Below are 72,089 nucleotides of genomic sequence, written 5' to 3'. Positions count from 1 at the left end.
CTTCCAGCAAGCAAGACAAACCAATATAGCAAGCTGGACAGAAAAAATAGCAAACAAAAGTAACACAAGCAGAACTTAGCTTATGCAGGGCAGACCGGCCACAAGAACAATCCAGGAGAGAGCAAGACCAATACTGGAACATTGACTGGAGGCCATGAACAAAGAACTAGGTGGAGTTAAATAGAGCAGCACCTAACGACTTAACCTCGTCACCTGAGGAAGGAAACTCAGAAGCCGCAGCCCCACTCACATCCACCAGAGGAAGCTCATAGACAGAACCAGCCGAAGTACCACTCATGACCACAGGAGGGAGCTTGACCACAGAATTCACAACAGTACCCCCCCCTTAAGGAGGGGTCACCGAACCCTCACCAGAGCCCCCAGGCCGACCAGGATGAGCCAAATGAAAGGCACGAACCAGATCGGCAGCATGAACATCAGAGGCAAGGACCCAGGAATTATCTTCCTGACCATAACCCTTCCACTTAACCAGGTACTGGAGTTTCCGTCTCGAAATACGAGAATCCAAAATCTTCTCCACTATATACTCCAACTCCCCATCAACCAAAACCGGGGCAGGAGGATCAACGGATGGAACCACAGGTGCCACGTATCTCCGCAACAATGACCTATGGAATACATTATGGATGGAAAAAGACGCTGGAAGAGTCAAAAGAAAAGACACAGGATTAAGAACCTCAGAAATCCTATACGGACCAATGAAACGAGGCTTAAACTTAGGAGAGGAAACTTTCATAGGAATATAACGAGACGACAACCAAACCAAATCCCCAACACGAAGTTGGGGACCCACACAGCGCCTGCGGTTAGCAAAACGTTGAGCCTTCTCCTGGGACAATGTCAGATTGTCCACTACATGAGTCCAAATCTGCTGCAACCTATCCACCACAGTATCCACACCAGGACAGTCCGAAGACTCAACCTGCCCTGAAGAGAAACGAGGATGGAAACCAGAATTGCAGAAAAACGGCGAAACCAAAGTAGCCGAGCTGGCCCGATTATTAAGGGCGAACTCAGCCAAAGGCAAAAAGGACACCCAATCATCCTGATCAGCAGAAACAAAACATCTCAGATATGTTTCCAAGGTCTGATTGGTTCGTTCAGTTTGGCCATTTGTCTGAGGATGGAAAGCCGAAGAAAAAGACAAATCAATGCCCATCCTAGCACAAAAGGCTCGCCAAAACCTCGAAACAAACTGGGAACCTCTGTCAGAAACGATGTTCTCCGGAATGCCATGTAAACGAACCACATGCTGGAAAAACAATGGCACCAAATCAGAGGAGGAAGGCAATTTAGACAAGGGTACCAAATGGACCATCTTAGAGAAGCGATCACAAACCACCCAAATAACTGACATCTTTTGAGAGATGGGGAGATCCGAAATAAAATCCATAGAGATATGTGTCCAGGGCCTCTTTGGGACCGGCAAGGTCAAAAGCAACCCACTGGCACGAGAACAGCAGGGCTTAGCCCGAGCACAAATCCCACAGGACTGCACAAACGAACGCACATCCCGCAACAGAGACGGCCACCAAAAGGATCTAGCCACCAAATCTCTGGTACCAAAGATTCCAGGATGACCAGCCAACACCGAACAATGAACCTCAGAGATAACTCTACTCGTCCATTTATCAGGGACAAACAGTTTCTCCGCTGGGCAACGGTCAGGTCTATTACCCTGAAATTTTTGCAGCACCCGCCGCAAATCAGGGGAGATGGCAGACAAAATTACCCCCTCTTTGAGAATACCCGCCGGCTCAGGCAAACCCGGAGAGTCGGGCACAAAACTCCTAGACAGGGCATCCACCTTCACATTCTTAGAGCCCGGAAGGTACAAAACCACAAAGTCAAAACGGGAGAAAAACAGCGACCAACGAGCCTGTCTAGGATTCAACCGTTTGGCAGACTCGAGATAAGTCAAGTTCTTGTGATCAGTCAAGACCACCATGCGATGCTTAGCTCCTTCAAGCCAATGATGCCACTCCTCAAATGCCCACTTCATGGCCAGCAACTCTCGATTGCCAACATCATAATTACGCTCAGCAGGCGAAAACTTCCTGGAAAAGAAGGCACATGGTTTCATCACCGAGCCATCAGAACTTCTTTGCGACAAAACAGCCCCTGCTCCAATTTCAGAAGCATCAACCTCGACCTGGAACGGGAGCGAAACATCTGGCTGGCACAACACAGGGGCAGAAGAAAAACGATGCTTCAACTCCTGAAAAGCTTCCACAGCAGCAGAAGACCAATTGACCACATCAGCATCCTTCTTGGTTAAATCAATCAACGGTTTAGCAATACTAGAAAAATTATTGATGAAGCGACGATAAAAATTAGCAAAGCCCAGGAACTTTTGCAGACTCTTCAGAGATGTCGGCTGAGTCCAATCATAAATGGCCTGAACTTTAACAGGGTCCATCTCGATAGTAGAAGGGGAAAAAATGAAACCCAAAAATGAAACCTTCTGAACACCAAAGAGACACTTTGACCCCTTCACAAACAAAGAATTTGCACGCAAGACCTGGAACACCATTCTAACCTGCTTCACGTGAGACTCCCAATCATCCGAGAAGACCAAAATATCATCCAAGTATACAATCAGGAATTTATCCAGGTACTCTCGGAAGATGTCATGCATAAAGGACTGAAATACTGATGGAGCATTGGAAAGCCCGAATGGCATAACCAGGTACTCAAAATGGCCCTCGGGCATATTAAATGCTGTTTTCCATTCATCGCCCCGTTTAATACGCACAAGATTATACAAACCACGAAGATCTATCTTGGTGAACCAACTAGCCCCCTTAATCCGAGCAAACAAATCAGACAGCAGCGGCAAAGGGTACTGAAATTTGACTGTGATTTTATTCAGAAGGCGGTAATCAATACAAGGTCTCAACGAACCATCCTTCTTGGCCACAAAAAAGAACCCTGCTCCCAATGGCGACGCCGCCGGGCGAATATGACCCTTCTCCAAGGATTCCTTTACGTAACTCCGCATAGCGGCATGCTCTGGCACAGATAAATTAAACAGTCGGCCTTTAGGAAACTTACTACCAGGAATCAAATCGATAGCACAATCGCAATCCCTATGCGGAAGTAGGGCACTGGACTTGGGCTCATCAAATACATCCCGGTAATCCGACAAGAACTCTGGGACCTCAGAAGGGGTGGATGATGAAATAGACAGGAATGGAACATCACCATGTACCCCCTGACAACCCCAGCTGGACACAGACATAGATTTCCAATCCAATACTGGGTTATGGACTTGTAGCCATGGCAACCCCAACACGACCACATCTTGCAGATTATGCAACACCAAAAAGCGAATATCCTCCTGATGCGCAGGAGCCATGCACATGGTCAGTTGGGTCCAGTATTGAGGCTTATTCTTGGCCAAAGGTGTAGCATCAATTCCTCTCAATGGAATAGGATACTGCAAGGGCTCCAAGAAAAACCCACAGCGCCTAGCAAAGTCCAAGTCCATCAAATTCAGGGCAGCGCCTGAATCTACAAATGCCATGACAGAATAGGATGACAAAGAGCAGATCAAAGTAACGGACAAAAGAAATTTCGACTGTACCGTACCAATGGTGGCAGACCTAGCGAACCGCTTAGTGCGCTTAGGACAATCGGAGATAGCATGAGTGGAATCACCACAGTAAAAACACAGCCCATTCCGACGTCTGTGTTCTTGCCGTTCAGCTCTGGTCAAAGTCCTATCACATTCCATAGGCTCAGGTTTATGCTCAGATAATACCGCCAAATGGTGCACAGTTTTACGCTCACGCAAGCGTCGATCGATCTGAATGGCCAAAGTCATAGACTCATTCAGACCAGCAGGCATAGGAAATCCCACCATGACATCCTTAAGGACTTCAGAGAGACCCTTTCTGAAAATTGCTGTCAGCGCACATTCATTCCATTGAGTGAGCACTGACCATTTCCTAAACTTCTGACAAAATATCTCTACCTCATCCTGACCCTGACACAGAGCCAGCAAATTTTTCTCTGCCTGATCCACTGAATTAGGTTCATCATAAAGCAATCCGAGCGCCAGAAAAAAACGCATCAATATTACATAATGCAGGATCTCCTGGCGCAAGGGAAAATGCCCAGTCTTGAGGGTCGCCACGTAATAAAGAAATAATGATCTTAACTTGTTGAACTGGGTCACCAGAGGAGCGGGGTTTCAAAGCCAGAAATAGTTTACAATTATTTTTAAAACTCAGAAACTTAGCTCTATCTCCAGAAAACAAATCAGGAATCGGAATTCTAGGTTCTAACATAGAATTCTGAACCACAAAGTCTTGAATATTTTGTACTCTTGCAGTGAGATGATCCACACAAGAAGACAGACCTTTAATGTCCATCACTACACCTGTGTCCTGAACCACCCAAATGTCTAGGGAAAAAGAAAGACAAAACACAGTGCAGAGAAATAAAGATGGTCTCAGAACTTCTCTTTTCCCTCTATTGAAAAGCATTAGTACTTTGGGCCTCCAGTACTGTTATGAACTGGTGATTCAGAACCACAATGGACCTGGTGGTTAAAAGCACACAAAGTGACCTGATAGTTACTAAAACATAGGACGAGCTCTGAGACGTGGGAACTCTGCTGACCGCAATCCCTAATCCTATCACACCACACTAGAGGTAGCCGTGGAGCGCTCCTGACCAGACCTAGGCGCCTCGGGCACAGCCTGAGAAACTAGCTAGCCCTGAAGATAGAAAAATAAGCCTACCTTGCCTCAGAGAAATTCCCCAAAGGAAAAGGCAGCCCCCCACATATAATGACTGTGAGTAAGATGAAAATACAAACACAGAGATGAAATAGATTTTAGCAAAGTGAGGCCCGACTTACTGAATAGACCGAGGATAGGAAAGATAGCTTTGCGATCAGCACAAAAACCTACAAACAACCACGCAGAGGGCGCAAAAAGACCCTCCGCACCGACTAACGGTACGGAGGTGCTCCCTCTGCATCCCAGAGCTTCCAGCAAGCAAGACAAACCAATATAGCAAGCTGGACAGAAAAAATAGCAAACAAAAGTAACACAAGCAGAACTTAGCTTATGCAGGGCAGACCGGCCACAAGAACAATCCAGGAGAGAGCAAGACCAATACTGGAACATTGACTGGAGGCCAGGAACAAAGAACTAGGTGGAGTTAAATAGAGCAGCACCTAATGACTTAACCTCGTCACCTGAGGAAGGAAACTCAGAAGCCGCAGCCCCACTCACATCCACCAGAGGAAGCCCATAGACAGAACCAGCCGAAGTACCACTCATGACCACAGGAGGGAGCTTGACCACAGAATTCACAACAGAGAATTATAACATCTTTATGTAATGAGGTCTAAGGGATTACATTTCTCCTCTCATAGGGTTGTGTTCTGGCTTTGGAATGCCAAGGTAAGGAGGCCTATTCGGTGTGCAATTCTCCCCTAGGAAATTTGATATGTAAATTCTCTCTTCAGAGAGGAAGAAGACTTGAACTCTGTAGCGCCACCTGCGAACTCAGCAATCCTTCAAATCACTTTTAACCCTTTAACAAGCCTTGAAATATTTTTAATATAAAAACCAAATAAAATCTCAATTTGCAGAACCGGTGTTTACGGGGTTTTGCCCTTCATCAGTGCAAAGTATGAGAATGGATTTGGCTAAGTGAGAGGCTTTGGACTGAGGTCTAAGGGGCAACATTTCTCCTTGCAGAGAGTGACATACTAACTCTGGCATGCCAAAGTAAGGAGTCTGATTTGCAGCAATCCTAGAATTCATTTTGACCCGTTAATGAGCCAGAATTGAGATTCTGATGTGGCTTTTAAAGGGTTGATAATGACTTGTAGGATTGTTGTGTCCAACACTATAGAGTTCAGGTCATCTTCCTCTCTGAATAGGCAATTTGCATATTAAATTTTCCAGAGAAGAATTGCACAGTGAATAAGCCTCCTTACCTTGACATGCCAGAGCCGGTATGTCACTCTCCACAAGGAGAAACTTTGTCCCTTAGACCTCAGTCCAGAGCCTCTCACATAGTCAAATCAGTTTTCATACTCTGCACTGATCGAGTGAAGTACCCTGAAATATTGTATCTGTAAATTGAGATTCTGATTTGGCTTTTATACTAAATCACATTTCAAGGCTCATTAAAGCGTCAATAGTGACTTTACTTTACTGCTTGAAACAGGTGACGCGATAAAGTTCAAGACCTCTTCTTCTCTGAACAGGCAATTTGCATATCTTTATGTATTGGATGGAATTTGCATATTATGTATATTCTGTAAATAGTTTATGTATTTATTTGATTATGGTTTGGTTATTATTATTTGTATTAATTGTATAATATCACATATTTTTATTGTTTGCCTTTTTTTAAAAATTTAAATCATTAGTATGTAATATCCTTGGTATTATGCTATATAAAACCTCATTGTAACCTTATTCCATTATTGACAAAAGCCTTGGATGAGCTGAAACATCTGTATTTCTTTGGGTTTCTTTGCACTGGAATAAGTAAGCATTTATTCTACACGTGAGTGCTGGGATTTCTTTATTAATCATTTTGTAAAATGAGACCTATTCGTCTTACACATCTCTGTGTGTATGGAGGTGTGCAGATCTCCTGGATTGAGTGCCTTTCCTAAAGGACTAAGAAGCTGGACTCTAAGCCAGGCGGCTAACCAGCACTACTGTATGGAATTGTTATTTGTTACTTTATGTTTTACTTTGTGCAAGACAAAGGCTGTGTTTAAGTTTTCCTGTGATATGGTTTATGAGGACTGAAATAAACCAGCTTGACTTTAAATAGAAATGGTCCCTGTGATACCTCAGTTTGCTTCCAAGTGAGTAGAATTGGTATATTATCCAAAGCAACTTAGGATCTTCAAGCTTCAAGTAATGTCACTGACGATGGGGTATATTCTGAAAATATTATTGCCTTGGGCACAAAGAGAGCATGTCCTGTCCCTGATAGGGAAACTACACCCACATCATTGGATCTGCAGCTCCCATTGACTACAATGGTTATTAATCTTTCTCCTAGGTATCAATATTTTATGAATATCTATGGCAGCAAACAATTTTGCTGTGAAAGTCAGAAGTTTTTAACATTTTGTTTTGTTTTTTTTATTTAGTCCTTGTTTTCTATTATGCTACATTTCCTTACTGTATTGAATAGCAAGATTGTAGGTGACATGTTCTTACTCAATTACATGATGCACCTACATTATAGAACACCATTCATGTAAAACAGGGGCTGCAGGCATATACTAGACATCAAGAAGCACTCTATGTAATGTAAAAAAAACATTTTGAATGGAATTAGCAAATGGTGGGTAATAGCTTATCTGCTGTAATGAACATCATGTGGAAGTCACTGTCACACACTTACTGGTTCCACTATAAGGCTGTCAACAATCCAGTCACTCAAAGTGTTTTCGAGGCTAAGCCACTGACGACCCAAGGTTAATATGTGATTAATCCATCTTCCCAAGGAATGTGGAGACAGTCCATCGTCCACAATGCTACAGACCTGCCATGTCTGGACCAACAAACCTAAACTACACTTGCCATGTTAGGATGATGTGCCGTATTTGTAAAACATTACATATGCAATTATTGAATAAATGTCATTTAGACGGATGTCATTAGATGGTAAGTTTATTACAAAACGGAACAAAACCATGACGTCCAAACTAAAGCCTCTCACTTAGCTGTGTTTTCTATGTTTGCTGCTCTGCTCTATATAAAGAGTGTCAGTTCTGAGATGGTTGATAAATGGCTGGTTGGGCTTGGTATTTCATTATGGCCCCTCTCCATCTGTTTGCAGATATAATCAGAGATCCTAAACTGATGCTATCGCATTAATGCAATTGTGCAGAATTTTGCTTCATATTGCAGCATGTGACCATTATACTTCTGTTTTTCTTGATTTTCCTGAATATACATAGATTTTTAGGTGATAGCAAATAATTAACTGTTAAAAAAGGACGGCATACTGCATATAGTGGTATTACACAATCCTACAAGATTAGCAAGCAAAACATAATAGATAGATAAATAGATAGATAGATAGACAGACAGACAGACAAACAGACAGACACACATAGATAGATAGATAGATAGATAGATAGATAGATAGATAGATAGATAGATAGATAGATAGATAGATATGACTTTATGAACAAAAGTACTGTGACACACTTCTTAATCAACAGATAAATAAAATCCAGCCCCTCATCATTCATTTTGCCCCTACAAGCATCTGTGACAGAATGGCTCATTCTAAGAGCTCGTTCCCATGACTGTATTTTTGGACCTAGCGTGATCCGATAAAACATTGGATCACATTCGGACCAATATTAGTCTTGTAGCCCTGCACAGAGCCTGTCCAAGGAAAACACAGAATGCATTATTTGCATTCGGTATTCAAATCATACTCAGCCATGCAAGTCACTGAGTATGTGGAAACCAACATCTGAGTGCAGTCCAATTTCCACAATCTGACAGAATGGAGAAGATAGGGCCTTTTTTTTCCATTTTCCCCACTTCTGAAAAAATCGTATAACGCACATAGTGTGATTAGCATAATCAGCTTGATTTTCTAGGTTGAGAGAAAATACGGTGGTGTGACCCTAGCCAGACTTGTATGTGCCACTAGGCACCAGAGGTCCGGTGCCTATGGCGGTGGGTTGCAGGGAGGGCACCCAGATCAAAATTAAAAATGTTTTTTTCCTGAAATCTCCATCCCTCCTTCAAACTCTTTAAGAAAAAACAGAATCTTTCTGGAGGAGGGAGGGGTGCGCATAATTCATTTTAAAAACACAAATATACAAATGAACCTCTGTGCTCGCCAACAATTCTGGGGTCATTGAGCTCCAATCAGCTCCCTGACTCGACATGTGGCTGCTGACATCATGGCAGCATGATAAGGTGACCTCCTCACGTGCGAACATAAATTCAGAGCACCACGAAGGATGACAAGCAGGAGCCTGGAGCTGGTAATCGCTCACAGAGCCAAAGATGCAGGGAAGCCACCTGAGGGGGACTTGGTCTGGAGAACATGAGCAAGACTCAGTACAAAGAACATGGGGGGCTTTGTATGGAGAATATGAGGGGGACTCAGTATGGAGAACATGGGGGTGACTTGGTTTGGAGAAGATGGGGGGCTTGCTATGGAGGACATGCGGTGGCTCTGTATGGAGAACATGAGGGGGTACTCGTTATGGAGAACATGAATGGGACTTGATATGGAGAACATGAGCTGGACACAGCATGGAGAACATGGGGGAACTCAGTATGGAGAACATGGGAGGGCTCCTTTTGTTCCACAAAAAGCAAGCCCTCACATGAGTCTGTGGGCTGAAATATAGACAAACTACAGCTGTCAAAATATGACAATGCAAAAACTTGTTTTTGCAAAAAAAAAAAGTTTTTTAGCATGTCATCGTAGCCAAGCATAAAAAACAATATAAATCTGGTATCGCCGTGATTACACTGACCCGAGGAATAAAGCTGTCTAATCACTTATACCACACAAGAAAGGCATAAAAAATAAATATAACTAATTCTTGACCTGCTGTTGATTTTATCAGTAAGGCTACCCTGCGCTCTATGATGGGCGCTTACACCTTGGTTTCCATGTAAATCTCTGAAAAACATGATTCAGACAGAACCCCCCCAAGCAGAAGATTACTTTTAGCGAGGTAGATGCAGGCACTGTGGACACCATCTGTCCTATGATCCGGTGGTTTCTGTCTTTTTAAGTATGCATAAAAGCGCGGTCGTCCACAGTTTTGTGCACCTCTAAAAAGGACACTGCTTCCTCAGTGATTTCATCTGATCATGTCATTTTGAGATTTAGATGGAAACCCCGATGTAAGTGCTCAGTGTAGACCGCCGGATAAATGTGATCTAAAATGTTATCTAAAATATTCCAAATAATAGCTTCAACTAAATCCACAAAAAATCAAGTACAAACTAAAGTCCGTTATCTGTCACTGGAAATATAGGGGCTTACACGTTACTAATAGCACAAAGGCTCTGGAAAAAAACTATAGCATCTTGCCCCCCAAAAATCCAGAAAATTCTGCACTTCCAAATCCAACTGCCCCCTTCCCTTCTGAGCCCTGCAATTTGCCTAAACCACATTTAGTGTCCTAAATTTCTGTGAACCTGGTTAAATTCTCACCTTGAGAAAGACACCGTGTGTGTCGGAACGCGTGGGTCTTGTACTCCTCCATATCTTGGCTGCACTGCTGCTTATGGGACTAGGGGGGCGACATTAGTGGACCGGCTAGGGTGAAGTATTCAGCACCTCTCTGCATAGGTTTCGATTTGTAAACCCTACTTAAACATATGCATTAACGATATATAGTGCCATCTTTGTTTTTGGCACAGGCATTTTCTGTAGATCAAGTCTAGGATGCCCATCCCTTCACACGCCGTGTGCTTCCTTATTGTACATTTTGCCGCTATTGTTGCCATCATCATGAACTTTGTACACTGTTTGTAACTTACCCTTTATGGATGTTTTACATGTGGGTTTGCAGTAACATTACCCCTAATATCGCCACCATATGGGTCCCATGTAAGTGAATGAATTTATTCTCATACAATGTTATATGCAGCATTTATATATTCAACCGTTATGGTGCAAATTTATTCATAGCCAGATACCATATATGTATACCTTGAATGAATATTATATCTTGGAATATTGGAGTAAATATGCACTCTATTTTGTGGAATGGTTTTTAGATGTTTTTAATTGTGTGTAGTTGTATTTTTGTATGTGGAAATAAACTTTTTGTATTTTTTGCCTAAACTTTCATGGTGTTCCAACCTTTATTTTGCATGTACTGTTCCTCTTTTAACTCTCTGTGGGATGCATAGTGATTACCTGTATTACCATATACAGTATATATGTATTGTGCTCCTCTAGTAAAGGGAGTTTTAAAAGGGAGATTCCACGATTCAAATAGATTGTGATTATGTATTTTCTTGTCCTTTTGTTTTTTACAGCTGCTGTTTCGGACCCAACTTCGGACCTCATGCACAGACCTAACAGCATCTTAGGGATGTATGAGGCTGTTACTTTGGGTCTTGGGACTCGCTGTTGGACTGGGAAAGCCAGACCTAATACAAATGATAAAATACAGCCATGTGAACTTTTTAGGAAAATATCATGCTTTTCTTTAAGGTTGTTTTAAAGGCAATCTGTCACCAATTTTCGCTGCCCAATTTTAGAGCTAGGGACAGAGGCCCTGATTTGTAATGCTCGGTCACGTACAGGGGTTTGATCTGTAGTTTCGATAAAAACACTTATTTGCTGCAGCTCTGCTACTCCTCCATGATAAGCTCCTGCTATGTAGTCCTTGATATTCGTGTGCTCTGGCTTACCCTGGTTGGCAGCTTTTAATATTGTAGGCAGAAATCAGCCAATCACTGGTGTGGACAGGGTGAAAAAGCGCTCATCACTGAGAAGACTAGCAGAGCTGCAGCAGATAAAACAGTGATTTTGACAAAAAAACAACATTAAGTGACATATTGCAGGTGTCAATCTCTGTCACTATTTTATGCAGATTTTTGAGTGGAAAGTATAATAATCATGACAGATTTCACTTAAACCCAGATGGATACTTAAATTAAGTTTCTGGACTAACCTGGGAGGCTGTTACCCAGTGTTATTCTACGAGTGTTTCCACCTTATTGTACTTCAGTAGTTGGGATGCATAACTATAAACTATAAAGTGAAATCTGGCAGCATCAATATCAACACAACCTGGACCTGATTTTGATGTAAAATCGAACATTACATTGCTTGAAAAAAATAATTTATTACATAAAGGAAGCAAATTATTATACAGGATATACATGATTTTTACAACAGCAAATCTGAGAATCCTTCATTTCAGCAAATCAATGATATTATCAATATGACATGTTAATACAAGTTTTCTGCCTGGCAGAAAGCGAAAGAAGATAAAGCACTGGAAAGATAAGTCACAGTCATCACAAGACATCTAGGTGGAGATTTTATCACTGCTGGAAATTATCTTCTAAAATATTCAAGAAATTAACATATTAAAAATAGATGTTGATAAAATTGATGGTGCTCAGCAGCAAACTCTGTTGGTTATAAGTGGTATTGCAAATTTGCAATTTTTTTTATTAATTTTAGTGACCCATTTTGATTAATGAAGCATTCCCAGAGTTTTTTTTTCCTCGCTCCTCTATAAAAATGTATGTAATGAATGTATTGAAAAAAGGTGCACAGCACTACCTTTCTATAATCAATATTATAACTTTAGTTAAACACGTTGATATTAACAACAAATGAAAACAATGGTGATACCGTCAGAAAAAGGCAACATAAAGTTATTACATGGTCATATTGAACATGGGTGTAGGTTAACAGTATTTAGTAGTGTACAGAGGTATATAAATACATAGCTAAATGTTCCGATTCGCGTGTTGGGGCACAAGACATGCATGCAGGGGTTCGTATATTACCTTTATTGTGCCAATGCAACCAATTGATATTAATACCTCCCTTGTATAATATTACTTTGTTTCTGTCTATATCTCCACTTTTTATTTCATTTTAATACAAATGTGTTTGAAAAAAAAAAGTGATAATACAGCTGGAGTGCTTTGGATATTTACGGTAGTTCCCCTGTGGAGATTGAAAAGAAAAATTAAAATTATTTTAAAAAAAATTTAAAAATAAAAGCATTTTTAAAATAAATCCATTTGGTATCACCAGCTGTGCAAAATTCCAAGCTACGAAAAATATAATCATTAGTTAACCTACATAAAAATTGTTTAGCCGGAATTGTGTGTTTTGTTGTGTCGTCACACCTTAAAGGTCAAATGACGGAGAAATAAAAAAAAAATTACGGGTCTCGGAATATGGACAACACTTACAATTTTTTTCACAAATTTTTGAGTTTTTTCCACCACTGAAATATAATATACAAAACTGTTTTGGTTTTGCGGAATTTTAGTGCCTTGGAGGATCATGTAATCAGATTATTTTCACAATGTTTTCGCCATATAATGAATATTGTAAAATAAATCCCAAAAAGCAATGGCAGAATTGAGTGTTTGTAGAGTGGAGAGTGAGAGGCTATGAAATATGTGGGTAGATAGACCAGTAAAAAATGTTCAATTTCCCGACAGTGCCTCCACAGGAAATATGAAGCATTACACTTTTCTCATAGACATCCATGTTACCATGTAACTGTTTGTAAATTCTTTCTACCAGTACTTGAAAATCTGTTGCTTCTCAAGAAAACCGATAGCATCCATCTCCTATTATATATGTGAATGTACCCCAATTATTTTCAATACATTACTCAGCTAAAAATGAAGGCGCTGTAATCTTGGTTTCCATTATTGTTAGTTTATTTTCAGTAATATTTGGGAATTTGCTCTTCTCAGGGCTTCCCAGCAAGTTTCCTGGGGGCTAGAATATTTCTTATAGACATCACCGATGATGCTTTTTTTGTTGGTTGAGGCTTCCTCTTCTTCTTCTGCTTTCTTTGGCTTTTCTTCCCCATAGTTTTTTTGGATTTGGTCTCAGTCTTCTTTACTTTCTTTTTTCTTCTGTTTTTTGCTCCGGCTTTAGGTGGTTGGCTTTGAGTTTGCTTGTCCAGTGCAATAATAGCTTCTTTAACCCACGTCTCATTGGGATCAGCACATATCTCTGTACCATTTTTAGTAGAAAACCTTAAAAGAAAATAGATATGTTTAAACAGCAGGATTAGCATTAGATGGTGGATGACCAAGTATAAATAATTTCAAGTCAACTTTTCATTGCCAGATGTTTTTACTGGATGTAAAGGAAATCACATGATACAGGATATACAATATTTCAAAATAAAAAGAATTTCTTACAATACTTTCTTTTATTTTCTGTGCCAACCTACCCCAATCCGGACTGGCAAGGGCAGAAATTACAAACTTGTCAAATCTCCTGAATCATTGCTCAGGTTTTCAGAAAAAGGGAAGACACATGAACACACTATTGATACCAACAGATGTTAAAGTTTTTAAAATGAATTGTCTATCCTTAGAGTTGCCCATCAATGTTATATCGGTGTTATATTAGCATTTATTGGACAAAGCTGCAATATCTACCACTTTGGGCAGCATGGTGGCTCAGTGGTTAGCACTGCAGTCTTGCAGCTCTGGGTCCTGGGTTCAAATCCCACCAAGGACAACATCTGCAAGGAGTTTATATTATCTATCCATGTTTGCTTGGATTTCCTCCGGTTTCCTCCCACACATAGGGAATTTTGACTGTGAGTCCCATGGGGACAGTGCTCATAATAATAATAATCTTTATTTATATAGCGCCAACATATTCTGCAGCGCTTTACAGTTTAACAGCTTCAAACACAACAGTCATAAGTAACAATGTTAACAATACAATAATTAAAGCAACACAAAATGACACTGCTCGTGAGAGCTTACAATCTACAATGAGGTGGGGGAGATACAAAGCACAGGTGTGTATTTACAATGATGTATTTACAATGATGGTCCAGCCATCTTCAGGGATTGGGGGATGGATGTAGTGAATGGGCTACACACACACAAAATAACTGATTAGGGAACATGATAGGCCGCTCTGAACAAATGTGTTTTGAGGGAGCGCTTAAAACTATGCAAATTGTGGATGGTCCTAATTTCTTGGGGTAGAGCATTCCAGAGGATTGGCGCAGCACGGGAGAAGTCTTGTAGTCGGGAGTGGGAGGTACGGATTAGTGCAGAGGTTAGTCGAAAATCATTTGCAGAGCGCAGAGGTCGGTTAGGCCGATAGACAGAAATGATGGAGGAGATGCAAGGGGGTGCCGCACTGTGGAGAGCTTTGTGGGTGAGAACAAGTACTTTGAACTGTATCCTGTAATGAGCAGACGCATTTGAGTAACGATTAGCTAGATAGACGACCCTGGCTGCTGCATTAACGATAGACTGGAGAGGGGAAAGTCGAGTGAAGGGGAGGCCAATGAATAGAGCGTTGCAGTAGTCCAGGCAGGAGTGGATCAGGGCGACAGTGAGGGTTTTTGTTGTGTTTGTATAATGTGTATGAAGCACAGTGGAATGCATAGTGCCATGTAGTGAGTAAAATAAATAAATACAGTAGCACAGCCATTACAAAAAGTAGAGTGTTGTACAGTACAAGATAATGTAGACAAAGACACGGCAACATTTGCTCTAGAACTGCAAGTCCTTTTGATAACTGGGGTGCTATGAGTCTGACCTTCACTGTCCGTAGAATCAACCCTCCTAAGCCATATATTTGAACATGTAGGCCACAGGAAGCTGAATAAATTATATCTTGATGTCTTATTTCAGAGAAATCCGTTTTTCTTAAATGTAAATGAGAATTCAGATCTATTAACCGGACACTGATCTGCATGAGAATCTGCCTTCACCTTATTTTAAATAAAAATAAGAGTGGTATGTGATGGCTGCTATCTGCTCTCCTGATCTCACTGCAGGCCTGTATGTTATTATAACTGACACATCTGCAGGTTCATTTCAGTTTCCATCTCACAGGCAGACACTGTTACAAAACAGCAAAGCTGTGAGAGCTACAGCTACTAATCTGTTTCTTATGAGATAAAGTTCAGCTCTACTGTCCTGTGTATAAATTGCAAGTCTCACACTACTAACTTCCCCTTCTATTTGTAATAAGCTCTGGAAGCAGATTCTTTGGGATATTTGTGTCCAGCCCATAGTCCAGAACAGCTCATTTACATATAAAAGGAAATTGTGGATTTCTCTGGAATAACACATCCGATCGCAGATATCAAGATTAGAGATGGCGAACACGAACAGTAAAGTTTGGGGTCCTTACCGAACACCTACTGTTCTGGCACGGATATCGAACATGGACTTCTCCAGGAAGTCCGTGCTAAAAATACACAGTAGCCCCATCAGCCGATGCCTCTGACCGAAGGTAAACTTTTCACCACCGGTAACAGCTGTTGGGTCTCTTTGTCATTTGACAGCGTGGGAACCGCAGCTCTCTGACCGGTGGTAATGATCTTACTGCTGATCAGAGGCAGTGTTTGCCACGCTGTCATGTAGATGAAAATGTGGCAAACAATTCATGTTTGGGCCCCCATTCATGTGAATGGGGTCCGAGTTTGAGTACTGTTCTGATACCTGGACCAAACTTTTTTTAACAGTTTGGCCGACCTGAAAAATCCAGGGGATCGTCCATAACTATTGAAGGTATCATTTTATTCAGCTTCCTATGATCTATATGCCCACATACAGTAGATGACTTAGGAGGATTGATCCTACTGACAGATTCCCTTTAATTCAGTGGTTCACAACCTGCAGCCCGTGGACCACATGTAGCCCGCCATTACATTTTTTGTGGGTCCCAACTCTGTGCATATAGTAGTTTACATTTCAAAGTGTAGCACACTAGTCAAGAGTAGGAATGAGCAAGAATCAATAGAGAACTTTGTATCCATATCTAGCTCATCTATACCTCAAGAGACTGAGGTTCCATGACCCTTGTTTAGCACTACAGACAGGCATATGTGTGCTAAAGGGAATTGTGAAATGCAGCCAGATACTACAACACCGGTAGGTTTCAATAGGGAGAATAACGTTTGTGCAGGGTTTCCTCCTCTGTAGAATACTGACTGAGGGAAAAGATAACCTTCATTCTACAGATATGCTGGAGTTCTTGTAGTGGAACAGGCATATCTTAGACATTAGACAAGTTAACACATTGTTAAGTTTTATTGCTGTTCCCGTAAGTCAATCAAAACACCATTGTTGTCTGTGGACTTAAAAAGGTTGTGCACCCATATTTTAACCAATATTGGTCTGAGCTTTGTGCCCCGGATACTTACAAAATTGCAACAAAAGGGATATCTTTTATTGTATAACTTTTTAAGATGTTAATATCAACTTGTCTTGCTTGCACTTGTGAGCAGTTATGCACATCTTCAGAATTTATTTCCAGTCCTAAAAAGAAAATTATTTGAAAATTTAGGAAAAGATCATTATCGAACATTATAATTATAGGTAAATATTAAGAATATTGTGTCCTGTTTGTGTCCTTGAAGAATAACAATATAGATGGACATTATTGGATTTGAATCTGGCATTTTCACCAGTTTTCACTTATGAATGCTCAATTTTTAAATTACAATCCACTCTGAGCTGGAGGGATTAAAGAAGCTGCTGTCATCTCTAACATACACAGTACAGCACAAATAGAGGGATTCTTGCTTTTCATTATTATTTTTAGCTTACGGAAACAAGCTACAGCACAATGGATACAGCAAAGATGAGCTGTCTGGATGTGATTCAGTTTTGAGATGAGGTAAAAGACTTGTTTGAAAGTTCACCACACTGTTTCTATTTCTCCCTCTGCCTGTTTCCACTCCCTGCTCCTCATTCTTCCACAGAAAATATTGGGTTGTGTCAAATGACACCTGCAGTCAATACTAGGGTGGGAGATGAAGAACTGCCTGATAATAGGCTTATACTGAAGCTACAGAACCAGGGACTAGGAGAAACTATATGCCAATGGGTAAGGAACTGACTAAAAGGTAGGAAACTAAGAGTTCTCTAAATGGAATATAGTCAGGTGTGGAGTACCGCAGGGATCTGTGCTAGGACTAATTCTTTTTTATCTCTTTATTAATTTCCTTCAGGATGGGATCAAGATTAAAGTGTCAGTCTTTGTTGATGTAACCAAACTCTGCAGGATATTAAAAATTGACCTTGACCGTACAATATTACAAAATGATCTGGATAAGATGACTGAATGGGCAAACACATGACAAATAAGGTTTAATGTTGATATATTTATGGTAATGCACCTAGGACGGAGTAATCCTATTGCTGCATATACATTAAATTTGGAGTATACTCGGGACTACAGAACAGGAGAAAGACTTGGGTATTCTGGTTACAAGTAAGCTGAGCAGCAGTACTCAATGTCAAGCAGCAGCTGCAAAAGGCAGATGACTTATTCTTTACTATACTAAGGACCGGGGGGCACTCATTACGAGTAGAAGAAAGGTGACAAAATGTACAATTAGTGGAGAAAGATTAAACTTGATGGACCAAGGTCTTTTTTCAATTTGTGTAACTATGTAACTGGGGAAGGGAAGCTTATTTATCTGATAAAATACATTACATAAGTTTCTTATATTTGTCTATTTACAAAGTTTGATGAAAGTACAGTTTTCTTTTAGGTAGTGTTGCACTGATAGTCAAATGATTAAAATAGAAGTACTATACATACACTCCAGAACATATCCAGAGCTAATGAGTCAATCCTATACATACTGTATATGAAATTTATGATAAAGAAAGATGGAAGGTGGATATAGCCTTTAAAGTGTTTCTCACATTAACATTATTGATGATAAATATGGGGCTGTCTGACAATTTCAAGAATGAAAGGTCCATTGTCCTTAGTGTATGACAAAGTAATGAGCATGGGCGACCATAACTCCTATAGACAATGAATAAAGTGGTAATCTCACTACTAATCCATTTACACATGAGATTTTGGACATCCCTGACTCGGGAATGTTGGGGTCGGATTCCCTGCGATCATACATTATCCAGTGAATGAGACAACCACATTAACTTGGGGAAATCAATAGTAAAATACAGCAGAAAGAGTTTTTCCTTTGCAGACTTCATTTCGGCCCTCTCTTTGTCACAAGTTCACACGTTGTGTAGACTCACCAGTCATGTGCGTAACTCACAGGTTGTTCTCAACCACAAGTGACAATTTCCACGTGTCAGAATAGAGCGTGGCGACATTCACATTCGTGTGACTGTACCATTCATTTCTGTACAACTTTTTGAATGTGATGGGGCTGAGCTGAGCTTACAGCTAGCGCTGAAGCCCACTTATGTGTCATTTTATAGTTGTGGTGGGCAGTATGTGTTCCATGCTTAACAGCCTGAAGAATATACGGATGACAATGCTGCCAGCCCACACAGGAGTGATGATGCTGAATGTATTATGCTTCTTGTTTACTATGCTCCACTTTGCACCCAGTAACTTCAGGCTCATTTTTCGCTCTCTAATTTACATAACCCAAAAGTGACATAAAGACCTGCAGGGGCAAAGATGTAGCAGGCACAACCAAGACCCCATTGCGGAAAAGTGGCCCAAAGTACCTTTAATTCCATAGGGCCCAGGAGCTTGAGGTTATGCTCTGAAGACTCAACTCCTTTAAAACTGTAAATGATTTAATCCATTTCCAACGTGGCCAATTTCTGTTTTTCCTTTCTTGACTTTTCCTCCCCTTCATCCCAGGGCAATCTGTTTACAGTGTTTACCGATTGAGTGAACCATTTTTACATTTTGATAAATTGGACTTTTCTGGACACTTTTTTTCCCTTAACTTTATTTTTATCAGGGGAAAAAGGAGATGATTCAAACGTTTTTGTTTTTTTTAATCTTTTTCATTGCATATTTTTTAAAACAATTCTTTTCTTTTCACTGTATTTATTAGTCTCCTTATGGGACTTGAACCTGCGATTGTCTGAGGCTTGCTTTCATAGGAGCTCCGTAGTGACAGGCACAGAGGTCTTCAACAGAACCCCATGTGCCATAGCAACCCAGTGACGCCCCATGATGATATCATGGGTGCACCGATGGTCGCTTAGAATTGTGTGTCTCCATGCTGCTACACTGCTAATGTTGCTGTCATAGATTGACAGAGGCATTTCACAGATTAACAATCACGGGTCGCACTCCGCACCACCCTCAGCTGTAAGAGGCAGGTCATAGCTGTAACACACAGATATAACCTGCTGATCATGGGGCGATCTCACCCGCTGCCGACTTGCACTGTACATGTACAGCAGATGTCAGTAAAGGGTTAATATATTGCTGCTTACAATTTACATTAAGATTTGAACTCCAGGGTGGGCCATGTATATGGATACACTTAAATAAAATTGGAATGGTTGGTGATATCAACTTCCTGTTTGTGGTATATTAGTATGTTAGGTGTCGAGTTTCCACTGCTGCACAGGAGAAATCTCGAATCATGTCCACTGCGGTCTCCTTTTCTTCTCCAGCCACAGTGGAACCTGCTCAGCGGAGACGTCGGTCCCAGCGTCTGGCTCAAGCTGATACTGTGCATTTGGTTACTGCTGCCTTTCCAGGCTCTGCCTTCAGGGGTCACATGCTCAGGTCCTGTTGAGGCTCCTATTGGACCATCAGGAAGGTCCCAGAGCGCTACTACTATAAAAGGTTCGCATGGCCGCTCGGCCATGCGCTAGTGTAAACTTGCTAACGTGTGTGTGGATGTATGCCTGTCAATGGATGAAAGCTCCAAATCATTCCCATCCCTAGAGTTATTGACTGCTCGCGAATGGTGGAAGCTACCTAGCATCTGACAGTGCTATCCCGCACATCTAGCACACGATACTGCGTCTGTTAGCAGTGACCGCCAGTGTGGCCAAGTTTGAGTGGTTAGTGGCGTCTGCCAGAGCGGCACTGCACGCACTCTTGTGCAGTAAATTCTTAGTTCTGATTAATTTCTGACACCCCAGTAGCGGTGTTGAGCACAAGAGGTCTAGAGGAACTCTTTCCCTGAGTCTTGGGACAGAGTTCTGTGACGCTTTGCTTGTGCTCTTTGCGCTGTACCGCGGCCCTGTGATGCAACGGGGTTCTCTTCCTTCATACCGGGTGAAGCTAACCCGTGTGTATTCACATTATACTACCATATAGTTCGTCATTACTGAGCAGCAGGTGTCTTTTCTGCACGGTGGACCCCGGACTGCGAACACACCTAATATCCTCTCTAATTATTATTTTGTGCGTTTCACCAGTCCTATCATTAGTATATGGGAGGGGGAAAACTTTTCAAGATAGGTGGTGACCATGGCAGCCATTTTGAAGTCAGCCATTTTGGATCCAACTTTATTTTTTGCAATGGGAAGAGGTTGGTTTTAACGCAACTTGATTCTTTCATGAGTTATTTACAAGTTTCTCTTTGTTTACAGCCATTGACATTTCACAGAGGTTAACACATGAGGAGCGGATAGAAATTGTGTTGATGTGTGGAGAACACAGTACCTAGATCATTGCAGCAGATTTCAATGCAAGACACTCTGCGCAAGAAAACTGTCACCATTCCCATTTGATTTAGGTGTATCCATATAAATGGCCCACCTAAAAAAGTTTGCCTCATCACTGAACATAATGTTCTGTATAAACTGAGGGTCCTATTTCAATTATTGTTTTGCCCATTCTGCAAATTCAGCGCACCGATCTGGGTCATCCTCGTTGAGATGCTGCAGAAGCTGGATTTTGTAAGGGTGCCATTTGTGAGTAGCTAATATCCCCCGAAGGGATGTTCGACTGATTCCAGATTAGAGCGCTGAATTTGCAGAATCAAAAACACTGATGAAAGTCGGACCTTAGGGAGACAGGATTGTCTGGTTACCAGGACAGTGGTGTGTATTCACCACCTCAAGAAGCTGATGAGTGAAAGGCTAGGCGAGGAGAGTAGCAGCCCAGAAGGGACCATATCATGAGTGAATAGTAAGCTTCTGTAGTGATGAGGGTCTGAAATGCAAGTGTGTGTCCAAAGACCTTCTACAGAATGAGAGAGTGAGACACAGGATGCAGAGGAGCAACAGACAGATCTAGAAAACTGAACAGTCAATAGAGTCTATGCAATTCCTGTTGTGGTGAAGAGACCAGAAGAGGCCAATGTGGAAGACATCTCTACAAAGAAAGTGTAAATTAGTTGTTACTGGGACATTTTAATGAAACTGTGCCTCATGTCATGAACCATATTAAAGCTATCATTGTTTAAAAAGAATGTCCATGCATGTCCATGCTTTTTTACCACCTCAAGCAGGGTCTCCATCAAGGTCTATTCCTGATTTAACCTGATATTCGCTCCACTCTCCTTTTCGGGGATTGCATGCTCAGATTCTGACTGTATTTGGTCAAACATGAAGCCAATTCAAAAACTAAACAAAGCTACAAGTTTTGCAGAACAGTGCTTCCTTGCCATGTTTTAGAGATCACCAGTAGTTATAGCAATTGGACCCTCGATCGCTAGAACATCAAAGCTTTATAATACCAATATGTCATAAATCTTGGGCTTTGATTAAACTCTCGATTGATTTAGCAAGTCACTGAATCCTTCCTCACTTCCTTTTTTCGGGTATCCACAAACCCTCTGCTGTTTGTTAAACTTTGCTTGACTAACAAACTAATTATGGTAAATAAGGAACGAATGAGAGTATCTTTGATGGCCTCACAGAAGCATCTGGTTAAGTCAGACAACTCTACATAGTGGCAGTTCCTCCTCATGTCATAATATAGAAAGTGAATCAGTTTCTTGTGACAAAGCACACTGGGATTTCAATTTAAGCCATGTGACATGTCAGTGTCGCTTGTCTACAAATATTTTCTTCTCCCTTGACAACGTTCTTCTTGATGTCCAGACGTAGGATGTGTCAGATGAGTGAAGTAGAATAGAGTGAGGAAAATTTCTATTCATAGATGATGCTTTACCTTAAGGGCATGTTAATGTATTAGAACATATTTTAAGAAGGAAATAAAGAAAAGGGGGATGCAAGCCCCACAATACATCCCTCTCAATGTTTTCACAGTTACCGCGACTCCTTCTTTTGGTGGTAAGCAATACATAGGGCTGACCTGTAATATTTTATGGACTATAAAGCATGGTATTGGTTGCGGCTCTTAAAACCACATGTGATGAGAAAATTGAACTTTGAATTTAGCAGCTCCCAAAAAATTTGATTCATATATAATCGTTTTATGGGGTTTTCAATTTACGGCAAATCGTAGGAGCTCCAAAGCCTCTAATTGCCTTGAAAAGATTTATAAAGCCTTTGTAATGTCAAATTGATATGTCAAACCATACAACATGATAATTAAATAAATGATTTGAGATTGTAGTAAGCTAAAGCCACAAAAATTGCACTTTATGTGAAATGTTTGATAGAAAGCACCCTGACAGCCAAAGCTAAGGGTAGATGCAATAACAGATACTCATAAAAAGGATGACATGAACAGATCACTAAGTTAGTGTACAAAGAGTGACCATATACCTTATCCTTAAGAAATGAAGAAATTGCCCTGTAAGCAGAGGACCACAAAACCATAATCTCTGGTGGCAGGGCATCAGATATGTAATAGCAAACTCTCAGCCCCACAATCCCTAAAACAAAACGAGGGAAAACCTGGGAAAATCCATGCCAACTTCAACCAGGGTCATTATGATACATGTGCTCAAAAATGGATTTTATGATTAGGTCTCCAAATTTTTGTTGATTCAACCCCCCAAAAAATGATGAATTTGTTGAAGCTAAACACAAAAGCCATAAGTTAATGATTTGAAAGCATTTAAAGGATGTGACCTGAATGTTTGATCTGGAATGATATTGGAAGAATACAGTCCCCTGACCCCTATTCTACAAGCCAATGTGACTATTATACCATATCCAGAAAATAAGACTAAATACAGAGTTGCAAATCCAAAGTACTAGGCAGTCATATTCATATGAGATAGTAGAAAATGTATTGGCAATCCCAACATGAGGGTGCGAGTTTATACCGTTTTGGTCATTAATTCTGACCTTCATAAGGTACACACATGGCTTATGCAGACAGAAGTCGATCAAGCTGTGATAAAGTGCCACGGGAGAAGCGCCGGACATTTGCAGTGGTGAGAGCGGTAATGATACTGTAGTAATAATATTAGCACTCTCGCTACTTTGTGTATCCCATGCTTTTACATTGCATGAGCCAACTGTGATACCAGATGAAAGTCAGAGATAAAGTCCAAAACATTGAACACTCACCCACTGGGTTGAAAATACTAATTTCTAATATCTCATATCTATGTCAGTGCCTCAATCTTTACAGTTAGAGTATGCAAAGGCCAGGCCTCTTTTAGCATACTATCCGATCTGGAGTGCCGTGGTATAAACTAAATAGAGAATTGGACAATTGGGCATACATGTGGATTGTTTATTAGAGATGAGCCAGCACTAAAATGCTCAGATGCTCGTTACTCGAACCAAGCAATTTCTAATGCTTGCATGCTCGCTTTCAGTGACGAGTTTAATGTGAGTTAATATGAAATCTGAGCATTTTTCTGGCAGACCCTACAAGGAGGACTGGGGGAGGAAGTGAAAAGGTTGAAGCGGATAGAAAAAGTGCTGAATGGAAGAATAGAATGGAGAAGACCTCTGGATGCATCTCTGACTCCCAGATTGCTGCTGAGAACAATGGTGTCACACTTTTACTCCACTTTGAGGATTGACAAGAAAACATTCAAATTTGACTAGAAATTAGAATTTACAGGAAAAAATAATGTTAAGGAACCATTTTTCCTGAATAATGACTTATATAGGGCAAATTTTAAAAAGGATTTAAAAAATAATACTTTAAGTAATCAAAAAGTGAATTATTTGTTAAAAAAATGGAAATTTCAGTGTAATTTATGAAGGAAGAAAGAAGTGCCAAATTGTGCTCAAGTTGTCATGTATTGGTACTCCTAGACTCATAAAGGCTATGCACTAAGTGCAAATCCTGTCAAAAATTACAAGCAGGGTCATCCGTACACCCTTGAAGGCATCCACTGGAAGGCCTCGTAAAAAAAATTAAGAAAGTGTAGTATGGGAGCAGCCAGTCTTGGCTAATTATATATTGCATGACACTTTAAACTTATTATATAGAAAAGTTTAGAATTTAAATAAAATATAATGTCCACTGCATAAATGATCAATGTTTAGAATTGCATCAGTATAATTCTATCATGTTGGAAGGGTCAGTACCATCTGGATATGCCAAAACAGGAAAGAGGAACAAGAGGAACATAACATCAGATATGGGAATAACCTTGTGATTTTTCATGTGAGGATTAAATATGATCACCAATACAACGTGAACATTAATAATCATAATTTTGTTTGTATATTCAAAACACTCACCATGACTTTGTGTCACCGTCAGAACTACTCCAATGGAAGTAAGAAGAGTAATATGATTTAACTTCATCTTTCAGCCCGATGGCAAAGACAAGAATGGATGGGGGTCCTGAATCTAAATAGTAAAAAATCTGATGGGCTCTGACTTTTACTTATTGGGCGGTAGAAGGAAGTGGTATTTTCCAGATTTAGGTATAATAAGTTCTTCCTCCCATATGAAGCCCCTCAAAAGTGGAAATTTCTTGTTAGCAGTGGACAAGCACATATAAGGTAACACAAACCTCAAATATACAGTTGCGGGTTTTGTAGTGGAAACTCACAAGTTCTCATCTTTTCATTTCTTCTTGGGTTTAGGTCTTCCTGTGCGAAGTAGAAAGTATGAACATATTTTTTCTAACCACTTAAATAGAAAGTTTTGGTTGCACTTGGGCACATATTAACTAGGTACTGTTTCAGAGTTAATATTGATTCCAAATGAGCATAGTTATGGCAGCCAAGTTATAATGTATGACACATGGACGGCTACCAAATAGCACAAGAATCCTGATTTCCTAATAATAGACGTGTGAGGAGCAGAGCCATACATTAAGGGTCTAAAATGGAAAAAGTACTGTTGCAGCATCAGTCAAGGAAAGGAAACAAATCAGACACAGACTTAAAATTTGAAACACAAACATTTTAGATGTTATCACTATCAAGTTGTAAAGGGGCCATATCCCACTGCAGATAGCCACACTTTACATATACCCCATAATGGTCACACCCTAACTTAAATCATGTATCTTTTTAAATGGTTTTAATGTGTTATTATCTGTTGTCCTATCTCTTAATAAAAATGTATACTTTTTTGGTGATCATCGCAATTTTTTTTCTGTTCTTTGTCTTTTACTATTCATATTGCTTGTTGGATGACTTGGAAAGTTGATCCCTATATATTTGTAGTGCCCACCCAGCTAGTTATGTAAATGGTTTTTTAATGGGACAAACTTTACTTCTGCTGTACTGTTTTTTTTTATCTCACTGCAGAGCTGAGTGTGATTATGAGAACAGACTGTCAGTCATTACATGTCTCACACTGCTAACGCCACCTTTTATTTAGAATGAGCACTGGAGGCAGATTCTTGGGGAGATCTGTGTCCAGCCCATAGATGTTGTCTATAAGAAAAACTTGGATTTCTCTGGATCAAGACATCGGATCGCACATATCAAGGCATCGTTTTATTCAGCCTATGACCTACATGCCCATATAAACAGCTTAGGAGGCTTAATCCTACTATTCTGACTCCATAAATAGACTGCGAGTGTAGGGCACTTGAGAGACCATTTCTGTGGCTCTCTATATACTATTACTTGCACAAAGAGATTTCATCAAATAGCTTGACTCGACTGCAGGAGGCACGTAGGGAAGATTAAAGAAGACAGTTTATTTTTAAGCTGCATTCTTGGAGTTATGGGTAACTCTAGTAGCAGTAGCTGTAACGGCAGGAGGTAAAAAAGACTATTAGGAACCAGAGCTACAAGACATAAGGTTATTAAGATGGCTGACACAGAATGAGGAAGAAATGAGGGGTTGCTGATATCAGAGCTAGGAAGGCAGAAATGAGACCTACAGACAGATCCCCTTTTAATGCCTTTTGTTCTATTATGTGTTTTTTTCTCGCAAGATTATTTAAATTTGATAAATTTCTATTTATGACATTCAGTCTATCTACTGTATGTTTTTGTATTGTATTATTATTGGAATATGTTTATATTTCTATATGTCTAGCAACTATGTTGTTTATGTAACCATGCCCTCCTCTTTTCCCCATTATGGCTCTCATTAAGAATGTTTCTGAGATTGAATTTCCATTTGAGCAGGTGTCAGTCAGATGGTTGGGAGTCACACAAGAAATCATCCTGTATAGTAATGTAATGTGACTGGTCACTTTTAGTTTTAAGACCTTGCTAATGATGAATACTGATGTCCTCAATCTGAGTTACTATATACTTAGGGTTGTTCCTAAAGATGTGTAACCTCTGTTGCTACATTTCTTGACATAACTATGATCTCTGAACTAATGAAATAATTTCTTTTGGCATATGTCTGATCATTTTGTAAGATTTGGATGTTGAAATATTATACTGCAAAACCTCTGATCTGCAGGGAACACCTACATAATGTGTGTGATTCATGAAGATGTAATAAAATGCTTAAAGGAAAGAGGAAGCAAGATGTTACTTAGGATTATATGGAATAATATCATGCTTATAGCTAGAGTTGAGCGACCTTGACCTTTTTAGAGTCGAGCCGGGTTTTGCGAAACCCGACTATGTCCAAAGTCGGGTCGAGTGAAATCGGCCGATTATGACGTAAAGTCGGGATCGACCGAAACACGAAACCCAATGCAAGTCAATGGGGCAGCATAGTCGGCAGTGAGTGGGGGCCAGGAAAACACCTAGAGTGGCCATTTTAATGTCAAAACCATCCATTCTTCTTAATGAAGCTTGTCAAGCGTAATTTACCTTATAATAATTGGAAGGCATTTGAAATTGGGGGTCATTTGGCTAAAGTTGTGGGGGGTAGGGCTGGTTCAAGTAATTAGTGGGCCCAGGAAATCTGGACCACGTCACGGCAGTGGAGCAGGGAGAGGTAAGTATTTCAACTTTGCAAGTGCTGTGAACCTGAGCAAGCAGGGGGGGCCCACTCGTTGGCATTGGCACTGGCACAGGGCCCCTCAAAGTACAGCGGTGTGTTTGCACGGCGGGGGCGCCTCCCACCGGCAGCAACACTTTTGCGTACTATGAGAGGCCCTGTGCCAGTGACGTCGCCAACTAGTATTCCTCCCCCCACCTGATGAAGGAACCTGCACTTTCATCTGCACCTTCCTCTTTGTCCCCGTGTAAGGTGGTATGGTATGCGGGAAGAGCAACCTGACTTTCAGCAGGGTCACAATGTTGTTGTGTAGCGTGCACGGGGAATGTTGCGTTATGGGTCAATGTACCAGCAGACTCATCTATCACTGGCTGGGCAATGGGCACGATGAAGTGGAAACACAGATATAGGCCCAAAGAAGAAAGTGGGCTAAATGCAGTTCAAAATTGGTAACACAGGAATAACCAGGGGGCATTGCAGTGGAGGACAACTGGAATGAGAGGCTGACACAGAGAGTAGGGCCAAATCAGTAAGTAGTCGAAATGCAGTTCAAAATTGGCAACCGTAGTAAACAGGCGGCACAGCTTTGTTCAGTGGAGGAGAACAGCAAGGAGTGGCAGACACCGATAGTAGGCCCCAACCCAACTAGTAGGCCAAATGCAGTCTAACATTAACAACTACTTAACGAGAGGCTGAAAATGGTATTTCAGGACAGGAAACCAGGAGAACAGCAAGGAGTGGCAGACACCGATAGTAGGCCCCAAACCAACTAGTACGCCAAATGCAGTTGTTCCATTTAACCACAATTTAATGAGAGCCTGAAGATAGAAGCTCAGGAAAGGCAACCTGGGGAACACCTTGGAGTGTAACACACCATCTCTCTCCACCCCATACCCATTTTGTAGGCCTAATGCTGTGTACTTTTCTACAACTACTAAACGAGAGTCGGAAGACCGAAGCAATGGCAAGGAAACCTGGGGAACACCTTGGAGTGTAACACACCATCTCTCTCCACCCCATACCCAATTTGTAGGCCTAATGCAGCCTACTTTCCGACACCTACTAAACGAGAGCATGAAGATCGAAGCTCAGGAAAGGCAACCTGGGGAACACCTTGGAGTGTAACACACCATCTCTCTCCACCCCATACCCATTTTTTAGGCCTAATGCAGTGTACTTTTCTACAACTACTAAACGAGAGTCGGAAGACCGAAGCAATGGCAAGGAAACCTGGGGAACACCTTGGAGTGTAACACACCATCTCTCTCCACCCCATTCCCCATTTTTTAGGCCTAATGCAGCCTACTTTCCGACACCTACTAAACGAGAGCATGAAGATCGAAGCTCAGGAAAGGCAACCTGGGGAACACCTTGGAGTGTAACACACCATCTCTCTCCACCCCATACCCATTTTGTAGGCCTAATGCTGTGTACTTTTCTACAACTACTAAACGAGAGTCGGAAGACCGAAGCAATGGCAAGGAAACCTGGGGAACACCTTGGAGTGTAACACACCATCTCTCTCCACCCCATACCCAATTTGTAGGCCTAATGCAGCCTACTTTCCGACACCTACTAAACGAGAGCATGAAGATCGAAGCTCAGGAAAGGCAACCTGGTGAAAACCTTGGAGTGTAACACAACCTGTCTCTACACCCCATACCAAATTTGTAGGCCTAATGCAGCGTAGTTTCCACCAACTACTAAACGAGAGCCGGAAGATCGAAGCTCATGAAAGGCAACCCGGGGAACACCTTGGAGTGTAACACAACCTCTCTCTACACCACGAAAGGGCTGATTCTTAGGAAGGAAGGCTGTTGTAAATAAGCATTGCGCGTCCGAGGGTGATTATATTCTTATTCGGTATCTACTCACCCTCGGACGCGCCATGCTTCTTGATTTGTAATTAATGTTTATTTGCAATGTGCTTTTGACTTACTCAATTATTTTTTTAATTATTGATTTTATTAAATTAATAGTTTAACATCTTATTGGAAATAATTTAAAGGAGACGCGACAGGACAACACTCGGTGGATGCCATATCTGTGTTAACAACTCCAAAAAACTTTCAGTTAACTTCTTGCAGGAGAAAGAAATTGTAGCTGTTGGACCTTTGTAGTACAGTTCCAGATATTTGTTGTGTGTTTGTTTTGATTGTTAAAATGTCTGCATTTGAGATCTCAACACGATCTTATTTTTTATAATCAAATTAATTTTTTAAATATTTTATTAGGTTGGTTCAAGGGGTACACGGGCCGCAGTAGACAGGTCAGTGGAGGCCTAGTGGAAGGAGTGACGGCAGACAGGCATCAAAGGCCTAACATTGGGCTGGCTGTAGGCAAGTTAAAATTGGTTCCAGGGGAACACGGCCATCAGTGGCCTGGTCAGTGTAGTTGTAGTTGAAAGAACGGGACGCAGACAGGCTTCGAAGGCCTAACATAATAACATAGGGCTGGCTGTAGGCAAGTTAAAATTGGTTCCAAGGGAACACGGCCATCAGTGGCCTGGTCAGTGTAGTTGTAGTTGAAAGAACGGGACGCAGACAGGCTTCGAAGGCCTAACATAACAAACTTGGGCTGGCTGTAGGCACTTTTAAATTTGTTCCAGGGGTACATGGGCAGCAGTGTATGGTCAGTGGAAGTCTAGTGGAAGGAGTGACCGCAGACAGGCTTCCAAGGCCTAACATAACAAACTTGGGCTGGCTGTAGGCACTTTTAAATTGGTTCCAGGGGTACACGGGCAGCAGTGGTCTGGTCAGTGGAAGTCTAGTGGAAGGAGTGACCGCAGACAGGCTTCCAAGGCCTAACATAACAAACTTGGGCTGGCTGTAGGCACTTTTAAATTGGTTCCAGGGGTACACGGGCAGCAGTGGTCTGGTCTGTGGAAGTCTAGTGGAAGGAGTGACCGCAGACAGGCTTCGAAGACCTAACATAACAAACTTGGGCTGGCTGTAGGCACTTTTAAATTGGTTCCAGGGGTACACGGGCAGCAGTGGTCTGGTCAGTGGAAGTCTAGTGGAAGGAGTGACCGCAGACAGGCTTCCAAGGCCTAACATAACAAACTTGGGCTGGCTGTAGGCACTTTTAAATTGGTTCCAGGGGTACACGGGCAGCAGTGGTCTGGTCAGTGGAAGTCTAGTGGAAGGAGTGACCGCAGACAGGCTTCCAAGGCCTAACATAACAAACTTGGGCTGGCTGTAGGCACTTTTAAATTGGTTCCAGGGGTACACGGGCAGCAGTGGTCTGGTCTGTGGAAGTCTAGTGGAAGGAGTGACCGCAGACAGGCTTCGAAGGCCTAACATAACAAACTTGGGCTGGCTGTAGGCACTTTTAAATTGGTTCCAGGGGTACACGGGCAGCAGTGGTCTGGTCAGTGGAAGTCTAGTGGAAGGAGTGACCGCAGACAGGCTTCCAAGGCCTAACATAACAAACTTGGGCTGGCTGTAGGCACTTTTAAATTGGTTCCAGGGGTACACGGGCAGCAGTGGTCTGGTCTGTGGAAGTCTAGTGGAAGGAGTGACCGCAGACAGGCTTCGAAGGCCTAACATAACAAACTTGGGCTGGCTGTAGGCACTTTTAAATTGGTTCCAGGGGTACACGGGCAGCAGTGGTCTGGTCAGTGTAGTAGTTGTAGAAAGAAGGGACCGCAGACAGGCTTCGAAGGCCTAACATAACAAAAATGTCAAAACAATGGTATTGTCAGTGCCAGGCATTGAAGGATGTCAGCGCCTAGACTACACATTGGTGAAGCTGTGAGAGATAATTTTGCTAGTGGTAGAGCACTGTTTGAGCTGGGGGGGGAACTGTCTTGTGGCCGGCGGTACAGGCACAGGGCCCCTCATATTACAACGGTGTGTTTGACGTTGGGTGCGCACCACCACCGCCAGAGACACTTTATTGTACTATGAGGGACCCAGTGGCAGTGCCGTCGACCAAAAGCGGCCACACCCACCTCTTCAGACAAACAGCACTCTCAAGGGTCCAAGCGCAAAGTGGCGATAGCACGGCCCCGTGTGGGGAGTTTGGCCATTTCGTGAGGTGGAAACATGTCGTATGCTGGACAATCAGGTGAAGAAAATTACGAGATTGGAAAAGTCATTCAGAATAGTCCACAGGCAAGACCTTTTCATAGGAAAGCTAGGTGTCAGCCGGGCAGGGTGGGGCAAAAGATTTTGAAATCCAGTTGTGGTTCATTTTAATGAAGGTTAGATCATCTACATTTTGGGTAGCCAGACGAGTCCTTTTTTCTGTTAGTATTGAACCTGCAGCACTGAATACTCTTTCTGATAGGACACTAGCTGCCGGGCAAGCAAGCTCCTGCAATGCATATTCTGCCAATTCTGGCCAGGTGTCTAATTTGGATGCCCAGTAATCAAATGGGAATGACGGTTGAGGGAGAACGTCGATAAGGGATGAAAAATAGTTTGTAACCATACTGGACAAATGTTGTCTCCTGTCACTTTGAATTGATGCTGCAGTACCTGTCCTGTCTGCGGTCATAGAAAAATCACTCCACAACCTGGTCAGAAAACCCCTCTGGCCAACGCCACTTCTGATTTCTGCCCCTCTAACACCTCTGGTCTGCTGGCCCCTGGAGCTCGTGTGAGAACGATCACGGGCGCTGTGTGCAGGGAATGCCAGAAGCAAACGGTCAACAAGAGTTGATTGTTTTGTTGCTAATATTAGTTCCAAGTTCTCATGTGGCATAATATTTTGCAATTTGCCTTTATAGCGAGGATCAAGGAGGCAGGCCAACCAGTAATCGTCATCGTTCATCATTTTTGTAATGCGTGTGTCCCTTTTGAGGATACGCAAGGCATAATCCGCCATGTGGGCCAAAGTTCCCGTTGTCAAATCTGCGGTTGTGCTTGGTTGAGGGGCAGTTGCAGGCAAATCTACGTCACTTGTGTCCCTCAAAAAACCAGAACCCGGCCTTGCCACGCCACCAATTTACCGTGCCCCCGGGAAAGCTTCCTCATTAAAAATATACTCATCCCCATCATCCTCCTCATCCTCCACCTCCTCTTCGCCCGGTACCTCGTCATGTACACTGCCCTGACCAGACAATCGCTGACTGTCATCAAGGCTTTCCTCTTCCTCTGGTGCAGACGCCTGATCCTTTATGTGCGTCAAACTTTGCATCAGCAGACGCATTAGGGGGATGCTCATGCTTATTATGGCGTTGTCTGCACTAACCAGCCGTGTGCATTCCTCAAAACACTGAAGGACTTGACACATGTCTTGAATCTTCGACCACTGCACACCTGACAACTCCATGTCTGCCATCCTACTGCCTGCCCGTGTATGTGTATCCTCCCACAAAAACATAACAGCCCGCCTCTGTTCGCACAGTCTCGGAAGCATGTGCAGTGTTGAGTTCCACCTTGTTGCAACGTCTATGATTAGGCGATGCTGGGGAAGGTTCAAAGAACGCTGATAGGTCTGCATACGGCTGGAGTGTACAGGCGAACGGCGGATATGTGCGCAAAGTCCACGCACTTTGAGGAGCAGGTCGGATAACCCCGGATAACTTTTCAGGAAGCACTGCACCACCAGGTTTAAGGTGTGAGCCAGGCAAGGAATGTGTTTCAGTTGGGAAAGGGAGATGGCAGCCATGAAATTCCTTCCGTTATCACTCACTACCTTGCCTGCCTCAAGATCTACAGTGCCCAGCCACGACTGCGTTTCTTGCTGCAAGAACTCGGACAGAACTTCCGCGGTGTGTCTATTGTCGCCCAAACACTTCATAGCCAATACAGCCTGCTGACGTATGCCAGTAGCTGCCCCATAATGGGAGACCTGGTGTGCAACAATGGCAGGTGCGGATGGAGTGTTTGTGCGACTGCGGTCTGTGGACGAGCTCTTGCTTCTGCAGGAGGACGAGGAGGAGGAGGAGGAGGAGGGGGTGCGAACGGCTACAGACAACTGTTTACTAGACCGTGGGCTAGGCAGAACTGTCCCAAACTTGCTGTCCCCTGTGGACCCTGAATCCACCACATTTACCCAGTGTGCCGTGATGGACACGTAACGTCCCTGGCCATGCCTACTGGTCCATGCATCTGTTGTCAGGTGCACCTTTGTGCTCACAGATTGCCTGAGTGCATGGACGATGCGCTCTTTAACATGCTGGTGGAGGGCTGGGATGGCTTTTCTGGAAAAAAAGTGTCGACTGGGTAGCTCGTAGCGTGGTACAGCGTAGTCCATCAGGTCTTTGAAAGCTTCGCTTTCAACTAACCGGTAGGGCATCATCTCTAACGAGATTAGTCTAGCTATGTGGGCGTTCAAACCCTGTGTACGCGGATGCGAGGCTAAGTATTTCCTTTTTCTAACCATAGTCTCATGTAGGGTGAGCTGGACTGGAGAGCTGGAGATCGTGGAACTAGCGGGGGTGCCGGTGGACATGGCAGACTGAGAGACGGTGGGAGATGGTATTGTTGCCGCCGGTGCCCTAGATGCAGTGTTTCCTACTACGAAACTGGTGATTCCCTGACCCTGACTGCTTTGGCCTGGCAAAGATACCTGCACAGATACAGCAGGTGGTGCGCTAAATGGTGGTCCTACACTGCCGGAAGGGATGTTGCGTTGATGACTAGCTTCATTGGCCGAGGGTGCAACAACCTTAAGGGACGTTTGGTAGTTAGTCCAAGCTTTCAAATGCATGGTGGTTAAATGTCTATGCATGCAACTAGTATTGAGACTTTTCAGATTCTGACCTCTGCTTAAGGAAGTAGAACATTTTTGACAGATGACTTTGCGCTGATCAATTGGATGTTGTTTAAAAAAATGCCAGACTGCACTCTTTCTAGCATCGGATACCTTTTCAGGCATTGCAGACTGAGCTTTAACCGGATGGCCACGCTGTCCTCCACCAGGTTTTGGCTTTGCCACGCGTTTTGGGCAAGATACGGGCCCGGCAGATGGAACCTGTGGCGATGTTGATGCCTGCTGCGGCCCCTCCTCCTCCTCTGCTTCAGAACTGCTGCCGCCTGCACCCTGTTCCCCCAATGGCTGCCAATCGGGGTCAAGAACTGGGTCATCTAATAACTCTTCTTGTACCTCCTGCGCAACTTCGTCTGTGTCACCGTGTCGTTCGGTGGTATAGCGTTCGTGATGGGGCAACATAGTCTCATCAGGGTCTGATTCTTGATCAGCACCCTGCGAGGGCAATGTTGTGGTCTGAGTCAAAGGACCAGCATAGTAGTCTGGCTGTGGCTGTGCGTCAGTGCACTCCATGTCAGATTCAATTTGTAATGGGCATGGACTGTTAACTGCTTCACTTTCTAAGCCAGGGACGGTATGTGTAAAGAGCTCCATGGAGTAACCCGTTGTGTCGCCTGCTGCATTCTTCTCTGTTGTTGTTTTTGCTGAAGAGGACAAGGAAGTGACTTGTCCCTGACCGTGAACATCCACTAACGACGCGCTGCTTTTACTTTTACCAGTTTCACGAGAGGAGGCAAAAGAGCTAGAGGCTGAGTCAGCAAGATAAGCCAAAACTTGCTCTTGCTGCTCCGGCTTTAAAAGCGGTTTTCCTAATCCCAGAAAAGGGAGCGTTCGAGGCCTTGTGTAGCCGGACGACGAACCTGGCTCCACAGCTCCAGACTTAGGTGCAATATTTTTTTCCCCACGACCACCTGATGCTCCACCACTACCACTACCCTCATTACCAGCTGACAATGAACGCCCCCGGCCACGACCTCTTCCACTAGACTTCCTCATTGTTTTAAAAACGTAACCAAACTAACGTTATTTGTTGCAGTCACACAACTTACACGGTGAGCTATAACTTCAGTATGATTTAGCTACCCCTTTACAGGTTGGTGAGACCACAGCGAAAATCAGGCCCAATGTTACACACTCTTTTTTTGGTGGCTGCAAATTAGAGAGATGCCCCACACGCAGGACTGTCACTGAAGCACAAATGTTAATATTAATGTCACACTATTATTTTTTTTTTATTTTTATTTTTTTCAGGAACACTTTAGAAACCCCCCCAAAAAAAAAAAATAGATTTTTGCAGGGAGAATTTAGAAAACAAATGTAACAAACTATATGCTTTCTATGGGCCACTGAGTGAGAGATGACGCACACAGGAATCAGGAGTGGCACACAAGCCCAGAGGCCAATATTTTTCTACCAATGATTGATGGAGTTATTTTCTCTGGTAGATTTTGGAACCCAAATCAAGGAAAAAAAATATAGGCTTTCTATGGACCACAATTGGAGAGAGAGAGAGAGAGAGAGAGAGAGAGAGAGAGATGGCACACCCAGGAGTCAAGACTGGCACACAAGCAGAAAGGCCAATATTAATCTCCCACTGTTTTTTTTGTTTGTTTTTTTTTTTTTTTTTTCAGGGAGACTTTAGAAAAAAAAATAATAAAAAAAATATGATTTTATCAGGAAGAATTTAGAAACCAAATAAAATAAAATGATTTTTTCAGGGAGAATTTATAAAAAAAATAAAAACAAAAATAGGCGTTCTATGGCCCACTGACTGAGAGATGACGCACACAGGAGTCAGGAGTGGCACACAAGCCCAGAGGCCAATATTTTTCTACCAATGATTGATGTAGTTATTTTCTCTGGTAGATTTTGGAACCCAAATCAAGGAAAAAAAATATAGGCTTTCTATGGACCACAATTGGAGAGAGAGAGAGAGAGAGATGGCACACCCAGGAGTCAAGACTGGCACACAAGCAGAAAGGCCAATATTAATCTCCCACTGTTTTTTTTGTTTGTTTTTTTTTTTTTTTTTTTCAGGGAGACTTTAGAAAAAAAAATAATAAAAAAAATATGATTTTATCAGGAAGAATTTAGAAACCAAATAAAATAAAATGATTTTTTCAGGGAGAATTTATAAAACAAATAAAAACAAAAATAGGCGTTCTATGGCCCACTGACTGAGAGATGACGCACACAGGAGTCAGGAGTGGCACACAAGCCCAGAGGCCAATATTTTTCTACCAATGATTGATGTAGTTATTTTCTCTGGTAGATTTTAGAACCCAAATCAAGGAAAAAAAATATAGGCTTTCTATGGACCACAATTGGAGAGAGAGAGAGAGAGAGAGAGAGAGATGGCACACCCAGGAGTCAAGACTGGCACACAAGCAGAAAGGCCAATATTAATCTCCCACTGTTTTTTTTGGTTGTTTTTTTTTTTTTTTTTTTCAGGGAGACTTTAGAAAAAAAAATAATAAAAAAAATATGATTTTATCAGGAAGAATTTAGAAACCAAATAAAATAAAATGATTTTTTCAGGGAGAATTTATAAAACAAATAAAAACAAAAATAGGCGTTCTATGGCCCACTGACTGAGAGATGACGCACACAGGAGTCAGGAGTGGCACACAAGCCCAGAGGCCAATATTTTTCTACCAATGATTGATGTAGTTATTTTCTCTGGTAGATTTTGGAACCCAAATCAAGGAAAAAAAATATAGGCTTTCTATGGACCACAATTGGAGAGAGAGAGAGAGAGAGAGAGAGAGAGAGATGGCACACCCAGGAGTCAAGACTGGCACACAAGCAGAAAGGCCAATATTAATCTCCCACTGTTTTTTTTGGTTGTTTTTTTTTTTTTTTTTTCAGGGAGACTTTAGAAAAAAAAATAATAAAAAAAATATGATTTTATCAGGAAGAATTTAGAAACCAAATAAAATAAAATGATTTTTTCAGGGAGAATTTATAAAACAAATAAAACCAAAAATAGGCGTTCTATGGCCCACTGACTGAGAGATGACGCACCCAGGAGTCAAGACTGGCACACAAGCAGAAAGGCCAATATTAATCTCCCACTGTTTTTTTTTTTTTTTTTTTTTTTTTCAGGGAGACTTTAGAAAAAAAAATAATAAAAAAAATATGATTTTATCAGGAAGAATTTAGAAACCAAATAAAATAAAATGATTTTTTCAGGGAGAATTTAGAAAACAAATAAAACCAAAAATAGGCGTTCTATGGCCCACTGACTGAGAGAGAGAGAGAGAGAGATGGAACGCTTAGTACTGGCACACAAGCCCAAAGGGCAATATTATTCTCCCTTTTTTTTTCCAGGGAGAATTTCTAAAACCCAAAAAAAAAAAAAAATAGGCTTTCTATGGCCCACTATTTGTGAGAGAGATGGGACGCTCAGGACTGGCACAGATGGCACGCTCAGGACTGGCACAGAAGCCCAGAGGCCAATATTAATCTCCCTTTTTTTCTGGGAGAATTTATAAAACCAAAAAAATATTTAAATAGGCTTTCTATGGCCCACTATTTGTGAGAGAGATGGCACGCTCAGGACTGGCACAGATGGCACGCTCACAACTGGCACACAAGCCCAGAGGCCAATATTAATCTCCCTTTTTTCAGGGAAAATTTATAAAACCAAAAAAAAAATTAAATAGGCTTTCTATGGCCCACTATTTGTGAGAGAGATGGCACGCTCAGGACTGGCACAGATGGCACGCTCACAACTGGCACACAAGCCCAGAGGCCAATATTAATCTCCCTTTTTTCAGGGAAAATTTATAAAACAAAAAAAAAAATTAAATAGGCTTTCTATGGCCCACTATTTGTGAGAGAGATGGCACGCTCAGGACTGGCACAGATGGCACGCTCACAACTGGCACACAAGCCCAGAGGCCAATATTAATCTCCCTTTTTTTCAGGGAGAATTTATAAAACCAAAAAAAAAATTAAATAGGCTTTCTATGGCCCACTATTTGTGAGAGAGATGGCACGCTCAGGGCTGGCACAGATGGCACGCTCAGGACTGGCACACAAGCCCAGAGGCCAATATTAATCTCCCTTTTTTTCAGGGAGAATTTATAAAACCCAAAAAAAAATAAAATAGGCTTTCTATGGCCCACTATTTGTGAGAGAGATGGCACACTCAGGACTGGCACACAAGCCCAAAGGCCAATATTAATCTCCCACTGTATTTTTATCAGGGAGAATTTATACACCCCACAAAAAAAAATACAGAAAAATGAAAAGGCTTTCTATGGCCCACTATGTGAGAGAGATGGCACACACAGGGATGGCACTCTAGCAGAAATGCCAAATTGCCAATCTTAATCTCCCACCAAAAAAAAAAAAAAAAAAAAAAACAGGGAATGTCCTACAATTACTATCTCCCTGCCTGCAGTAATCTCAGCCAGGTATGGCAGGCAGCTACTATCTCCCTGCCTGCAGTAATCTCAGCCAGGTATGGCAGGCAGCAATAAGGAGTGGACTGATGCACAAATGAAATAAAAAGTGTGGACAAACAAAAAAGATAGCTGTGCAGAAAGGAAGGAACAAGAGGATTTGTGCTTTGAAAAAAGCAGTTGGTTTGCACAGCGGCGTACACACAGCAATGCAGCTATCAGGGAGCCTTCTAGGGCAGCCCAATGAGCTACAGCGCTGAGGGGAAAAAAAAAAAAAAAAAAACTTCCACTGTCCCTGCACACCGAGGGTGGTGTTGGACAGTGCAAATCGCTGCAGCACAAGCGGTTTTGTGGTTAATGGACCCTGCCTAACGCTATCCCTGCTTCTGACAAAGCGGCAGCAACCTCTCCCTAAGCTCAGATCAGCAGCAGTAAGATGGCGGTCGGCGGGAACGCCTCTTTATAGCCCCTGTGACGTCGCAGACAGCAAGCCAATCACTGCAATGCCCTTCTCTAAGATGGTGGGGACCAGGACCTATGTCATCACGCTGCCCACACTCTGCGTTTACCTTCATTGGCTGAGAAATGGCGCTTTTCGCGTCATTGAAACGCGACTTTGGCGCGAAAGTCGCGTACCGCATGGCCGACCCCGCACAGGGGTCGGATCGGGTTTCATGAAACCCCGACTTAGCCAAAAGTCGGCGACTTTTGAAAATGTTCGACCCGTTTCGCTCAACCCTACTTATAGCGAGTGAACAGCAACCTAAGAAAGAAAAAGTAAAAAATGAGATGGTCTATCTTAGGGTACATCAGTGTCTCCAACCACATGGTTGTATTGTCACCTGAGAATGCTGGGCGATCTATGGGCACAGCTTCATACCGTGCATATCAGTCCAAAACACTTTTTATTTTGTGAGAGTCACGAGCTTTAAGATGAATGACGGAACTGATGGCTGCCATCCTGCTTAGCATCTTTGACATCCTTGTATATACAGCTCTGGCAAAAATTAAGAGACCTCTGCAAAATGTTCAGTTTGTCTAATTTTTCTCTTTATAGGTATATTTTTGAGTAAAATGTAAATTGTTCTTTTAGTCTATAAACTTCTGACAACATGTCTCCGAATTTCCAAGCAAATAATTTTGTATTTTTTTTCTGACAAGGAAAAATGGTCAAAATAGAAAAAAAACAGTGCTTTCAGACCACAAATAATACAAAGAAAACAAGTTCATAATCATTTAGAAACAACAATACTACTGTTTTAACTCAGGAAGGGTGAGCCCCACAAAGCCTTCCCATGTACTGCATGAGCCCCACTCAGCCACCCCATATATGCAGCATGAGACCCACACAGCCTCTCCATATATACAGCATGAGCACTACACAGCCTCCCTATATACAGCACAAGCCCCAGACAGCCTCCCCTTGTGCAGCATGAGGCCCTCATAGCCTTCCCTTGTGCAGCACGAGGCCTATATAGCCTCGCATTGTGCAGCACAACACCCCCATAGCCTCCCCATGTGCAGAACAAGGCCCCTATAGCCTCCATATGTGAACCATATCACCCCTATAACATCCCCTTGTGCACCACAACTCTCCCATAGCCTCCCCTTGTGCACCACAATACCCCCATAGCCTCCCTTTGTGCACCGCAACACCCCCATAGCCTCCCCTTGTGCACCACAATACCCCCATAGCCTCCCCTTGTGCACCACAATAACCCCATAGCCCCCCTTGTGCACCACAACACCGCCATAGGCTCCACTTGTGCAGAACGACCCCCCCATAGCCTCTCCATGCTCACCCAAGCATCCCAAACACATGAGATAAAATGTGTATCCTGTTCCCCGGCGCTCTGCTTCTGTCTCGGTGTCTCCAGTGCGCCGACTCTCTGCAGCACACAGCTGATGTGATGAAATGACGTCATTGTGTCAGCTGTTTTACATGCTGATTGGTGGAGGAAGTGGCCTGAGGCCCCTCCTCCACCAAAGAAGTCAGACTCAGCACAGATGGAGACAGCAAGTGGGTGGGTACAGTGGGGCCCGAGTACCAATGTTTTTGTAGCCCCTTGGCTGTCTTGGCTCATGAGCCGGACTGAGACAGTCAAAGGGCCGGATGTGGCCCACAGGCCGCACTTCAGCCATGTCTGCTCTACAGAAATGAGAGAGAGTGCCCCATTGAAGAGAAGTACAGAAGAGTGAGAGGGAGAGGACCCCGCTGACCATAAGAGCTTATATTCTACAGAAGAGAGAGAGAGAGGACCCTGCTGCCCAAAAGAGCTTACATTTTGGTATTGAACTATGATTCGACATTAAGGATCGACTGGATCAATCATGCTTTGGGATTGTTTTGCAGCCAATGGCAACGGGAATATTTCACGGATAGAGGGAAGAATGCATTCACAATGAAATTTCAAGAAATTGTTGATGCAAACAACACCATCTGTAAAAAAGCTGAAGTTGAAAAGAGCATGGCTTTTATAAATGGATAACGATCCTAAACACATGTAAAAATCCTTAATAGACTATCTCAAAAGGCGCATGCTGAAGGTTTTACAATGGCCCCCACAGTCCCTTGACTTGAACATCATTGAAAATCTGTGGTTAGACCTCAAAATAGCAGTGCATGCAAGACAACCCAGGAATCTCACAAAACTGGAAGAATTTTCCAGGGAAGAATGAATGAAAATCCCTCAAACAAGAATTGAAAGACTCTTGTCTTCCTACAAAAAGTGTTTACAACCTGTGATACTTGCGAAAGGGGGTGCTACTAGCTACTAACCATGCAGGGTGCCCAAACATTAGCATTTTCTTATTTATCATTTTTAAAATGTAAATGGTGAAAATATATATATATACTGTATATATATATATACATACAGTATATATACTGTATATATATATATATATATATATATATATATATATAAATAACTTAACTTTAGAAATCATTATAATCTTCAACTTGCTGAAAGAGGTTGTCCACTACAATAAATAATGTGCCAATTGATTTAATCAGTAGAAAAAAGTATTTTTGTTAATACCTCTTGTTGTCATTCTTGCCTGTGAGCGGCACTATCGCTGACTGCTCACTGGTCAACACGTGACCCCGGCTGCAGCCTGTTCTGACATCCGCTGATGTCATGTTAAGTTCCGGGAACACAGAAGTGTGGGCCAGTGGCATGCACCCCCCTCATTGACTGGGCTGTGGGCAGTGTTTGACTTCACGTCACAGGGTAGCATCTAACGAGCGTTGTCCCTCTCTCCTTTGCTTTCATTGGCCGCAAGCGTGTGCTGGATGCTGGACTATGACGTGCTGTGAAATATCACCACAGCCCAGTCAGATAGTCACTGGTTCACGCCTCTGGGTTCCCGGAAGTTGACGTGATATCAACGAATGCCAGAGCAGGCTGCAGCCGGGGTCACGTGATGGCCAGTGAGAGGTTAGTGATAGCGCCGCTCACAGGCAAGAATGACAACAAGAGGTATTTACAAAAATACTTCTTTCCACTGTTTAAATTGATGGGGCCATTATTTATTGTAATGGACAATCTCTTTAACTATTCACAATAACAGTAGTTTTGACCACGGGTGCTCAAACCTTTACATGCCTCTGTACATGTATTTTATTTACAATATGCATGCAATCCTGTCATACTGTATTATATGGTTAGTAACCCATCTTTTCAATTAGCACAAGTATACATTTTTGTGTTCATTCTGATTTATACCCAGCGACAAGTGGAGTTGCTGCATTATTTTCTGCTTGTGGAGTAGGCAGTTTTGCACCATTGTGACCATTAAGATTTCTTCTCTTGCAGTCTCTTTACTTCCTCCTTTTACTCAGTAAATGGAGTGGTCATTCTTCACAATGGTTGCACCGTGGCTCCTTAGAGGACTGCAATATTACTTCAGATACTTAGGGTCTCCCTACAAGGGTCCTTTATTTTTCAAAAGCGGCAGCTCATGTCTCCTGTGATGTCTATCTAGCAGCCCCAGCATCTCATATGATGTCTATACCGCAGCCGCAGTTTCTCCTGTGATGATTATACCACAGACCCAGCATCTACTGTGATGATTATACCACAGCTCCACCATCTCCTGTGATGACCATAATAGCTTACACTCTACAGAAGCAAGGAAGAGGACCGCTCTAAGCTATACCATCTACAGCTGAGTGAGATGCTGAGAACCCCGCAGTCCCATGTCTCCAGTGGTAATTAAACTACAGCCCCATGTCTCTCTAATGATGTTTATACCAGAGCCCTATATCACCTGTGATGTCTATGCCGCAGCCCCATGTCTTCTGTGATGTCTGTACCACAGCCTCATGCCTCCTCTGATGTCTATGCATGTAGAAAAGCTGCGGAGACACCATCACGTGTTTCTCAACGCAAGCAATGAATAGCCAGGTCTTTCACCAGGAAGGAACAACCACGGGAAGGGCAGCATCCAAAAGGAAAACCACCCATGCCAAAACATGGTATTCATCCACAGACAGCTGTTTCGGGGTATTTGCCCCTCATCAGTATGGAGTAGGAAACTGGCTATTATGAGCAGTGCCTAGTGAAAAGACTATAAACATAAGGATGAATGACCTCGGAGAGATCAAACCATCCAACACCGCGGAGACACCATCACGTGTTTCTCAATGCAGTGATCCAGAACACTGCTCCCATCCCTTATGGGAAATATGCAAATGCATGTAGAAAATCCGCGGAGACACCATCACGTGTTTCTCAATGCAAGCAATGAATAGCCAGGACTTTCACCAGGAAGGAACAACCACGGGAAGGGCAGCATCCAAAAGGAAAACCACCTATGCCAAAACATGGTATCCATCCACAGACAGCTGTTTCGGGGTATTTGCCCCTCATCAGTGTGGAGTAGGAAACTGGCTATTAGGAGCAGTGCCTAGTGAAAACACTATAAACATAAGGATGAATGACTTCGGGGAGATCAAACCATCCAACACCGCAGAGACACCATCACGTGTTTCTCAACGCAGTGATCCAGAACACTGCTCCCATCCCTTATGGGAAATATGCAAATGCATGTAGAAAAGCCGCAGAGACACCATCACGTGTTTCTCAACGCAAGCATTGAATAGCCAGGTCTTTCACCGGGAAGGAACAACTACGGGAATGGCCGCATCCAAAAGGAAAACCACCTATGCCAAAACATGGTATCCATCCACAGACAGCTGTTTCGGGGTATTGCCCCTCATCAGTGTGGTGTAGGAAACTGGCTATTAGGAGCAGTGCCTACTGATGTCTGATGTCTATACTGCAGCCACATATCGCCTGCGATGTCTATACCGTGATGTGTCTAGGGATGTTCATTCTGCAATCCCATATCTTGCGTGATGTATATACCGTGACCCCCATTTCCCCTGTGATGTATATACTCCAGCCCCGATGTTTCCTATGTGATATATACTGCAGTCTTAGTGTCCCCATGTGATATATAATCAGCAGTCTCAGTGTCTCCTATGTGATGTAAAATTAGTAATCTCAGTATCCCTTATGTGATGTCTCCTATGTTATGTATACTGCAGATCTCCCACTGCTTGAGTTCTCTAAATGTTACCTGAGCAGTGACTTGTGGCGCTGTGCACACCTCTATGACTGAAAGTCGGCAGCTCCCAAGAGGAATAAAGTTCATTCTCTCTTGGCAGCCGCACTTTGAGTAAGTATCAGGCAGTATTTTAAGCTATTAATATGCAGATAAACCCTTTATCTTCAGGTTTGTAGTGTTTGGGAACATGACAGGTTTCTTCAATGATGCTCGAAAAATGCAGTAGGTGATATTATTCTTTTGAATTTCACATACAGATGTGCCTTGGAAAGTCAATGAGGTTTTTGGTCAACCCTTTTTCGCTCTAATACTATAGGACAAAACTATATATAGTCACCAGTTCGAATTAATGTGAAAAAATCCTTTATTCCATACCTTGGGGATAGGAGTAAAACATGATGTGCAGGTTACAGAGGCATGCCGGGACAGGCAAAGTGGACAACGGCGGTTTCGCATAAGAATGCTTCAACGGCTCCACCTGGAAGGAATGGAATAAAGGACTTTTTCACATTAATTCGAACTGGTTAGTGCCACATCTTTTTTTCATCAATATCAGAGTACCAAACACCGTTCGATCAGCCATTGTAGCTCTAAATATGGGATGTCTACTCATCCTTCCAGGGAATTGTTATACGCTGACTGGTGACAGTATTTTTCTTTGAACATTGCAAAACTATATACTGTATACACTTGATTATCTTACTTGATTTGCATTACAGATTTTACACAAACGTAAAACATTGTTTCACCATGTATCATAACCCAGAACTGCGATCAAATTGCAATAAAATCTGTAAAATGCTTTCAATGGTCAATTAGGTTAGCTCCTAAAATGCAATGTTCTCCATTTCATAACATTTTATCACAGTTATCTTCTATATTAGATATCTGTTCTCAGTTTACTCCATGTGTGGATATCACTGATAAGTTAGCTATAAGATGTCATAGTTTAAAAATCCGCTGGATATGTAAATGAGGCATGGTCCATCTTCCTCTTATAATTTTGCTACCAAATCTGTCGGGTGTAGTGGTCGCTCTACCACGCTGCCCACTCCAATCTGTTCCAACGACCTAATTGGTATCAAAACACAAAGAAGGTTTTCTCCCAAACGTTTCAGGGGATTTTGTTTTTTTTATGATCTTTTTTATTGAGTAATAATTTAAAAGTATGATTCTTCTTAGCGCAAGGTTCTGTAGTTCTGCAACTGTATTCTGGACCAGCTGATAAAAGGGGTCTGTCTTTCACAATTCAACTAGGGAAAACGTTATTGTTAAGTTTGACTGCCACGGCTGCATTTAAATCCCAGTCTAGCCCTGCTATCATTTTATGTACACATACTCAGATCTAGGTATTAGAATACTCCATTTAGTATGTGAAGGAGATGGAAAGATGCACTTTAAGTATTACTCATAGAACAAGAAAAGTGACCGTTTCCACTATTACAAGCTAGTCATTCTGACTCATACCATGGTAGAGGTCATTGTGGTAATACAGGATATTCGGAATCCACTCTCTCTCACATTAAAGCTACTGGGGAACCTAATTTACAGGATATGATGTTGCAAGACTTTGTCCTTATGTAAGTCTTCCTTCTTGATTTTCTGTTGATTACCTTTCTCAACAGTTTTATAGAATTATACAAACTCCTAAGAAGTAACTCAAGATGGCCAAAATTTACAGTCGTAGGACAGTCCGCAGTGATTCTGACAGCCTAAGAAATACATACATTTTAATAAACCAATATATTACTGACTCTTTAACCAGTATACTCTTATTAGCGGCTAAGTGCATTCACTTGGGTATTATTTGCGTTACTTAAAATCATAAAAATTGCACGTAATGGGTGTCATGATCCAGACCGGATTTTGAGTCCTGTTTTCCCTTTTTCCTGGTCTGGTCATGTCACGAGTTAACCTTTCTCAGCCTCTGTCTGGATTCAGGTTGGCTATTTATCGCTGCTGCTTCCTGCAGACGATGCCAGTTATAGTTTTTGCCTAGTGCTGCTGTAGCTGACTCTGATTGCTTTGATTTGTCCTGCTGCATTGCTATCTGAACCCGTGTGTTAGGAGTCGAGTTTCCTCTGCTGCACAGGGGGAATCTCGATCCGTCTCCGCTGCGGTCTCCCATTCTCCTCCAGCCGCAGTGGAGTCTGCTCAGCAGGGACGTCGCTCCCAGTGTCTTGCTCGCTCTCACTCTGTACAGAGAGTTACTGCTGCTTCTTCAGCTCCTGCCATTAAAGTCAGTGCTGGTCAGCGGCGAGCAGACTTCCCTGGGACTAAGTACTTGTTTGCGCACACTGAGCATGCCCAGAGCAAGATCTCCCGTTGGAGATCGAGGATCATGTGCTCTGGCTCTGCAGCGCGTTCCATTGGTCCCCTTGGCAGGCCCTGGAAGGGCAAAGTTTCTGTGGCCACTTCCTGTCCTGCAATTATATAAACTGCGCATGACCGCACGGCCATGCGCTAGTGTACAATTGAATACGTGTGTTTGTTGTGAGTGCAAGTCGTTCATTAAATACCCCTACCCTATTGTATGGCTGTTCGCGTATGGAGTATGGCTGCTATCTAGCGCCCGACAAATCACTCAACGTGTCACACACGTATCAGCGTCTATTGCTGTGACCGCCAGTGCGGCGCCACGCGCCAGTAGTGCGCTTCCTGACCCACGTCTGGGTGCTTAGTGGTGCCTGCCAGCACGGCACAGTTCGCACTTCGGTGCTCTAATTATAAGATTTGCCTAACACACCCTGTTGCGGTGTTGTGTCAGCAAGTGGTCTAATCGGACTTCAATCCTAGTTGGGGTTAAGTTCGCTGACTGCTTGCTCGCCTTCTATGTGCGGTACCGCGATCCTGTGACGCAACAGGATCGCTTCCTTCACGTTGGGTGAAGTTTAACCCACGCGAGTATACTTATGAGTACCGCCATATAGTCCGTCATTACTCAGCAGCAGGTTCCATCTCTGCACGGTGGACCCCGGGCTACGAACGCACCGTACACTATCAGTCTTATTATTTGGTGCGTTCCGCTAGCCCTAACATTACACTAGCGCCAGGGTCTGGCTAGTGATGACGGACAAACAGCAATCCCTGCGGTATATACAGCAGCTGGAGGGTAGGTTGGCGGCTCTCGAGAGCGCAACCTCAGCTGTGGATGTTACCGCAGTTGCTGTACAGGCTGCCAGCGTGGCTGCAGCAACTTTGTCCATTGCCACCCCTGTTCCGACATTTTCTCGCCTCCCGCTGCCAGAAAAATTTTCTGGTAATAGCAAATTTTGTAGGGGATTCGTGAGTCAGTGCTCTATTCATCTCGAGCTTCTGGCTGCACGTTTCCCCACAGAGCGGGCTAAGGTGGGATTTATTGTGTCTCTATTGTCGGACAGGGCGTTGGAATGGGCTACGCCGCTGTGGGAGCGTGGCGATCATGTGGTGCAGAGTGCTCCTCTGTTTTTGAGCTCTTTAAAACAGGTCTTTTTAGGACCTCAAGTCACCCATGACACTGCGCTCCAACTGCTGGCATTAACTCAGGGTGAGTCCTTGGTCAGTCATTTTGCCGTCCAATTCCGCACTTTAGCATCTGAGCTGGAATGGTCGGATAAAGCTCTTATCCCCATATTTTGGAGGGGCTTGGCTGACCATGTAAAGGACGCTCTGGCCACTAGGGAGATTCCTGCCACACTGGAGGAGTTAATAACAGTCTCCACTCGAATTGACCTCCGTTTTAACGAGCGGAGGTTAGAGCGAGCCCAGTGTAGGCAGAGGTTTCGGCTGGCTCCTACTTTCGCCAAACCTCTGGAATCTCCGGTCCTGGTTCCTGAGTCACATGAGGCCAGGGAAGTGTCACAAGCGGGACCTAAGTCCCGGACCGCTTGTGCACTCAGGGTCTGTCATGTTTGCCAGCAGTCTGGACATTTAGCCACCAGATGTCCTCAGCGGTCGAGGAAACATCAGCGTCTAGTGGTCGTAGGTGGAGGTACACTAGACACGGCGACGTTTGCCTCTAAATTGTCCTTTAAGGGGACAATTACTATAGGCTCATTCTCCCACTCGGTAGAGCTCTGCGTGGATTCTGGGGTGGAGGGCAATTTTATGTCTTCTGCCTTCGCCCAACGCCACGCAATACCTCTGGTTATGCTAGCTCAACCTGTAACGGTACGAGTGGTGAATGGGTCGACTCTGCCCCCACAGATAACTCACCAGACCATCCCTTTTACTCTGTCCATGTCGCCATCTCATCAGGAGATTATTTCCCTGCTCGTCATTCCAGAGGGAATTGATGAAGTCCTGTTGGGAATACCTTGGCTACGGTACCACTCTCCTCATATCGAGTGGTCCTCAGGCAGAATTCTGGAATGGGGTGAATCTTGTGGGGGTAGGTGTCAGAGGGAGTGCGTTCAGGTAGCTACAACTGAGGTACCCGCAGATCTTTCCTCTCTCCCCAAGCAGTATTGGTCATATGGAGACGTATTCTCCAAAAAGGCGGCGGAGACCCTTCCGCCCCATCGCCCCTATGACTGTCCTATTGACCTCTTGCCTGGTGCTGAGCCTCCCCGGGGTCGAGTCTATCCGCTATCTCTCCCGGAGACGGAGGCAATGTCACAGTACATCCAGGAAAATCTGGCAAGAGGGTTCATCAGGAAGTCAGTGTCACCTGCTGGGGCAGGGTTCTTCTTCGTGCAGAAGAAGAGTGGGGAATTGCGTCCATGCATAGACTACAGGGGTCTTAACGCCATCACCGTTAAGAATAAATACCCTTTGCCTTTGATATCTGAACTGTTCGATAGGCTTCGGGGAGCAAGGGTATTTACTAAATTAGATCTGCGGGGTGCTTACAACCTGATTCGCATCCGTGAGGGGGACGAATGGAAGACAGCTTTTAACACCAGGGATGGGCACTATGAATGTCTGGTGATGCCCTTTGGGCTCTGTAATGCCCCAGCCGTTTTCCAAGACTTTGTGAACGATATCTTCCGGGATATGCTTTCCACCTCGGTCGTAGTCTATCTGGATGATATTCTCATCTACTCTCCAGATATTGACTCCCACCGGAGAGATGTTTGCAAAGTCTTCGACCTCCTACGGGCAAACTCCCTCTATGCCAAGTTGGAGAAATGTATGTTTGAGCAGGAGTCCTTACCTTTCCTAGGCTACATCATCTCAGCCCAGGGATTGGCTATGGATCCTGCCAAACTACAGGCTGTGATGGACTGGCAGGAACCCCATTCTCTTAAAGCGGTGCTCGTATGGCTGCTATCTAGCGCCCAACAAATCACTCATCGTGTCACACACGTATCAGCGTCTATTGCTGTGACCGCCAGTGCGGCGCCACGCGACAGTAGTGCGCTTCCTGACCCACGTCTGGGTGCTTAGTGGTGCCTGCCAGCACGGCACAGTTCGCACTTCGGTGCTCTAATTATAAGATTTGCCTAACACCCTGTTGCGGTGTTGTGTCAGCAAGTGGTCTAATCGGACTTCAATCCTAGTTGGGGTTAAGTTCGCTGACTGCTTGCTCGCCTTCTATGTGCGGTACCGCGATCCAGTGATGCAACAGGATCGCTTCCTTCACGTTGGGTGAAGTTTAACCCACGCGAGTATACTTATGAGTACCGCCATATAGTCCGTCATTACTCAGCAGCAGGTTCCATCTCTGCACGGTGGACCCCGGGCTACGAACGCACCGTACACTATCAGTCTTATTATTTGGTGCGTTCCGCTAGCCCTAACATTGTGTATCTGTTTTCCCCTATTCCCATCTTGACTCCGTGTTTCCCGTTAGTGTGCAGACTCCCTGGTTTTGACTTGGCTAGTATCCTGACCTGCTTCTGTCTTTTGGCTTATCCGCTCCTGACCGTTACTGACTCACTGGATTGTCTCTGACTGTGAGTTTGCTTATTCCTTTGGTTCTTTGCTACCATCTAGGATTTGACCTGGCTTGTTTGACTATTCTGCTGCCACCGGTGGTAGCCATACTGCTGCATTGCAGGCAGCTCTGTATAGGTGTAGTCCTGCTTCCACTCTACTGCCATCTAGTGGAGCCTGCACCTGCCTGGATTGCAGCAGCGTAACAATGGGTGTATGCTATGTACTATGCTGCTGATGCAGCTGCTGTGGGACCCTTAGAGATATAAATTCCAATTCTTACAGAACCCTTTCCATTAAGGAGTGGAGAGTCTGAAATTCAAGTAGTAATGCATAACTGTAGCTGCAAGATGGAAGGTTTGTGTTATTAAGCCATATGGGAACCTGATCTGCAAGTTACATTGGGTGTACTGATGTGCACTTCAGATGGGTTGGGGCTTAAATGTCCCACTTTTGCCATGTAATTGTTAGTAAGAATGCAAGACGCACCTTACTGTCCCTTAAGCTGCATTGACACCGAAAGATAATTGTGAACAAATGTTCTTAAAAAAGCTTATAATTATCTTGCAGTGTAAACAGGCTGTCGTTCACTCAATGAAAAAGTAAAACATTCGCAGATCGGGTGAAATGATCCTTTGCACAGCACTAAAGATCATTATTCTCATCAGCCTATCATCTTGGCTGCCTGTGGGCACTGAATAATCTTTTACAAATGGCTCAGTTCACATTGCTTACTTTTATAGCCTGTTTACACAAGCAGACCAAACACCCGCTGATCGGTAAAGGTCTATCAAGCAGCCGTCACATCATGCCGCTGGTTGGTCTGTGTAAACGAGTCCTTGGACACATAAAAGCACACAACAATCCTTACATCACAAACTAACAGGGGTATTCTAGCCTACAATATTTTCAACTATGCACTAGATAGATGGTAATGCTGGACTGGTGGGGTCATACTACCAACCTTCTCCACCCTCAAGCAATGTGACACTTACTGGGCGGCTTGGTGCATTTTTGAAAAAGTCACTGTTTTATCTGCTGCAGACCTAGCAATTCTCTGAGTTCTGTGTAAGCTCACTCACACCACTGACTGATTGGCAGCATTCTGCCTATGCACAGTGTACACAGAAATTTGCGAATCAAAGATGGGGCAGAGTTATACAGAGAAACTTAATATGGAGGACTACATAGCAGCAGGTGTACTACCTAGTCCTCTAGTGATAATTTCCTGCTGATAAAACAGTAATTTTATGAATCAGGGTCGCTGTCTCTATGCTGCTCTCAGATTAGATGGTAAAAACTTGGTGACAGTTTCCCTTTAAATTACTCTGTGTTCTTTAGTTTGCTCTGTAACCAAAAATTCTGAATATTTACAACTTGTATAACCAAATTATTTATTATATCATTAGAAATATTATTATTTGTGTAGTTTTGTATTTAGTGACCCATATTCTGTATGTGAACATTGTATGCATCAGCAATGTCATGTCTACTGTTCCTTTAAACTTCTCTGAACACTTTCAGCATAAGAAATATCTGAATCATGTTATTTCTTGTGGTAAAACCTTTTCAAACCTTCCTCCCCCATAAGTGACTTACTGTACAGAAATAGTTTTTGTCCGCAGTTGTATTTACACTCAGGTTAGAAATTGACATTTGTGCATCCCACCTATATTTCTGAGGCTCAAAGAGTGTTGAGCATAGAAGCAAACATTACATGTTTGTCAAATTTGTCATGGAAACCATTTGCAAATTAAGTATACCAAACAAAATACACACCAAACTTAGCTGTGTATCTGTCTGAACACTGATATTGATGGTTTCTATTAAGGTGAAATTTTGGATTGCATGTACAGTACTGTGCAAGGGCTTTAGGCAGTTCTAAAAAATGCTGCAAAGTAAGAATTATTTAAAAAATATAAGCGTTAATATTTATTTATTAAGGCTACGTACACATTAGCGTTGCGCGCCGGTGCGTCGGCGACGCAACGGCGATGCAACGCACGACGCACAAAAAACGCGCGCAAATGCACGCAAAAACGCTGCGTTTTGCGACGCGTGCGTCGTTTTTTGACGAAAATCGGACGCACGAAAAATGCAACTTGTTGCATTTTCTTGCGTCCGACGCTAGCGTCGAAAACGACGCACGTGTCGGAAAATGCAACAAAAAAAACACACGCGTCCCCCATGTTAAACATAGGGGCGCAACGCCGCTGCGTCGCCGCTGCGTCGCCGACGCAACAGCGACGCACATTAGCGGAACGCTAATGTGAACGTAGCCTTAAAATGTGCAAAGTGAATGAAGGAAGGATAAATCTAACCCAAACCAATATTTGGTGTGACCCCATTTTGCTTTTAAAAAGTATCAATTTTCCTAGGTACATATGCATAAAGTCAGAAGCCTTTACTTCTCGAGTTGGCACCCAGGATCTCTCCTCAGATCCGCATCCACTCCAGTGGATGAGGTACACTGTTATTAACAGTAACCGGAGGATGAGAGGACAAAATCCTTCAATAGGATCTATGTAAGACGACAGGAATGCAGAGCGATGGAGGAAGCTTTAACCTAAAAGCCACTGATTGACCACTTCCAGAATTTCATATGGACCAATGAACTTTGGAACCACCTTCGTTGATGGTACCTTAAGTTTAATGTTTTTGGATGACAGCCAAACCTTATCCTCAACCTTAAAAACAGAACCCACCAAATAACTTCTATCGGCCTTTTGTTTCTCATGAATCTGAGCGGTCCTAATATTCTTTGAACCTCCTCCAGACATCCCCAAGTCTCTGCACAGCGACTTCGACCCAAGGACATTAAGAAGTAATCCTAGAAAACTCACCAAAATGGGGATGAAAACCATAATTATAGAAAAGCTGTGAGGTTCTGGCATACTGATTTGACTATTTGTTAAAGGCAAACTCAGGAAGAGGTAAAAACAAAAATCAGTCCTTCTGCTGAGCTGCTACAAAGCACCTTAAAATTTGTTTAAAAGATTGATTTGTCCTTTCAGTCTGAACCTTGGTTTCAGGGTGAAAAGCAGATGAAAATGACAAGTCAATCTCCAGTTTACAACAAAGAGCTCTCCAGAGTTTAGAGACAAATTCAACTCTCCTATCAGGCACAATGTTCAAAGGGACTTCATGTAACCTTACAATATGGGAAATAAACAATAAAAAGAGTGTATCTGCATTAGGTAATAGGGTTGAGCGACCTTGACCTTTTTAGAGTCGAGCCGTGTTTCGCGAAACCCGACTATCTTAAAAGTCGAGTCGAGTGGAATCGGCCGATTATCGCGAAAAGTCGGGGATCGACCAAAACACGAAACCCAATGCAAGTCAATGGGGGAGCATAATCGGCAGTGAGTGGAGGCCAGGAAAACACCTACACTGACCATTTTAATGGCAAAAACATCCATTCTTGTTACAGAAGCTTGTCAATCGTAATTTAGCTTATAATAATTGTAAGGCATTTGAAATTGGGGGTCATTTGGCTAAAGTTGTGGGGGGTAGGGCTGGTTCAAGTAATTAGTGGGCCCAGTAAATCTGGACCACGTCACTGCAGTGGAGCAGGGAGAGGTAAGTATTTCAACTTTGCAAGTGCTGTGATCCTGAGCAAGCAGGGGGGGCCCACTCGTTGGCATTGGCACTGGCACAGGGCCCCTCAAAGTACAGCGGTGTGTTTGCACGGCGGGGGCGCCTCCCACCGGCAGCAACACTTTTGCGTACTATGAGGGGCCCTGTCACAGTGACGTCGCCAGCAACGAGTATTCCTCCCCCCACCTGATGAAGGAACCTGCACCTTCATCTGCAACTTCCTCTTTGTCCCCGTGTAAGGTGGTTTGGTATGCGGGAAGGGGGACCTGACTTTCAGCAGGGTCACAATCTTGCAGTTTAGCGTGCACGGGGAATGTTGCGTTATGGGTCAATGTACCAGCAGACTCATCTATCACTGGCTGGGCAATGGGCAGGATGAGGAGGAAACACAGATCTAGGCCCAAAGAATAAAGTGGGCTAAATGCAGTTCAAAATTGGTAACAGGACTAACCAGGGGACATTGTTTTGTTCAGTGGAGGACAACTGGAATGAGAGGCTGACACAGAGAGTAGGCCCAAATCTGTAAGTAGTCTAAATGCAGTTCAAAATTGGCAAGAGTAGTAAACAGGCGGCACAGCTTTGTTCACTGTAGGAGAACAGCAAGGAGCGGCAGACACAGATAGAAGGCCCCAACCCAACTAGTAGGCCCACTGCAGTTTTAAAATTCCGATAGGCTGAAAACCAGATAATTGTAGGTCATTTTTTGTAAAGAGGACAGCTGTATTGAGTGGCGCAGCCAGACACTACAAGTAGGCCTTAAACCACAAAGTTGGCTCGACGCTGGTTTAAAAAAGGTTACATGGGTACACGTTCTGCATTGTTGTGCTCTGTGGAGGACAATTGGAAGAAGGGACCGCAGAAAGACTTTGTAGGCGTAAAATTACAAAATAGGCTGTATGCAGCTTCGATTATGTGGCAACCTGGAGAACACCTTGGAGCGGCAGACACCGTCTCTACGACCCAGACCCAACTTGTAGGCCTAATGTAGTGTTGTTTCAACAACTACTTAAGACGAGCATGAAGATTGAAGCAATGGAGAGGAAACCTGGAGAACACCTTGGAGTGGAAGACACCGTCTCTACAACCCAGACCCAACTTGTAGGCCGAAGTTTAGTTGTTGTTTTCAACAACTACTAAACAAGAGCTTTAAGATTGAAGCAATGGAGAGGAAACCTGGAGAACACCTTGGAGCGGAAGACACCGTCTCTACACCCCATACCCAGTTTGTAGGCCTAATGCAGTGTAGTTTTCAACAACTACTAAACGAGAGTCGGAAGATCGAAGCAATGTGGATGAAACCTGGGGAACACCTTGGAGTGGAACACACCGTCGCTACACCCCATACCCAATTTGTAGGCCTAATGCAGTGTAGTTTTCAACAACTACTAAACGAGAGTCAGAAGACCCAAGCAATGGAGAGGAAACCTGGGGAACACCTTGGAGTGTAACACACCGTCTCTCTACACCCCATACCCAATTTGTAGGCCTAATGCAGTGTAGTTTTCAACAACTACTAAACGAGAGTAGGAAGATTGAAGCAATGTGGACGAAACCTGGGGAACACCTTGGAGTGGAACACACCGTCTCTACACCCCATACCCAATTTGTAGGCCTAATGCAGTGTAGTTTTCAACAACTACTAAACGAGAGTCAGAAGACCCAAGCAATGGAGAGGAAACCTGGGGAACACCTTGGAGTGTAACACACCGTCTCTCTACACCCCATACCCAATTTGTAGGCCTAATGCAGTGTAGTTTTCAACAACTACTAAACGAGAGTCGGAAGATCGAAGCAATGGAGAGGAAACCTGGGGCACACCTTGGAGCGGCAGACACCGTTAGTAGGCCCTACCAAAGTAGTAGCCCCAATGCAGTTTTAAAATTCCTAGAGGCTGAAAACAAGACTATTGACGCTCTGCTTTTTTCAAAGGAGGACAGCTGTATTGAGTGGCGCAGACAGACACATGTAGTAGGCCTTAAACCAAAAATATGGCTCACTGCAGTTTAAAAAAGGTTATAGGGGTACACAGGCAGCATTGCTCTGGTCAGTGGAGGACAATTTCAATAGTGGACCGCAGACAGATTTTGTACGCCTACTATTAAAAAAAGGATGCTCTATGCAATTAAAAATAGGTTCCAGGCGTCCACGGGCAGCAGTGGTGTGGTCAGTGGACGAGTATTGGAAGGAGGGACCGCAGACAGGCGTAGTAGGCCTAACATAACAAAATTAGGTTGTAGGCACTTTAAAATTGGTTCCAGGGGTACACGTGCAGCAGTGGTGTGGTCAGCAGAGGACAATTTGAATTAAGGACTGCAGACAGACTTTGTAGGCTGTCCCCTGTGGACCATACATCCAATACATTAACCCAGTGCGCCGTAATGGACACGTAACTTTTTGTGGACATGCCTACTGGTCCATGCGTCTCTTGTCAGGTGCACCTTTCTACTGTTTGATTGCCTGACAATGCAGACTTTTTCATGCCGGTGGAGGGCTGGGATGGCTTTTCTCGCAAAAGAAATGTCGACTGGGTAGCTTTAACCGTGGTACAGCGTAGTTCATCTGGGCTTTCTAAATATAAAACAAAGAAAAAAAGGAGGCTCCATGCACTTTCAGCTGGGTTCCAGGGGTACACGGCCAGCATTGGTCTGGTCAGTGGAGAACTATTGGAAGGAGGGACCGCAGACAGGCTTCGAAGGCCTAACATAATAAATTTGGGCTGTAGGCACTTTAACATTGGTTCCAGGGGAACACGGGCAGCAGTAGACAGGTCAGTGGAGGCCTAGTGGAAGGAGGGACCGCAGACAGGCTTCGAAGGCCTAACATAATAAAATTGGGCTGTAGGCACTTTGAATTCTCTTGCAGGGGTACACAGGCAGTGGGCACCATTGGTGTTGTCAGCGGCGGCCGATTGTAATGAGTGTCTGCCAGTTAGTAGTCCCAAAAAATCAATACATGTTAATGTCTCGCATTACAACAAAAAGAAAAACCAAAAGGTTGCAATCATTAGGTACAGGGTTGGGCTCCTCTGCGTAGTTTCAGACCTAGTAATTTGGCACAAAGTATTTACTTGGGTAAATATAGGACACTGCCCCTGACTATGTTAAGTACCATCATACATGTCAACACAATGGTATTGTCAGTGGCAGTAATTTACGGATGTCAGCGCATAGACTAAACATAGGTGTAACTGTGAGAGATAATTGTGCAAGTGGTAGAGCAATGTTTGAGCTGGGGGTGGGTGAACTCTCTTGTGGCCGGCGGTACATGCCAAGGGCCCCTTATGTTACAACAGTGTGTCTGATGTTGGGTGCGCACCACCACCGCCAGAGACACTTTATTGTACTATGAGGGACCCAGTGGCAGTGCCGTAGACCAAAAGCGGGCACACCCACCTCTTCAGACAAACAGCACTCTCACGGGTGCTTGCGCCAAGTGGCGATACCACGGCCCCGTGTGGGAAGTTTGGCCATTTAGGGAGGTGTAAACATGTCGTATGCTGGACAATCAGCTGCTGCAAATTACGAGATTGGTAAAGTCATTCAGAGTAGTCCACAGGCAATACCTTTTCATAGGAAAGCTAGGTGTCGGACGGGCAAGGTGGGGCAAAAGAATTCGAAATCCAGTTGTGGTTCATTTTAATGAAGGTTAGATCATCAACATTTTGGGTGGCCAGACGAGTCCTTTTTTCAGTTAATATTGAACCTGCAGCACTGAATACTCTCTCTGATAGGACACTAGCTGCCGGGCAAGCAAGCTCCTGCAATGCATATTCTGCCAATTCTGGCCAGGTGTCTAATTTGGATGCCCAGTAATCAAATGGGAATGACGGTTGAGGTAGAACATCGATAAGGGATGAAAAATATTTAGTAACCATACTGGACAAATGTTGTCTCCTGTCACTTTGAATTGATGCAGCAGTACCTGTCCTGTCTGCGGTCATAGCAAAATCACTCCACAACCTGGTCAGAAAACCCCTCTGTCCAACGCCACTTCGGATTTCTGCACCTCTAACACTTCTGTTCTGCTGCCCCCTGCTGCTCGTGTGAGAACGATCACGGGCGCTGTGTGCTGGGAATGCCTGAAGCAAACGGTCAACAAGAGTTGATTGTTTGGTTGCTAATATTAGTTCCAAGTTGTCATGTGGCATAATATTTTGCAATTTGCCTTTATAGCGAGGATCAAGGAGGCAGGCCAACCAATAATCGTCATCGTTCATCATTTTAGTAATGCATGTGTCCCTTTTGAGGATACGTAAGGCATAATCCACCATGTGGGCCAAAGTTCCAGTTGTCAAATCTGCGGTTGTGCTTGATTGAGGGGCAGTTTCAGGCAAATCTACGTCACTTGTGTCCCTCAAAAAACCAGAACCCGGCCTTGCCACGCCACCAATTTCCAGTGGCCCCGGAAAAGCTTCCTCATTAAAAATATACTCATCCCCATCATCCTCCTCGTCCTCCTCCTCTTCGCCCGCTACCTCGTCCTGTACACTGCCCTGACCAGACAATGGCTGACTGTCATCAAGGCTTTCCTCTTCCTCTGCTGCAGACGCCTGATTTTTTATGTGCGTCAAACTTTGCATCAGCAGACGCATTAGGGGGATGCTCATGCTTATTATGGTGTTGTCTGCACTAACCAGCCGTGTGCATTCCTCAAAACACTGAAGGACTTGTCACATGTCTTGTATCTTCGACCACTGCACACCTGACAACTCCATGTCTGCCATCCTACTGCCTGCCCGTGTATGTGTATCCTCCCACAAAAACATAACAGCCCGCCTCTGTTCGCACAGTCTCTGAAGCATGTGCAGTGTTGAGTTCCACCTTGTTGCAACATCTATGATTAGGCGATGCTGGGGAAGGTTCAAAGACCGCTGATAGGTCTGCATACGGCTGGAGTGTACGGGCGAACTGCGGATATGTGAGCAAAGTCCGCGCACTTTGAGGAGCAGGTCAGATAACCCCGGATAACTTTTCAGGAAGCACTGCACCACCAGGTTTAAGGTGTGAGCCAGGCAAGGAATGTGTTTCAGTTGGGAAAGGGAGATGGCAGCCATGAAATTCCTTCGGTTATCACTCACTACCTTGCCTGCTTCAAGATCTACTGTGCCCAGCCACGACTGCGTTTCTTTCTGCAAGAACTCGGACAGAACTTCCGCGGTGTGTCTGTTGTCACCCAAACACTTCATAGCCAATACAGCCTGCTGACGCTTGCCAGTAGCTGCCCCATAATGGGACAACTGGTGTGCAACAGTGGCAGCTGCGGATGGAGTGGTTGGGCGACTGCGATCTGTGGACGAGCTCTCACTTCTGCAGGAGGATGAGGAGGAGGAGGAGGGGGTGCGAACGCCTACAGCCAACTGTTCCCTAGACCGTGGGCTAGGCAGAACTGTCCCGAAATTGATGTCCCCTGTGGACCCTGCATCCACCACATTCACCCAGTGTGCCGTGATGGACACGTAACATCCCTGGCCATGCCTACTTTTCCATGCATCTATTATCAGGTGCACCTTTGTACTCACAGATTGCCTGAGTGCATGGACGATGCGCTCTTTAACATGCTGGTGGAGGGCTGGGATGGCTTTTCTCGAAAAGAAGTGTCGACTGGGTAGCTCGTAGCGTGGTACAGCGTAGTCCATCAGGGCTTTGAAAGCTTCACTTTCAACTAACCGGTAGGGCATCATCTCTAACGAGATTAGTCTAGCTATGTGGGCATTCAAACCCTGTGTACGCGGATGCGAGGATAAGTACTTCCTTTTTCTAACCAGAGTCTCATGTAGGGTGAGCTGGACTGGAGAGCTGGAGATCGTGGAACTAGCAGGGGGGGGGCCGGGGGACATGGCAGACTGAGAGACGGATGGAGACGATATTGTTTCCGCCTGTGCCCTAGATGCAGTGTTTCCTACTACGAAACTGGTGATTCCCTGACCCTGACTGCTTTGGCCTGGCAAAGAAACCTGCACAGATACTGCAAGTGGTGCGGAAAATGGTGGCCTTACAGTGACGGCAGGGATGTAGCGTTGGTGACTAGCTTCATTGGCCGAGGGTGCTACAACCTTAAGGGACGTTTGGTAGTTAGTCCAGGCTTGCAAATGCATGGTGGTTAAATGTCTATGCATGCAACTTGTATTGAGACTTTTCAGATTCTGACCTCTGCTTAAGGTAGTTGAACATTTTTGACAGATGACTTTGTGCGGATCAATTGGATGTTGTTTAAAAAAATGCCAGACTGCACTCTTTCGAACCTCGGATCCCTTTTCAGGCATTGCAGACTGAGCTTTAACCGGATGGCCACACTGTCCTCCAACAGTTTTTGGCTTTGCCACGTGTTTTGTCCCATCTACGGGCCCGGCAGATGGAACCTGTTGCGATGTTGATGCCTGCTGCGGCCCCTCCTCCTCCGCTTCAGAACTACTGCCGCCTGCACCCTGTTCCCCCAATGGCTGCCAATCGGGGTCAACAACTGGGTCATCCATAACCTCCTCTTCTAGCTCGTGCGCAACTTCGTCTGTGTCACCGTGTAAGTCGGTGGTAGAGCGTTCGTGACGGGGCAACATAGTCTCATCAGGGTCTGATTCTGGATCAGTACCCTGCGAGGGCAATGTTGTGGTCTGAGTCAAAGGACCAGCATAGTAGTCTGGCTGTGGCTGTGCATCTGTGCACTCCATGTCAGATTCAACTTGTAATGGGCATGGCCTGTTAACTGCTTCACTTTCTAAGCCAGGGACGGTATGTGTAAAGAGCTCCATGGAGTAACCCGTTGTGTCGCCTGCTGCATCCTTCTCTGTTGTTGTTTTTGCTGAAGAGGACAAGGAAGCGACTTGTCCCTGACCGTGAACATCCACTAACGACGCGCTGCTTTTACATTTACCAGTTTCAAAAGAGGAGGCAAAAGAGCTAGAGGCTGAGTCAGCAAGGTAAGCCAAAACTTGCTCTTGCTGCTCAGGCTTTAAAAGCGGTTTTCCTACTCCCAGAAAAGGGAGCGTTCAAGGCCTTCTGTAGCCAGACGACGAACCTGGCTCCACAGCTCCAGACTTAGGTGAAATATTTTTTTTCCCACGACCACCTGATGCTCCACTACCACTACCATCATTACCAGCTGACAATGAACGCCCACGGCCACGACCTCTTCCACCAGACTTCCTCATTGTTTTAAAAACGTAACCAAAGTAACGGTATTTGTTGCTGTCAAACAACTTACACGGTAAGCTATAACTTCAGTATGATTTAGATATCCCTTTACAGATGGGTGAGACCGCAAGGAAAATCAGGCACAATGTTACACACTCTGTTTTCGGTGGCACCAAATGAGAGAGATGCCACACACGCAGGACTGTCACTCAAGCAGAAATGTCAATATTGATCTCCCACGTTTTTGTTTTTTTTTCAGGGAGACTTTAGAAACAAAATAAAAAAATGATTTTTTCAGGAAGAATTTAGAAACCAAATTAAAAAAAATGATTTTTTCAGGGAGAATTTAGAAACCCAATAAAAAAAAATAGGCTTTCTATGGCCCACTATTTGAGAGAGAGAGAGAGATGGCACACCCAGGAGTCAAGACTGGCACACAAGCAGAAAGGGCAATATTAATCTCCCACTGATTTTTTTTTATTTTTTCAGGGAGAATTTAGAAACCCAATAAATAAAAAAAAATAGGCTTTCTATGGCCCACTATTTGAGAGAGAGAGATGGCACACCCAGGAGTCAAGACTGGCACACAAGCAGAAAGGGCAATATTAATCTCCCACTGATTTTTTTTTATTTTTCAGGGAGAATTTAGAAACCCAGTTAAAAAAAAAATAGGCTTTCTATGGCCCACTATTTGAGAGAGAGAGATGGCACACCCTGGAGTCAAGACTGGCACACAAGCAGAAAGGGCAATATTAATCTCCCACTGATTTTTTTTATTTTTTCAGGGAGACTTTAGAAACAAAATAAAAAAAAAATGATTTTTTCAGGAAGAATTTAGAAACCAAATTAAAAAAAATGATTTTTTCAGGGAGAATTTAGAAACCAAATAAAAAACAAAAAAATAGGCTTTCTATGGCCCACTATTTGAGAGAGAGAGATGGCACACCCTGGAGTCAAGACTGGCACACAAGCAGAAAGGGCAATATTAATCTCCCACTGATTTTTTTTGATTTTTTCAGGGAGAATTTAGAAACCCAATAATAAAAAAAAAAATAGGCTTTCTATGGCCCACTATTTGAGAGAGAGAGATGGCACACCCTGGAGTCAAGACTGGCACACAAGCAGAAAGGGCAATATTAATCTCCCACTGATTTTTTTTTATTTTTTCTGGGAGACTTTAGAAACAAAATAAAAAAAATGATTTTTTTCAGGAAGAATTTAGAAACCAAATAAAAAAAATGATTTTTTCAGGGAGAATTTAGCAACCAAAAAAAAAAAAAATAGGCTTTCTATGGCCCACTATTTGAGAGAGAGAGATGGCACACCCTGGAGTCAAGACTGGCACACAAGCAGAAAGGGCAATATTAATCTCCCACTGATTTTTTTTTATTTTTTCAGGGAGACTTTAGAAACAAAATTTAAAAAAAATGATTTTTTCATGAAGAATTTAGAAACCAAATTTAAAAAAATGATTTTTTCAGGGAGAATTTAGAAACCCAATAAAAAAAATAGGCTTTCTATGGCCCAATATTTGAGAGAGAGAGAGCGATGGCACACCCAGGAGTCAAGACTGGCACACAAGCAGAAAGGGCAATATTAATCTCCCACTGATTTTTTTTTATTTTTTCAGGGAGAATTTAGAAACCCAATAAAAAGAAAAAATAGGCTTTCCATGGCCCACTATTTGAGAGAGAGAGATGGCACACTCAGGAGTCAAGACTGGCACATAAGCAGAAAGGGCAATATTAATCTCCGACTGATTTTTTTTAATTTTTTCAGGGAGACTTTAGAAACAAAATAAAAAAAATGATTTTTTCAGGAAGAATTTAGAAACCAAATAAAAAAAATTGATTTTTTCAGGGAGAATTTAGAAACCAAATAAAAAACAAAAAAATAGGCTTTCTATGGCCCACTATTTGAGAGAGAGAGATGGCACACCCTGGAGTCAAGACTGGCACACAAGCAGAAAGGGCAATATTAATCTCCCACTGATTTTTTTTATTTTTTCAGGGAGAATTTAGAAACCCAATAAAAAAAAATAGGCTTTCTATGGCCCACTATTTGAGAGAGAGAGATGGCACACCGTGGAGTCAAGACTGGCACACAAGCAGAAAGGGCAATATTAATCTCCCACTGTTAGGACTGGCGGAACGCACCAAGAAAGATGTAATAGATGCGTTCGCAGACCGGGGTCCACCGTGCCGGTACAAACCTGCTGCTAGTAAATGGCAGCGTAATATGGCGGTGGAAGTGAACCCGGTAAAACCACAGGTCCGCAATACCGCACTAAAGAGTGCAAGCAAGGAGTCAGCAAACACAACCCCAAGACACAGGATTGAAGTCCGATTAGACCACTTGCTGACACAACACCGCAACAGGGTGTGTTAGGCAACTCTTATAATTAGAGCACCGAAGTGCGAACTGTGCCATGCTGGCAGGCACCACTAAGCACCCAGACGTGGGTCAGGAAGCGCACTACTGGCGCATGGCGCCGCACTGGCGGTCACAGCAATAGACGCTGATACGTGTGTGACACGTTGAGTGATTAGTCGGGCGCTAGATAGCAGCCATACTCCATACGCGAACAGTCATACAATAGGGTAGGGGTATTTAATGAACGACTTGCACTCACAACAAACACACGTATTCAATTGTAAGACAATACTAGCGCATGGCCGTGCGGTCATGCGCAGTTTATATAGCAGCAGCACAGGAAGTGGCTACAGTACCTTTGCCCTTCCAAGACCTGCCAAAAGGACCAATGGAATGTGCTGCAGAGCCTCAGCACATGACCCTCGATCTCCAACGGGAGATCTTACCCTGGACATGCTCAGTACGTGCAGACAAGGACTTAGGCCCAGAGAAGTCCGCTCGCTGCTGACCAGCACTGACTTTAATGGCAGAGACTAGAGAAGCAGCAGTAACTCTCAGAACAGAGTGAGAATGAGCAAGACGCTGGGACCGACGTCTTTGCTGAGCAGACTCCACTGCGGCTGGACAAGAATGGGAGACCGCAGCGGAGGTGGCTCGAGATTCCCCCTGTGCAGATGCGGGAACTCGACCCCTAACATTATCCCCCCTCCTAGGGCACCCCCCTCCTTGGGCCTCGCTACGTTCGAAGGCAGCAATGAGCTGCGGAGCCTGAATGTGCTCAGCAGGCTCCCAGGATCTATCCTCAGGACCGTAACCCCTCCAATCCACCAAATAAAATTTTTTGACACTAACCACCTTGTACCCCAAGATAGCGTTCACCTCGTAATCATCCGTAGACGAACCCGACGTCCCAGTAGATGACTCAGAAAACCGGGACATGTAGACGGGCTTAAGTAGGGACACGTGAAAGGTGTCGGTGATACCTAGGCGTGGAGGAAGGGCCAGACGGTAAACCACAGGATTAACCTGTTCGAGGACCTTAAAAGGACCTAAGTAGCGAGGTGCAAACTTGGTAGACTCAACTCGCAGCCTGATGTTACGGGCGGAGAGCCACACTAAGTCGCCAGGAGCAAAGGTTGGAGCGGGGCGCCGATGTGCGTCGGCGGAGGACCTCATTCTCTCCTTGGAAGCCTGAATGGCATCCTGAGTGTGATCCCAAATGTCCCGTGCCTCCACAGCCCAGTCTGCCACCCTGGAATCGGCGGAAGACACGGGCATGGGCACAGGTACCCGCGGATGCTGACCATAGTTAAGGAGGAATGGAGTCTGTCCAGTGGAATCAGCGACGGCATTGTTAAGAGCAAACTCCGCCCATGGTAGCAAAGATGCCCAGTCATCCTGCTTAGCCGAAACAAAATGTCGCAGATATGTGACCAAGGTCTGGTTGGCTCTCTCTACCAACCCATTCGTCTCGGGATGATAAGCCGAAGAGAGATTCAACTCGATACTGAGAAGACGACAAAGCTCTCTCCAGAACCGAGACGCAAACTGGGGACCTCGGTCACTGACAATTTTGTCTGGCATACCGTGAAGACGAAAGATGTGTTTGACAAACAACGCTGCCAAGGCCCGTGCAGAAGGTAACCGGGGAAGCGGCACCAAATGCACCATTTTAGAAAAATGGTCGGTGATTACCCAAATAATGGTACAGCCACGAGACTTGGGCAGACCCACAACAAAATCCATCCGGACCATCTCCCAGGGCCTGTCTGCCACCGGCAGAGGGTATAACAAACCAGCTGGCTGTTGTCGGGAAGACTTATTCTTGGCACAAGAGACACATGCCTGAACGTAGTCTCCGACGTCACGAACCATATGTGGCCACCAGTACGTCCTCGCCAGTAGCTCAGATGTCCTTTTTGCCCCAAAGTGTCCACCCACTCTGGATGAATGAGCCCAAGCGAGAACCTCTGGACGCAAATTGATGGGAACAAAGTCTTGCCCGGGGGCACAGACTCCAGCGAAACCGGAGCTACAGTTCTCAGACTCTCCGAAGGGACAATGAGCCGAGGCTCGTCCTCTTCCTCCTCAGCTGACACGAAGGAGCGAGAGAGAGCGTCAGCACGAATGTTCTTCTCCCCGGCGAGATAATGTAGGGTAAAGTGGAACCGGGAGAAAAACAAGGACCATCTGGCCTGACGAGAATTCAGCCGCTGGGCTGTTTGTAAATAGACCAAATTCTTGTGATCCGTGAAAACTTGGAATGGGAACCGAGCACCCTCCAAGAGATGTCTCCACTCCGAAAAGGCCAACTTCATTGCCAGCAACTCTCTATCCCCGATGGAGTAATTTCTCTCCGCTGGTGTGAAGGTCTTTGAGAAAAAGAAGCATGGGTGCTTCCGACCCTGAGCATCCTTTTGATAGAGGACTGCTCCAGCACCAACGGATGAGGCATCCACTTCCAAAAGGAATGGCTTACCCACATCGGGACGATGTAAGATAGGAGCACTGGCAAAATGGGACTTTATAGAAGAGAAGGCCTTGGAGACCCCTTCGGACCACGATTTGGGATTCGCTCCCTTCTTGGTGAGGGATACCAAGGGAGCTACCAAAGTTGAGAAGTGGGGAATGAACTGGCGATAGTAATTTATGAACCCCATAAAACGCTGCACCACTTTAAGAGAATGGGGTTCCTGCCAGTCCATCACTGCTTGTAGTTTGGCAGGATCCATAGCCAATCCCTGGGCCGAGATGATATAGCCCAGGAAAGGCAAGGACTCCTGTTCAAACACACACTTCTCCAACTTTGCATATAAGGAATTCGCCCGTAAGAGTTCGAAGACTCTGCCAACATCTCTCCGGTGGGAGTCAATATCTGGAGAGAAGATGAGAATATCATCCAGATAGACTACAACCGAGGTGGAAAGCATATCCCGGAAGATATCGTTGACAAAGTCCTGAAAAATGGCTGGGGCATTACAGAGCCCGAAGGGCATCACCAGGTACTCATAGTGCCCATCCCTGGTATTGAAAGCCGTTTTCCATTCGTCCCCCTCACGGATGCGAATTAAGTTGTAGGCACCCCGCAGATCTAGTTTGGTGAATATCTTTGCTCCCCTTAGCCTGTCAAAGAGCTCCGATATCAGGGGCAACGGGTACTTATTTTTAATGGTGATAGCATTGAGACCCCTGTAATCAATGCAAGGACGTAATTCCCCATTCTTCTTCTGTACGAAGAAGAATCCCGCCCCTGCAGGAGACACTGACTTCCTAATGAATCCTCTTGCCAAATTCTCCTGGATGTATTGAGACATAGCCTCCGTCTCAGGGAGAGAGAGGGGATATACCCTTCCCCGAGGAGGTTCAGCTCCAGGCAAGAGGTCAATAGGACACTCATAGGGGCGATGAGGCGGTAGAGTCTCTGCTGCCTTTTTAGAGAATACATCTGCATAGCACCAATAGTACCTTGGAAGAGATGAAAGGTCTGCGGGTACCTCGGTAGTAGAGACCTGTACACACTCACTCACACACCTGCCATACAAGACTTACTCCAACCCAATATTCTCCCAGAGGACCACTCAATATGTGGGGAGTGGTAACGGAGACAGGGTATTCCCAGTAAAATCTCATCCATTCCCTCGGGTAGGACTAGAAGGGAAATAATCTCCTGGTGGGAAGGGGACAAGGACAACAAGAATGGAACAGTCTGGTGTGTGATTTGTTGTGGAAGTGTCGACCCATTCACAACTCTAACAGTTACAGGTTTGGCGAGCATAACAAGTGGTACAGCGTGGCGCAGAGCAAAAGCAGAGAACATGAAATTTCCCTCTGCTCCTGAATCCACACAAAGCTCGACTGGTAGAGTGGATGAGTCAAACAGGATTGTCCCTTTAAAGGACAGTTTGGAGGAAAAAGCCACTGTGTCTAGTGAACCTCCCCCTAAGGTTACAAGACGCGATCGTTTTCCCGACCGCCGTGGACATTTATTAGTGTAATGTCCTCGTTGGTGACAATTTTTACAAACCATGGGTACTCGAGCAGCCTGAGACTTAGGTCCCGCTCGAGAAACCTCCATGGGCTCATGGGAGTCGGACGCCAAAACGGAAGATTCAAGAGGTCTGGCGAAGGTGGGAGCCAGTTTAAACCTCTGCCTACACTGGGTCTGCTCTAACCTTCGTTCGTGAAAACACAGGTCGATGCGGGTAGATAAAGAAATAAGCTCCTCCAGTGTGGCGGGTATCTCCCTGGTGGCTAAGGCGTCCTTCAAGTGGTCTGCCAGTCCCCTCCAGAACACCGGAATTAGAACTTTATCCGACCACTCTAACTCCGAGGCTAGAGTCCGGAACTGGATGGCAAACTGACTGACCACGGACGAACCCTGAGTGATTGTCAATAACTGGAGCGCAGTATCGTGTGTAATACGGGGTCCCAAAAAGACCTGCTTCAGAGCGTCCAGAAAGAGCGGAGCACTCTGTACTACACGGTCATCACGCTCCCAAAGTGGCGTTGCCCACTCCAACGCCCTGCCCGACAAGAGAGATAAAATAAATCCCACTTTCGCCCGTTCCGTAGGGAAACGCGCCGCCAGGAGCTCAAGGTGTATTGAGCACTGGCTTACGAATCCGCGACATTGTTTACTGTCACCAGCAAACTTGTCAGGAAGCGGGAGACGGGATAAAGTCGGGGCAGAGGTGGCAGCGGACAAACTGGCTGTGGCTACACTTGCAGCCTGAACAGCGACAGCAGTGACATCCACAGCTGAGGTTGAACGCTCTAGAGCCGCCAACCTTCCCTCCAGCTGCTGGATGTACCGCTGTAAACGCTGATCGTCTGCCAGTTACTAGCCAGACCCTGGCGCTAGTATTCTGTTAGGACTGGCGGAACGCACCAAGAAAGATGTAATAGATGCGTTCGCAGTCTGGGGTCCACCGTGCAGGTACAAACCTGCTGCTAGTAAATGGCAGCGTAATATGGCGGTGGAAGCGAACCCGGTAAAACCACAGGTCCGCAATACCGCACTAAAGAGTGCAAGCAAGGAGTCAGCGAACACAACCCCAAGACACAGGATTGAAGTCCGATTAGACCACTTGCTGACACAACACCGCAACAGGGTGTGTTAGGCAACTCTTATAATTAGAGCACCGAAGTGCGAACTGTGCCGTGCTGGCAGGCACCACTAAGCACCCAGACGTGGGTCAGGAAGCGCACTACTGGCGCGTGGTGCCACACTGGCGGTCACAGCAATAGACGCTGATACGTGTGTGACACGTTGAGTGATTAGTCGGGCGCTAGATAGCAGCCATACTCCATACGCGAACAGTCATACAATAGGGTAGGGGTATTTAATGAACGACTTGCACTCACAACAAACACACGTATTCAATTGTAAGACAATACTAGCGCATGGCTGTGCGGTCATGCACAGTTTATATAGCAGCAGCACAGGAAGTGGCTACAATACCTTTGCCCTTCCAAGACCTGCCAAAAGGACCAATGGAATGTGCTGCAGAGCCTGAGCACATGACCCTCGATCTCCAACGGGAGATCTTACCCTGGACATGCTCAGTACGTGCAGACAAGGACTTAGTCCCAGAGAAGTCCGCTCGCTGCTGACCAGCACTGACTTTAATGGCAGAGACTGGAGAAGCAGCAGTAACTCTCAGAACAGAGTGAGAATGAGCAAGACGCTGGGACCGACGTCTTTGCTGAGCAGACTCCACTGCGGCTGGACAAGAATGGGAGACCGCAGCGGAGGTGGCTCGAGATTCCCCCTGTGCAGAAGCGGGAACTCGACCCCTAACACCCACTGATTTTTTTTTATTTTTTCAGTTAGAATTTAGAAACAAAATTTTAAAAAAATGATTTTTTCATGAAGAATTTAGAAACCAAATAAAAAAAAATGATTTTTTCAGGGAGAATTTAGAAACCCAATAAAAAAAAATAGGCTTTCTATGGCCCAATATTTGAGAGAGAGAGAGAGAGCGATGGCACACCCAGGAGTCAAGACTGGCACACAAGCAGAAAGGGCAATATTAATCTCCCACTGATTTTTTTTTATTTTTTCAGGGAGAATTTAGAAACCCAATAAAAAAAAAAATTGGCTTTCTATGGCCCACTATTTGAGAGAGAGAGATGGCACACCCAGGAGTCAAGACTGGCACACAAGCAGAAAGGGCAATATTAATCTCCCACTGATTTTTTTTTTTTCAGGGGATTTTAGAAACAAAATAAAAAAAAATGATTTTTTCAGGAAGAATATAGAAACCAAATAAAAAAAAATGATTTTTTTCAGGGAGAATTTAGAAACCAAATAAAAAACAAAAAATAGGCTTTCTATGGCCCACTATTTGAGAGAGAGAGATGGCACACCCTGGAGTCAAGACTGGCACACAAGCAGAAAGGACAATATTAATCTCCCACTGATTTTTTTTTATTTTTTCAGGGAGAATTTAGAAACCCAATAAAAAAAATAGGCTTTCTATGGCCCACTATTTGAGAGAGAGAGATGGCACACCTTGGAGTCAAGACTGGCACACAAGCAGAAAGGGCAATATTAATCTCCCACTGATTTTTTTTTTCTGGGAGACTGTAGAAACAAAATTAAAAAAATGATTTTTTTCAGGAAGAATTTAGAAACCAAATAAAAAAAATGATTTTTTCAGGGAGAATTTAGAAACCAAATAAAAAACAAAAAAATAGGCTTTCTATGGCCCACTATTTGAGAGAGAGATATGGCACACCCTGGAGTCAAGACTGGCACACAAGCAGAAAGGGCAATATTAATCTCCCACTGATTTTTTTTTATTTTTTCAGGGAGACTTTAGAAACAAAATAAAAAAAAATGATTTTTTCAGGAAGAATATAGAAACCAAATTAAAAAAAATGATTTTTTTCAGGGAGAATTTAGAAACCAAATAAAAAACAAAAAATAGGCTTTCTATGGCCCAGTATTTGAGAGAGAGAGATGGCACACCCTGGAGTCAAGACTGGCACACAAGCAGAAAGGACAATATTAATCTCCCACTGATTTTTTTTTATTTTTTCAGGGAGAATTTAGAAACCCAATAAAAAAAAAAATTGGCTTTCTATGGCCCACTATTTGAGAGAGAGAGATGGCACACCCAGGAGTCAAGACTGGCACACAAGCAGAAAGGGCAATATTAATCTCCCACTGATTTTTTTTTTTTCAGGGGATTTTAGAAACAAAATAAAAAAAAATGATTTTTTCAGGAAGAATATAGAAACCAAATAAAAAAAAATGATTTTTTTCAGGGAGAATTTAGAAACCAAATAAAAAACAAAAAATAGGCTTTCTATGGCCCAGTATTTGAGAGAGAGAGATGGCACACCCTGGAGTCAAGACTGGCACACAAGCAGAAAGGACAATATTAATCTCCCACTGATTTTTTTTTATTTTTTCAGGGAGAATTTAGAAACCCAATAAAAAAAATAGGCTTTCTATGGCCCACTATTTGAGAGAGAGAGATGGCACACCTTGGAGTCAAGACTGGCACACAAGCAGAAAGGGCAATATTAATCTCCCACTGATTTTTTTTTCTGGGAGACTGTAGAAACAAAATTAAAAAAATGATTTTTTTCAGGAAGAATTTAGAAACCAAATAAAAAAAATGATTTTTTCAGGGAGAATTTAGAAACCAAATAAAAAACAAAAAAATAGGCTTTCTATGGCCCACTATTTGAGAGAGAGATATGGCACACCCTGGAGTCAAGACTGGCACACAAGCAGAAAGGGCAATATTAATCTCCCACTGATTTTTTTTTATTTTTTCAGGGAGACTTTAGAAACAAAATAAAAAAAAATGATTTTTTCAGGAAGAATATAGAAACCAAATTAAAAAAAATGATTTTTTTCAGGGAGAATTTAGAAACCAAATAAAAAACAAAAAATAGGCTTTCTATGGCCCAGTATTTGAGAGAGAGAGATGGCACACCCTGGAGTCAAGACTGGCACACAAGCAGAAAGGGCAATATTAATCTCCCACTGATTTTTTTTTATTTTTTCAGGGAGAATTTAGAAACCCAATAAAAAAAATAGGCTTTCTATGGCCCACTATTTGAGAGAGAGAGAGAGATGGCACACCCAGGAGTCAAGACTGGCAGACAATCAGAAAGGGCAATATTAATCTCCCACTGATTTTTTTTTATTTTTTCAGGGAGACTTTAGAAACAAAATAAAAAAAAGTGATTTTTTCAGGAAGAATTTAGAAACCAAATAAAAAAAAAGATTTTTTCAGGGAGAATTTAGAAACCAAATAAAAAACAAAAAAAATAGGCTTTCTATGGCCCACTATTTGAGAGAGAGAGATGGCACACCTTGGAGTCAAGACTGGCACACAAGCAGAAAGGGCAATATTAATCTCCCACTGATTTTTTTTTTATTTTTTCAGGGAGAATTTAGAAACCCAATTAAAAAAAAATATGCTTTCTATGGCCCACTATTTGAGAGAGAGAGATGGCACACCCAGGAGTCTAGACTAGCACACAAGCAGAAAGGGCAATATTAATCTCCCACTGATTTTTTTTTATTTTTTCAGGGAGACTTTAGAAACAAAATTAAAAAAAATGATTTTTTCAGGAAGAATTTAGAAACCAAATAAAAAAAATAGGCTTTCTATGGCCCACTATTTGAGAGAGAGAGATGGCACACCCAGGAGTCAAGACTGGCAGACAAGCAGAAAGGGCAATATTAATCTCCTACTGATTTTTTTTAATTTTTTCAGGGAGACTTTAGAAACCAAATTAAAAAAAATGATTTTTT

The 72,089-nt window shown here is 43.7% G+C and overlaps 1 protein-coding gene across 1 annotated transcript; it reads right to left on the bottom strand.

Annotated features, from left to right (window-relative positions):
* Window positions 1-11,845: 11,845 nt before the first annotated feature.
* LOC138638572 (lymphotactin-like) lies at window positions 11,846-25,204 on the bottom strand. The gene is made up of 3 exons (XM_069727968.1): window positions 25,023-25,204; window positions 16,910-17,024; window positions 11,846-13,757 (listed from the first exon to the last, which is right to left on the bottom strand). The coding sequence occupies exons 1-3, from the start codon at window positions 25,087-25,089 to the stop codon at window positions 13,466-13,468; spliced, it is 474 nt and encodes a 157-aa protein (XP_069584069.1). The 5' UTR covers window positions 25,090-25,204; the 3' UTR covers window positions 11,846-13,465.
* Between the last annotated feature and the right edge of the window lie 46,885 nt (window positions 25,205-72,089).

The sequence above is a fragment of the Ranitomeya imitator genome, chromosome 5 (genome assembly GCF_032444005.1).
Source record: "Ranitomeya imitator isolate aRanImi1 chromosome 5, aRanImi1.pri, whole genome shotgun sequence".
NCBI lineage: Eukaryota > Metazoa > Chordata > Amphibia > Anura > Dendrobatidae > Ranitomeya > Ranitomeya imitator.
This window is presented reverse-complemented; position numbering and strand designations above follow the sequence as displayed.

Excerpts from the sequence above, each read along its gene's own strand:
- LOC138638572 (XM_069727968.1), bottom strand. The coding sequence starts at position 25,089 with ATGAAGTTAAATCATATTACTCTTCTTACTTCCATTGGAGTAGTTCTG. Across the intron at positions 17,025-25,022 it reads GACGGTGACACAAAGTCATG|GACTGGAAATAAATTCTGAA; the intron begins GTGAGTGTTTTG and ends TTTTCTTTTTAG. Across the intron at positions 13,758-16,909 it reads ATCCCTTTTGTTGCAATTTT|GTTTTCTACTAAAAATGGTA; the intron begins GTAAGTATCCGG and ends TTTTCTTTTAAG.